Source organism: Syngnathus typhle, linkage group LG2 (genome assembly GCF_033458585.1).
Source record: "Syngnathus typhle isolate RoL2023-S1 ecotype Sweden linkage group LG2, RoL_Styp_1.0, whole genome shotgun sequence".
In the NCBI taxonomy this organism is placed as follows: domain Eukaryota; kingdom Metazoa; phylum Chordata; class Actinopteri; order Syngnathiformes; family Syngnathidae; genus Syngnathus; species Syngnathus typhle.
The window spans coordinates 17,681,112-17,753,200 of record NC_083739.1 but is presented as its reverse complement, the minus strand read 5'-3'; the positions used below and the strand labels follow the sequence as shown (position 1 = coordinate 17,753,200).

Genomic DNA, 72,089 nt, shown 5'->3' with positions numbered 1-72,089 from the left:
GCATCACAAGTCCTTTAATTGGCTGCCAACCGGTCTATGGTGTACACCGACCATGGTGAGCACAAGTAAAATGGAGATGGCATGAAAGGTTCCCGATGATCAAGACAATCTGGATGAAGGCTTTATTGGAGTCACATCTAATTTTGTTTATAAGTTATTTGGTAGTCACAGTGATTTAGTAATAGAAAGCACTGACAGAAACGTTCACTGCAAGCCCAATTCTGGTCTCTACTTTGACTGCAAGTATTTCAAATTGAAGCGCGTTTCCCAAGTGTGGCTCATTAAAGGTTCGCTGTGAGACACACTGACCACAGGGAGTGTGCGTATTGTTTAACTCAACTTAATTAAAGTTACCAATTAAAACACTTATCATATTAGTCAGGTTTGCTCTGGAGAATGCAAGCATTTAACCGGTTACAAAATGAGGAAAAGAAGAGATCCTTATCTATTACTACTTATTAGTCTGCTGTGCGGGGTACATGCAGATTGTGTGTACGTGTGTGAAAGCCCTGAGGGGCTAATACAGAAAGGGAAATTGTGTGTGTATGCATCTATGTGTGTGTGCGCGCGTGTGTATATCTTACCTCACAATGGATTCTGTCTTGGATGCAGCTTGGTGGAACTGCTCCTTGCTCTGTTCATATATTTCCAAATTCTACACACCGAAAAGCACAGAAAACATTTGACAAGGTCAGGTAAACTATTTTGTTATTGAAAGTTATTGTAAGTTTTATTATAAGTCCAAACGTACGTAAATATAAGCTGCGTGCAAGAGACAAATGATTTTCCCTCCCACCATTCTTTTTGTTAAATAATGGAGAATTGGACAGTGTTCCGAAGGAAAAACTAAATAAACAGTGCCAATCCATAACCACTGCAACCTCTCTTCTGCTGTGCTTTCTAGCATAACCCTGCACAAACGCAGCATTCTCTCCAAATATTTAACCAATAAACTATACCAGCTGAGAATAAAGGATGGCAGAAAAAAACGAGAGGAAACTCCTGAAATTATTGTATGATAAAGGAAAAGCAAAAAAATGCTAACATTTCATACAACCTTTAATATTTAGAAATGGATGGCAAACTGTGCGATACCTGAATAATCAAGTAGTAAGACAATGTTAATATAAGAAAAGCTTCAATAGGCTGACATCATTTTTGATTCAGTGCAGCCAAACTCTTGTAATGAAAACATTTTCCAAAGTCAAACAGACTAAACCACAGCAGAGTAAAGCAAGCACACTGAGCCCCGCATACAAGCAGAGAAATTCACACATTTGTACAGTACGCAGGCAGCGCACCTGATTATACAATGCATGGAAAAATGCAGACGGGGCTCATTCTCTACATCTTTCTGTCCTTCACAGGCGCACCCGCGGAGAGGTATATCAGCAAACATCCAAGGCCCAAGAGCAAACACAGCTTGCACAGCCCGTATGCCAGCTTGCCAGTCTTCTAGGCCCTCTGTATACCAAACCTGTTGCTAATGAGACTTTCATAAATAGTCGCACGTCTGACACTGGGATAGCGTGCCAAAGACTTGAAATGTGCAAGACAACTTTAGAATCAACCAAATAAATCGACTAGACCCTCATAAGCGTTTTCTCAGATTTTTGGGGTGAGTTTTGCCACCAAAAAGAGGAATAATTTGAAGATCAGAATTTTGTGGTGTAGCAAGAGCAACATTAACAGTGCCATACATGTTATACATTTGGGTGAAACCCAACACCGCTCGTGGCCAAAACAACGCCATACCTACAGTACGGTTCCAAATACCAGTCAATGTTAGCACAAAACATTCAAGCTTCTATTAGAAAAGGGCATGTTTGCAAAGAAGAGTGGACAAAAATACATTAATGGGGTCCTTCCCCAAAAAAACAGTGCTGTAATAAAAATCAAACCTGCAAGAAAGTATTAGTTGGAGGGTATATTTATGCAATGGTGTTATTGTACAGTTTTAATTGGTCCCCTTAAAAGAGTTCAGCTTGGTTTTCAGTTGAGTTGTTCAGTTTACAGGTAGCATTAATGATGGGCAACAAAAATTTACTTTATCTTAATAAATAAAACTTAATAAATCTATTGGTCGCATGTTTTATGTACATCACAAATATGTGGCATTTGAAGAGGGGTGTGTAGACTTTTACTGTTTATGTTTTAAGAGGACCTTTCCGTGTAGGACATGGAAGAACTGCTTGCCAACAAAAGGCCATGCAAAGGTTCTTATTGGTTGGCACCCAGTGAGACTGAGACTTCAATGAGAATACACCTTTTTTCAGTCCGGCAAATGTCAAACAGTTGAAAGGGAATGAAAACAAATAAAATGGCTCCCTGCAGTGGACCACGGTTACTAAAAATCACTGATCTTTTCTGTTTGAAGAATCAGTTGTGTATGTTTGCTTAAGTGATTTTGCGAAATATACCAGTTTCTACTTTTGTCTGTTTTTAGTTTGTGTAAAAGTGACGCCTCTGAAAGTGTATTGATGTGTTCATGTTTATGTAGCGTACCCTCTTTTCCAGGAGAGCTACTTGCTGCTTGTAGAATGCGTCCAGTGCCTTCAGTCGTAACTCTTTCTTTTGGAGCTCTTGAGCCTGCATGAGGACACGCATGCAGCACACACACACACAAATATGAAGGTGGATTAAACACAAAATGCTATATGGTGGATTAGTCAGGTCTACAGGAGCAGTAATAAGGCAGTTTGACCCAAAACCAAAAGTCTCAACATGAAAAACTTTCTTCAACAGAAAACTCTTTGATTAAATATGAAACGCAGTATGACATTGTGAAAACTGAAAAAACATGATGAAATACTGTTATTTCAATTTATTGACAAAAAAATTAAAAAATGCTTCTGTAATGATCCTTGGATTGTGCATTGTAACCAATTGCTGTAATTATTGGCGCTGCAGCTATTATGCTACCTAACAATAACAAAACAGAGAAACACCGCTGAGTCTCACACTTTGTAGTCCAATTGTCAGAGGCCAAAAAGACCAAAATATTCATTAATAGCATAAAACTAAATTGAATGCTCACTCTAAAAGCACTGTTGGTAGGGGTGCTGCTTGTAATGTACTCAGATTGCAAAGATTTACAAAGTTCGCCAAACACCCACTGCTAAATTGCGTGTTCACTCAGATTGTGCACGCGGTTGGCAAAAAGGAATTTTCTGATTAATTGACAAAATAATGGATAATTTAATTTGTTATTAAAATAACCATTAGAAGAAGCCACCGTAGGCAAGTAACCACTGCATCAAAATGAATTCAAATAAACATATTTCGGATTGAAAATGGGACATTTAGAAGGTTCAAGACACCACACCACACCTTCCATATTTTGCACAAAAACAATAACCTCAAGTTCAATCCCTGGAAAGAAAAATAATGAAATAATATTTGATCAAAACTTTCTAAACTATATCACAACATCCACAAGAATGTCCTGATTACTTAAGGTAAGGAGACTTTGGGCACAGTGTAAACATCAGAGCAATAACAGAGACACACATGTACACACTAGGAAGAAGATTCATCATAATTATCACGGCCGCTGAACACCAAATCAAATCAAAGGTGGAGTATAAACAAACTGAGGCAAAAAAACCCGAAAAAAAACCGATTCAGATGCGATGAGTACCCATGAAAAATAGGGCCTAAATGAGTTCACCTGTCTGTTTGATATTAAAGATTGGGTTTATGCTTGGAAAGTTTGAGTTACAAGCGAGCGTCTTTAAATGAAAGTAAGCACACTCTTCCTATCTGTATGCCTACTGTGTTGTTCCAGATTTAATTTGCAGCCAGAGAGGAAAATGAGAGTGAATCATACAACTCCCCTGTTGTCCCTGCAGGGGTCTGCAAGTCTACGCTAGATAAGAGGCAGCCAGGCAAGACTCGGCACACACCGCAGCCCACACGAGCCAAACTACAGACACACGTGCGCGGGCACACACACAAATAGTGACCCATTTTGTCTTAAGGAGACGAAAAGAATCTAGATAAACATCATCGGGGGATGACTTGATTGTGATCTTGAATACCACTAAAACTACGCTGGCATAGCAAAATGCAGGTTAACCTATACGCTGAGTGCTAACATGGTAATGTGTATGGTGTGATGTCTCGGCCCTCTAAAAAAAAAAAAGTAGGCTGCTAAGGTCATGTATTAATATTCAGTGTTGTTCAACAGTGTCAGTCTCTACTTAGTTCCATAATCTTAACAGTATATTGATGCAAAAGCCGTGTAAGGATATAGCACAGAGTCTGGAAAATCTGAAGATCATTGGTCTAATGGACCATCCACAGCACACGGCCAAATAATACAGAACTTGCATTGCAATATTAGTCAAAGGATATATGACTATCGACTCACTGCTTCTCAGTGGGCAGCGTGCGTGTGCGTGTGCGTGTGCGCGTGCGTGTTAATACCATCTGATAAAACCAGCAGTCTGTTCGCCTCTTTCCCAGTTTGCCTATTCTCATTATTTACTCCACTGGGTTTATTTAACACATAGCTTCCAGCTAGACAATAAATTAGCACTCAATAATAATTGGACTGGTAATTACGACCAGACAGCTACACAGAGAAGGAAGAACAAAATGAGCCATTTGATTTCTTTTTTTTTTTTACAGCTTCTCTTGTTTCCATTAACAGTTCGGCCCATTATAGAAGAACTGCTCCCCAGTAGATAACACATTTTCAATATGAGTGCAAGTTGTCTCAATAAAGAATTCGCTAAAAGCGTATCTTCTTTTTTATCAAATTTGGTACACAGAACATTTGCAACATTTAAATACCGTAAATTCCGGACTATAAGCTGCGACTTTTTTTCCAAAACTTTGAACCCTGCGGCTTATAGTCAGGTGTGGCTTATATAACGATTTTTTTCGTGATTTTTGTGATGACTTGATCACTTTTATACACTGCGGTATCTTGAAGAAAAAAACAACAACAAAAATACTATTTTGAAACACTACTATGGCTGCTGCTTATTCTGGCTGTGTTGCTTGTGACTATTATGAGCTTTAGTAGGAATGCACGCTAGGTGACCTGCGTCAAAGGGCTCTAAACCCTTCGTCACAGGCAGTGTTTAGAAAGACATGTTAAAGTATGTTATCAAAACTTTAAAAAGGCTTTCTGTGAACGGTCTTTCCTTGTAAAAAGACGCGTGTGCACGTGTGGCTTATAGTCCGGTGCGGCTTATATAAGAAAAAAACTAAAATATCCCCCAATTTTAGCTGGTGCGGCTTATAGTCCGGTGCGGCTTATAGTCCGGAATTTACGGTAATTAGAAATTATTGCTGAGACAACGATAAAGGCGCCATAACCTCAGTGAGCTTGTTTAACATTCAGGCTGTCAGGGGGAAAATATTTTTCTAAATTTTCAGGGGGTGCTATGAGGTGATTTTGTGGGGTCGATTTTGGGACAATCGACATTTCCACATCCATTACAGACATTGCTTAAAGCAGGTTATCTGCACACTCACCAAAATGAAACATTATCTCTGTTTTCCAAAGATAGTACAGTATAGCAACAACACATTTCATCTCTTTTGAGATATATAAATAATGTTTTTTAAGCATTAGTGCGATTTTTAGGAATAATTAAGGCCTTTTTTGTTGTAAGATTTCTGCATTTACTATAAGCATCTGTGTCACTGTTAAGCATTCATTTGGGAGGATTAAATGCGTGACTAAAAGGATCAGAAGCACATCCTGTCAAAAGACATCATCAGAAAAGTCACAGGCTAATGTAGTTAGATCGTATGGCGTACGGAGCATGGCATAGCGCTCGCAAAACACACGCACACGCGTGTAATGCCAGCCTACTATCTTAACATGCAGAAGCGTATCAGTTCCTGCAGATTACAATTACCGATACAGGTGTTGCCTTATCAGCACCTCAGCCTTTTCCTCTCCTGTCTGTGCCTTTGTTCACTTTTCCCCTCGACTATAGCCTCAGTTATCTCCCCGGTACTCAGTTTTTTCCCCCCTGGTGCTCTCTTCAATCTCTTCAAAATTTCCTCTCATCTTGATATTTATTTTGTTGTTTTTTTTCCTCATGACACCTGATCTTTGCTGCTACCCAATGCCCTCCCCTGCTTGTATGCACTGTGGCTAAATGGAATAAAACTCATACTAAAGACGCAAATTAGAATGTAATATTCTAAGCATGCACCAGCATATTCATTCAACAATAACACTTGCCTAAAGGCTGGCAAATCGATTGAAATTCAAGAGATCGCACGCATTTAACTTCTTCTTACTCATTCCCATTGCTTAACATCATCGAGATGAAATATGTCAAACTAAATAAGCAGTCGGAGAAGTACATGATAAAAGATGGGGCAATTCACCGGCTAATACGTAACATGGTAATGAAGCTTGTCCCCATCTGCATCCGCTCGCTTTTCTCTAAACGTGTACACAGCTGTTTCTTTCACACCCATTACCAAAGCCTGAAAGCGCTCCCCGACTCAGATGGATACGCCGCCGCTGCCGGATCTCTAGCTGACGACACGTCATTAAGTATAAACAAGGTAGGTAGGTGAGTCCAATCAAAGAAAACATCTGGATCAATTTACCAGTGCGGCTTCAATATCAGATTGATGGACAAGAGTGAAAGTGGAACTACCTTATTCCTTTAAATAGAAGCCTCCGCTCTAAGAGAAGTTGTGTCGCGATTCATCACCAGGTGCAGCCGCTTCTATAAAATAGATGCCTTTTTTTGTTTCCCCTTTTTCGACACGAGATGTCATGTTAGAAATTTCTATCTCAACACACATTTGCTGCACAGAAGCTCTGATATACTGTGGAGGGGTAGGAGGAAGCCTGAAGCATTCAGCAGGCCAAGGCAAACACAAAAACATTTCAACACTGAACAAAAATAATTCCTGATTAGAAGAAACAAAACAACAATTTGAAGATGGGAGAGGCTCTACGGTTGATGAGTGATGGAAGGCCCCAGTAAAACAGAAAATTGTTGATCATGTCATTATATCATACAGGAAGACATTTCTATATTAGCCAATTAAATAATCTATCATTATTATATATGTATTATAAAACATTTCTTATTTGGATTTTTTTTTTAAATAACTCAGACCCACACAACCACACACGACCAACCACAGATCAGCTTGCAAATGTCAGATGTCCAAACTCAAAAAATAGGTGCTCTGTTATATTATTGTAAAGAAAAAAAATGGGGTTGGCGGCCTCTTTAAACAGACAAAATTAAGAAGGAATATTGTTTTTGAATCAGGCATCGTTTTAAGAATTATCTTGCACATACTAATGAAAATGGTCCAGCCAAATATGCTGGTACCCCTAACTTTAAAGTTTAGAGTGAACCGCTGCAATCAAACAGTTTCTGTAATTTTCCACTTTTAGCATGTCTCTTCCGGTATTTTTGGCCACTGATGAGGAGTAAAATTATCCAAGCACTTGGGGTTAAAAGGTGCCTTCACTGGACTGTATAATTCAGCTTTTGTATTATTATATCTGGACAAATGTGTGTAACAATGTCATGGGTTGTTCTGTTGTGCTGTTCTGCAACTGTTTTTATGTCATGTATAATTTCTAAAATAAAAAAAAAAACAATGAAGGTGTGCCTTATAATATTCAGTGCGCCTTATAGTGCAGAAAATACTGTAATTTGATATTTTTATTCTTATCAATTCTTTTTTTTTTTTTTAATAAAGATGCATTTGTCTCTTTATCTTGCAAGATAAGATCCATGACTTACATCGGTAACCAACCTTTCTGAAACTGGGCAGTGGAAATCAGTCACAAATACATAGTCCTAAAATATCTTTGCAACGAGCACAGGTTCAAATTTGTGCCAAATTTACCAACGCAGCACCAAAACATAATTGGGCCTGATGCTTGTTTCATAGAAGGTACTGTATAATTTTCTTTGTACACAAATCACAGGCAGAATTGTTGGAACCCATCTGTGAATGAATGAAAAACCCAGAATCATCACAAGAACATTGTCCCAAAAACATTGCAGCTCATCAGTATGCATTTCAGCAAATTTCAGCCACGGTAGCTCCAAGTTATTTCAGTGATGATTGTTTGTCTTGATTACCACATTAGAATCCAATGTTCCATACCATTGTGTTACTCTGTAGCCACTTTCTAAAGCAAAAAGGATAACAAGGGTCATAGTTGTTATAGAGATTAGGTAAATTGGATTATCACGGGGATAAGCAAAGAGTTGTCCATAGAGAGAATTTCACACTGTATTTAACGTGATTTAATTTAATATTCAGCATGTGGGATAACCAAAGAGAGGCAGCCATCTATACAACCATGCATGAATCCACTTGGCTCATCCTGCTCAGGGTCAATTGCGTGTGTTGTGTGTGCGTCCGAGGCAAGTGGATGGTTCATCCTTGACATTGTGTCAGATATTCAAAGGGCTGAATTTGGTTAACATATTAAGACAAATTTAAGAACAAATTAGACATTCCTTCAACATGATTTCTTCCATTTAAGCATACAAAAAGCTATTAAAACATGTAGAGGTGCTGATGATCATTCATAGACCATATTCCAAAATATTCACATTTCAATATTGTCTACTTTGCTTCCCATTTAATGCTTATTACGCAATTGAACTGTATTTCCGTCAATTCCATACCCCCCCCCAATTGTTCTTCTAGACAGCGGGGGCAATAGTTGAGATGCAATACAGTGAACCTGTTGACTTAAAATGTTGCCTAGCCAAACCACTTCCAACTAAGAATTGTAGTCAAGTTGCCAGACAAGTTAATGTGTTGGACTCGAATTCTAATGGGGTTTCCCCGCACAGTTTCGACACCTCTTCATGACAAATTATAGCCTAATGACAAATATCACCTGAATGTTATTGTTTCACTACATTAAACATTACATGAGCCAAAAGTGAGTCATTCATGCATTGTTGCATGCTATAAAAAAAACATCTGAGGTTTCTCCTTTCGTCTTTTTCTATCAGAACAAAATACTTTTTTCCCCGTTTTGAGCAAGTATAAAAACTAAAACTAATTAATGGAGGATAGTATGGGCTATATACATGGCCATTGCATTATGGTGAGGGAGGATAATGTGGACAATGTACAATCTTGCTGAGGTCCACACTCTTCTGACTGTATTTTGCAATGAGATCAAGAAAGATTCACATCAGTGTTGTGTCGAGCGCATTAATGCGATTTGATTATTACTTAAGTATTAAAACCAAAATGTAGTGTTTCTATGCTTGGAAATGACTTTTTACATAATTGTACCATAACAAATTGGTATTTAAATGAACAAAACAATTTTTTGAAACACATGCCCCTGTCATTATAAACCATTAATACTGCAAGTTGAAATTGACCATTATGCTATGATGACCATACCATGATGCATTAAAAAAAAGTAATTAAAAAGGTAAAAGCAATGCACCTTCAACTGCTTGAGCATTCACAGCGCGTGAACGTTGAGCCATTACCTTCACTCACACGATAACAGGAATCTAATTTGAGTTCCGCATGAATGAACGCAAAGCTGCCACACACTTGACTTGCATGTGCATATAAGTATTCATAGCACAGGAGAGTGTAATTACAAGGCGCCTTTGGCATCAGCACGTCCAGTCTTGTTGGACCAGTAGTTGTGCTCACTATGTCCCTCTAGTGACTTTCTATTAACAGCGGGAGAGTGCTGGAGTGAAGATAAGGCAGCCACTACAGCACGTCTTATCAAAACGAGGGAGGGAAGCAGGTGTGAGAGGAGGAGAGTCATACAAAATGGGCCACGGCCAGCGTGTAAAACAAGCTCTCCTCTCTGCTTCCAACCAACCCACCGCCACACCACTGCTATCTCCAATACCAGGAAACTCTCGGGCTGCAATTTACCACTTGCTGTGCTGATAATACAGTCTCTCCAGGGCAGGAGGCGTGAGGTGATCGGTTGGGATGGAAAGGGTGAAAGAGCAGGAGCGATACAGTAAAAGGGAAGGTAGAACAATAGCAGAATGAAAGAAAACAGCAAAGCAAGTTCCAGATGGAAGGAGTCAAGATAGTGGAAATGTTGAGAAGAAAAAAAAAAAAAAAAAAAAGAGAGGAGGCAGAAAGACGACTTAAATGGAATTACATATGACATCCAGACCCTCACTTTGAGCCACTACATGGGATTTCAAAGAAATCCATACCAGGAACAATTCAGCTCTATTTGTCAGTAAGATAAATGAGCAGATTTTTTTTTTTTTTTAATTATACAAATGTGCACAAAATCCCATCAATGATTGAATACAAACTAAACATCAAACTTATTGCAAGTTATTACAGGTTTCCTTTTTAATTTCCCCTACGTGAATATCATCGTTCGTCTCTGTGTGCCCTGCGATTGGCTAGCAACCGATTCAGGATGTCCCCCGCCTACTGCCCGATGACTGCTGGGATAGGCTCCAGCAGTCCCGCGACCCCCATGGGGACAAGCGGTATAGAAAATGGATGGATGGATGGATGGATGGATGGATGGATGGATGGATGGATGGATGGATGGATGGATGGATGGATGGATGGATGGATGGATGGATGGATGGATGGATGGATGGATGGATGGATGGATGGATGGATGGATGGATATAATTTCATGGTGTAATGCATTCCCAACAAGATGGTGCGTAAAAAAGCCATAGCTTTCAGACACAAACATGCTTTTAGCTAAGAGAGATATTAGGGTAAATAATAGGGGTGTAACGATACATCGATACACATCGATTAATCGATATAATGCTCTACGATTTATTGGCATCGATGCTAAAGGTAAACATCGATTTATATCGCCGTGTTTGACCTCGGACATTAGACGCGACTTTATTTTGAAATCCAGTTCATTGTTGCTTGCTTCCTCTTTCCGGGAGCAGGGAGCAGTGCGCGGCGTTGCTGCACATGAAAGGGGAGTCGACAACTAGTACGCGGCTCCTGGGCTGGTGCTATGGCTCGTGTCCAAAAAGACGAGGAAATTGGCTCCCCTTTAGGCTTCAAGTCATTCTTTGGAAGCACTTTGGATTCCAAAGAAAAGATGGCTCAACGGACAAGACACGTGCAGTTTGTAAATCCTGCCATGCGGTGATCAAATATTCAGGGTGCACAAATCTCGCCGCACATTTAAAGAAAAAACACGACATCAAAGTTCAGTGTTAAAGTAAGCAATTTGTATACTACAATACTCTTGTAATTTCCTAAATAAAGAGTTTGCAGTACCTTGTTGATTTTGCGTATGAATTGTTATAAATCAGGATATTGTTCTATATTTTTTATTAAAAAAAAATAATAATCGATCGTAGAGCACTATATCGCGATATATCGTGAATGAATCGCAGCAGGCTTTAAGATATCGGCAAATATCGTATCGTAGTTCTTTATATCGATATTATATCGTATCGTGACAAAACCCGCGATTTACACCCCTAGTAAATAAATTAATGTTTATTATATTCAAGAAGCTGACAACTACTGAAATATTAGGGTCAATAAAAAAGAAAGTATTTCATCTTAATATTTGTAAACCAAGCCAAATTCAGGATTGAGGGTGTTGTTTAAATTAGACAATACTCAAAGGAAGTTGGCAATCATTGAAAAGAACCAAAAACTGCTCTAATCTCCTGTGACTCACTTTGCAAGCATTAGAACAGGTTGTGGTGAAATTAAATTATTTAATTAGCTCAATGCGAAAAGTTTACATAATATAGAGTCACGGAAAAATACTTTTCATAAGGTCAAATTTTACCTAGGTTGTGACCTCCTTGTGTAATTCAGTATCAGAATTCTTGAGATGATGAATTTTCATAAAGCGCCAGTTATAATCATCAAAATTATAAAAAGAAAACCCTAAAATACAATGGACAAGTTTAAAAAAAACTTAGTTTGCCTGTGACTGTTGCAGGTTTTGGTTACACTTGTAATGACAAAAAATCTAAATTTGAATCGTGTGCATGTGTGCGTGTGCATGCGTGTATGCGTGTGCACGCATGAGTGTGTGTGTGTGTGTGTGTGTGTGTGTGTGTGTGTGTGTGTGTGTGTGTGTGTGTGTGTGTGTGTGTGTGTGTGTGTGTGCGGGCGCGCGTGCGTGCGTGCGTGCATGTATGTACCAACTGTTTGGCCTTCTCAGCCTCCTGGCGATTGTGTTGTCTCTCCTGACTCATTGACTTAATTGTCTCCGCCTCTCTTATCTGGGCCAAGTCCTCCCTCACTTTACTCTGCTGGCGATCAGTTCTGGAAAACACACACACAATCATACTTTTATTGCCCACGGGCAGTCTATAAAGTCTGACTTCCAATGCCTTCAATGCACAATGCCTCAATACTGGCTACCTCAAGAGGGCAGCATAGACCATCACTCAGATTTCATTGGGGAAGTTGACCTAAAATTTCAAAGTTAAAAAAACAAATAAATTAAAAATAAAAATAAACATTGCAGTAATTACAGAGGATTCCAACATTAAAGGGAGAATCCGTATTTTAAAGTGAATTCTCAGAATTCAGATTTTAAAGGCAGAATCCATACTTTAAAGTCAGAATTCTGACCTTAATCTCGGAAAACTGACCAGTGGGAATAATACTCATATCAGCGAGTAAAAGTAAAAATATGTATATAAATAAAGATAAAAAAATACTACTATTTTGTGACTCCAAACGGAGCCTCGCTGGTGTATTTGAGGAAAATTAAAATAGCATCCTTTTTTCCACAGCAATGTCACAAATTTTCATTGCAGAACAGACGACTCCCTATCCTATCCCAGCTGTCTTCGGGCAGTAGGCGGAGTACACCCTGAATAGGCCCTAAAACAACAGTAAGCAAATAATAGATTTCAAGGATTGTTACCAACCTGAGCGATTCTTCCTTGACTTTTGAAGTTGTTTTGCCGGTGCTTCTGGAGTGGGTGCTTGACTGGGTCTGGGGTTGTGGCTTTTGCTGGGGTCGGGTGTTGGAGCTGGCACTGAAAGAGGAACCTGAAGTAATGAGAGAGTTGATAGCAAATAGAAGGTTAATGGTTGACAAACATTCAGTGTCATCTATGTAATATTACATATTTCGGCAGAAGTGCTTCTTTGTTGTCTTTAAAAGAAGAAGACGATGAAGATGATGACAACAAAGAAAATGATGAAACAGCAACCTAGTCATGGCAACTAACTTTCACTTTGCACAAGGATTTAAAAACCACATTAAAAGCCATGGTAGGGGTTCGATGGCTCATTTTCATATGCCAAATTGCTGAACCGTTAAAATGATAAGAACTGTGTTTACATATGGACCAACTGTAAACTGACGGGGGCAACTATACCTGTGTCTCTCTGTGCAGGCTGTGGAGGAATGTTGGCCACACCCCTCATCCTCTGGAGAACATCTTCTGAAAGCTAGAAGAAGATGTCGAAAACATGTTTACCAAAATAAAAACAGAATGCTTTTGTAATCACTTTTTTTTGTTTCATTTTTTTAAGAAACTTAGAAATGGTTATTTTTGGCACTTTATTACCAGATAAGGTTAAAAATTTCAAAAATGGATTCCAGGTAGAAAGATTTATTATTAAATATAAACTGTTCATCTTTTGCGAATGCTGGAAAGAAAATGATCTGGGAGCAAAAGTTCTTTAGCGGATCACAGGAGCTTTACTGTTGAGCGTGTCTGTGTCAAGCTCCACCAAAAAAACGTCAAACCCAGTGACTCACTATTTCTAAGACTAACAACATTAGAATGTGCAACCTGGTGTAAAATGACGGTTTGGTTAGTTTTAGATTTTTTTTCCCCTTAACATTTGACAACAACTGGATGATGCCTTCTCAAGAAAATAATTTTATTGAAAGAAAAAAAAAAAAAAAAAGGAAACGCATGCTGTTACAAGGGAAACAAAAAAAATGCCCTCTCCAAACAGTAAAGGAGGGAATGAAAATATTGCTCAAGAAAATATTATTGAAGAAAGGAAATTTCATGGGAACTTGTTTGCTGCCATCAACAGGGGGTGTTCGGAAATGCACTCTGACGCCCTGACATCACTCTGAGAGATGACATTGACGCCCTTCAGGGTAGTTTATAAAATTCCGACACTTCACAGCACTTGAAGGCACCGCTGTCAGAAGCCCAACAGCAGACCTCCGATGTATATATGGACATTATTTCAGCCCCATGGTTTAACAACAAACATCTGAATGTTAGATTTGATTTAGAACACTTAAATATAAATGTAATTTACGTAGCAAACACTTTGGTTTTGGCGATCGGAGGAGCGCTTGCTACTCACCGGCTTCCCCCCCTTGCAAGATATGAGAAATACTGGGCGGAAAACTACGCCGAATTTATCAGAATGGATAAGCAACCAAGATATTGTCGCCTTACAAGACATTATCTATTGTTTTGTATTATGATCTATTGGCTCTTAATTAGAAGGACAAATTTCAAAATGCTGCAGAATGAAGTTTGGCCTCTCGGGTCCGTAGAGACTATCAACCTGTACGTCCTTGTTCGCTTCCTTCTGCATCCTACACGCATCATTCTTGCTTAGTTGAAGAGTCTTACACACGGTCCATTTGATCGAGCTCTAAATAGTTCCGATTCCGTTCATTAGCTTGACGCGTGGTGACATTGATCAAGTTAGCATAGCTTATCAACAAACGCTAGCTGACTTAGCATTACCTTGACTCCGCGAAGAATCCTGACTCTGTCCTCATCGTCCACACCGAAAGACACTTTTCTCGTAGTACTTTCGCCAGAGCCCATTCCGCCTGGAGTGATTTGATGGCTTATCGGTTCTATATCTATTTCATACAGTTAAGGCGTGTGCCTTCTAACTTTAAATGATAATCGTGTACTGCACAATAACAAATAGGATCGGGTTGCCATACTGTAGTTATCATCCCCCATCCAACCTAATGAATGCAATAAAGATTGAAGAGGGGTTTAAATGTTTCCATTTAAATAATTAGTGCTAATAACTGTGTATAAAAAAATTATGCTTTTAGTGGGGTATATAGTTGAATTAATATGCCATTATTGTATTATATTTAGTTATAATACTGAACACAGAAATATCATTTTCATTTATTTGTATCTATAAATCACAATGCAAGAAAAACACATGGCTGATTTCCTGAGGGTTAGCAATCAACAATATACATATTTTTTTAAATGAAACAAAAAATGTGAAAGCCAAGAATATTATTCAAAACAACTAAACAATCAATAATGATACTGAACAATGTCTCTGTTGTAAACAAACAAACTATGATTTGACTGCTCTTTTTACATGATTCTTTAATGTTATCGTGCTAAATTAATCAGGCTGATTCTGATTCTGGTTGTATTTCCTTAATTACAGTGACACATAACAGTAGTTGCACTAGATGGAGTATAAATATTTTTAGAATATAAGTTTTGAGTTAATGTAATGAATCTAAAATGCAGACACCAAGGATTTTTCACCTTGGTGCCATTTTAATAAACTGACACTCAGATTCACCATGGCGTATGAGACACAACAGATATGCTTACAAGCCACACTGGAGTGTGATCCAAGAGTCTGGCGTGTTGGAGTGAATGCTGAAAACTGGGTAAACAGTCTCTTTAAATGCAACGTTGAACGTGTAGAGATGCTCTCTTTGGCCTTTAATGCTATGGAACGTCAAAGTGCCTTTCTCATAGTCCAGTCCCACTTCAATCTTCAGCGGCTGACTTGCCATTTCACGCAGGACTACAGTGGATGAGGACTTGCACGCCGTCAGTTTGCCGTTTTTCCACTGGAGCCGCCAGGACAATGAGTTGTGACCCAGTCGGCTGTGGTCGCCGCGTCGAGGGATGCTCTTGTAACACAACCCTAGTGACCACATGCTGTCTGGGCCCACCTCCACCACCCAAATATGCTCGCCACTGGAAAAGCCCTCGTTGCACATGACCTGCGGGGCACTGGTGAAGCGCTCCTTCTTCTCAGTGTATGACTGCTTGGTTTCGCTGTACTTGGCCGTGCGCAGATCGTTGCTCAGTTGCAGGCTAGGGTGGGCTGTGCTCGAGTTGAAGGTGAGCTCCAAAGGATTGAAAAGGAGGCAAAGGTACTCAGCAAGGCGGCTCATTTCGGCTCGGAAGGCCTCGGTCCTGAGGCCTGTCTGCAGTTGCTTGGTGGTAAGTGGAGCGTTTGCGGGGATGTTGCAGGAAATTTGGATTGTGGCAGCCAACCTTAGCTTCTCGTCTATCATTATAAACCTAAAAAATAGGTAGAAATGTCAAATACCAAATGTCCTTTGTTTCATCAGTATTTAAGTTGTGCAAACAGCCCAAGCTTGTCATGCAAACGTCTCGCAAGACTTGAACTCCGAGAGTTCCATTTGTAAAGGAATAGGGTTTTTTGTAATACAGCTTTTGTGCTTAAGTGTTTGAAAGTAAGTTAGATCGGTAAAAAATAATGTATAAAAATAGATTGACACAACTGTCAATGTTGTTAAAGCTTCTATGAGATAGTCCCTTTAAAAATGAAAATGAATTGTGTGTTGAATTACAATTTCGATCAATAATCCGATTCCACAATTTATCCATTCACTATGGCTTATGCTATACGAGGTCATAAAGTCATCCCAGGTGTCTCCATGTGAAAGGCAAACTACACCCTCGACTGGTTGGTTGCCAGTCAGTGAAGGGCTGAGACAAGCATTCATTCACACCGTCACTTAGTGGAAACTGAGCCTATATTACGTCAGGTGATGGTAGCTGTAAATATGTAAAATCATCAAATAAAAACATAATTATACTGGTTTATGAAGCTGCATGAATCCGTCATGTTGAGGGCCTCGGTTGCACTTTGCTGGGCATCCACTAGCAGCTTCTGTTGCTCCTCCAGCGAGCCCACGCCCACCTGCCAGCTGCTTCGACTCTGGCTTTGCTTCTCATCCAGGAGCGTCTGTAGTCTCTCGCGGTACCTGAGCACATCCCCCCCAAATAAAGAAAAGTTGAGTACTAACCAGAGAACATAATGCCAGAATGTTCTTCGGTTCTAAACTTACAGAATCGCTATTCCTATAGTGATATGTTTTTTTTTTTCGAAAAAGAGAAATCATACAGGATGTCATATTTTTGTGAAATGTCACAATCATACCAGAGCTTTTAATTTGGCCTAAAAATATACATCATCAAACAACCAGTATTAATAAGTTATTTCTTTCCATGTGACTTGACTGGAGGCATCTTTACAGTGCTGACATGGCGGAAAATAGACATGTTATCAGTGAAATGAAATGCAGACAAACAAGAGAGGATTACAATGACTGTCAGGTATGCATTTTTATCGGTAACAGCGCCGAGTCTTGCTCTTCAAGTTTGAAGTCATAAGCAAATAGCTACTTGTGTGAGGAGTTCATCTGGATCCAGACACATTTTCAAAAGGTCTACTACTCGACTTCCAAAAACATCCAGATGCTTGCATTTCGTGAAATCAATTGATGAAATTATTTTTTCAGTGTAGTGTAATAATAATTGAAAAGTACTCAATGGGAAAATATATAACATGACATGATAGTTGTAATAACAAGTATGTCTAGCAATGCCCTCCAATCGTGGCCTGTACTGTCTTAAAATCAACCCGTGTGATCAATTTTCTGAAACTTTGAAAAACAGGTTGTCTACATCCGTGCACTTGACCCGGACCATGATTCAACAAGTAGACAGATAACATTCATTTGACATGCAGGTCACAGGCCTATTAAATTACGGATACTTGTCATCAGTTTTGTAACACGAGAGTCAAAATGATCCACAGTTTTTCCTTTCTTCTATGGCACGGTTCCCTAAACTCCAAATTTTTAATTGTATCGCAAAATATTGTAACACCAGTGTACTGTACCCACTCACAATCTTGCTTTTTATGCAATGATTCCCACCGCAATTGTATGCTGCTATAAGAGGTGTGTCATGGAAGATTATCCAATTTCATTCAATTCAGAAAATTGTCATACATTCCTGACAAATACCGTCATGTGCAATTTATGCCATCGTTTGAAAGTTGCCTTCACCTACCAGAACAATAACTTGGTGTTCAGTTAAACAGGCCCAGTTTACACTAGGGCCAATACATTTTGAGTTAATTATTTCAGTATATTTTGTGGCATTTTTGTGTGGTGTGACATTTTGCGAAGACAAATTGTCCATACCAGCAACCCAGCATGAAAATAAACCTGCAGCTTTAGCTTTCAATCCAAGTGTGTATGGCTTCTTTTTTTCTGAACTTGGCTAGAACAAAACCTGTTTTATTTTCTTGTTTACTTACCCTTCGATCAGCCTAGCCATGACTTCCACCGTTGTGATGGCCTTGTTAACCAGTTTGTCTCCAACGGCTTGAGAATGATCCTGTTGCTCCTTGACGCGTTCCACCAGGAAGTTAGTCATCTGTAGCCTGTTGGAAACAACCTGCAAATGCACATTTATTGCAGGTGTCAATCAAAAATAACAATATACAGAGGTATGGCAGACTGACTTGTGCGTGCTAGTCCCGTTACAAGAAATGGGGACAACAATCGGCTTCCACAAAGAGCACAACGGAACCAAATCGCACCACAAGTCCCTCATACATTATTTTTGTTATATATATACTGATAGTGTGACTGTCCAAACAAAGTATAAGCACTAGTGTTTTCTACATGTAGAAATCCACTCAGAAAATATAGTGTTCTTTTTGCAATCAGGGAATATTAATTCATTTAACTGACTGTTAGTCTAACACAGTGTACATTAAGTATACGTAGATGAGGTCATCAGTCACAATCATTCACTCACCTATGAGCAATTAACTCTTCAGTGAGATCATGTTTTTGGAGGAGAGCCAACATGGTAATTAGTATAGTGCCATGTTCTCATATATGTTTGTGTTCGGATTACCTTTGAATTGTAATAAAGCCTCTTGAAGACTTTATCTATTATTAAAAAATATATTTTTACGTGTAAATTTTCCCTTTCACATGCAGCTCAATGATAATGACCCAAGCAAGTGAAAATTTGGATTAAGTGGGTGAATAGGTGAAAGTAAGGATCGTGTGAAAGTAAGGATTAAGTGGTTGAATAGGTAATTAAAATGCAAACATTGGTTCTGACTGATTATTAAAAGCAGTCTGTATTTTTGACTAACATTATTTATTACTAGTAATTCTTATTAAATGTGACAAATTCAAGAGACTTACTTTGCTGCGGACCTCAAGGGCATGCCTCATTTCGCTCTCAGCAATATTGAAGGTGAGAAGTTCATGGCCCTGGTGTAGCCCCTCCATGAAACACTTGGAACACAGCAAGGTCACGTCGGTGGAGCAAAAGTACACAAGGGGAAAATGGTGGATGCTACACTCCTTTTCCGCACAGGATGCCTCGTCTGCAGGAGGCGCGGACGGTTGGCCTGTCCCCTGCAATTTCTCCTCTTGATTGCCGCAATTTGATCCTAGGTAGCCAGTGATGATATTACTTAGTTTGAAGTTCTTCTGCATGGATTCGCGACCCGGAAACTCCAGGCGACACTCGGGGCATTTCAGCTTCGTATCGGTGTTGCTGAGGGTCTGCAACATGCACACTTGACAGTAGTTGTGTCCGCAGGGGAGAGTCACAGGGTCTAAGTAAAGCTGAAGGCAAATGGGACAAGTGAGCTCCTCTCGCATGGAAGAACTCATGGTGGAAGGTGATGATGAATAATTGCTGCTCTATCCTTGATTGTCTTTTAGAGCTTTTCAAAACTCATTGGTAATCTTCCCGATCCCACCAGCAGCACCAGCAGCAGCAGCAGCAGCAGCAACAGACTATGTTCTATGCTGCACGCAAGTCCAACAAGAAAATGTCGGTTGCCTTAAGTTCTCCTTTGATAGGCAGTATGTGCACATGCGCACCAAGAAAAACAACATTCCTTTCCAGAGCTACCGCACAATGAGGGTTGTTTGTGGTAAAAATATGCAACACAGATCAACACTTATTGTGTTCTCTCAATCTGGATGCGCTGTAAATAGCCGCTAGTCTCCAGTTAGAGACTACATCACGTACACAAAATTATGTTTTTGCTGACTACTCTGTGGAATGAGCTTTTTTCTCTTCGTTGGTTGTTTATTTATTTCTGTATTATTAGACGAATACTTTTACACGAGCAAACGTTTACGCATTGCTTGGAATTGGGCTAACAGTAAATGTGGGAACCTGCTTTAGTGCACACAATTGAATCACATGGACCGGATGACTCATGTTGCCGGTAAACAGAGCTCAGAGAAGCCCTTCTTGTTTTCACTGAGCAGTTGTATAAAAGCCCGTCAGCAGTTACTGTCAGCTCACGTGTCAGTGGAAAAATCTCCTAATAAACATAGAGAAGAATTAGCTCGATATGATAATGCTTTTTAAATAACTACGGGATCAAGGGCATGACCTTGAACAGGGTTCCAACTTGCAAGGCAATCATGAATGTCCAATGTGATTCCACAGATTTGTTTTAGTAAAAAATGAACTCTGATTGACTGCTCTCATTGATTAAGATGACTAAAAAAAATACCCATGGAGTAATTAATATCTGCATATTAAGCAAGCGGACAAAAACAATGTATCCTCCTTATTCCTGAGGTATGTCCTGAAGGAACTACTATGGGAGGAACTTCCGGTAGCAGACTTCCGGTCAAATGCACCCATTGGTTGCAATAAATTTCGCTTCAGAAGCAACGTTTAGGAACTGTATTTTAGCCATAGTTGCATTAAAAAATGTCTTGCAAGCCTCGGTAGCTTGTTGCGCTGCTGGCGGTTGTACTAACAAGCAGAAGAAGTTGAACCAACTGACGGGCTTTCCCAGCTTCTACCAGAGAATGGGGAACACAGACAAATTAGTCTGAAATTTGCTTGAAAGAACCACCTCGTCGTTGTGCATAGAACAAGCACGTCGCAACATTCGCATTGAACTCAGTACTAATGTGCTTGCATTACATCATCGGCGAAGACTCACCGGGTGAGTCCCACAATAACATTGGATATCGTTGAAAGTTTAGTATTTGTCAACCACTGAAATTACTGAAAGGATTCATTGAGCACCATGAAGCTTGTTTACAAGAAGCGTCCCTCCCAGCCATGTGGCTACAAGCAGATACATCTGCCACCAACTTTATTACTGAGCAGATATTGATGCAGTTCCAAACTTTTCAGATTTCTCACGTATGTACCGATAGACTTGGAATGTAGTAAGACAGGATCGCAACTTTTTGCGAGTCACTTTCTTTATCATCCACCTACCGCTCTAGATTAGCAGGAAGCAAGATTGAAATGCTTTCCTTCATAAACTACAACAACTGACGTCCCCATATTGTTCAATTCTGTCATTGTCAATAGAAAGTGGAATTTCACCAACAATTCCCACAGAACTAAAAGTCCGGTTTCACCATACTGGAACTGCCTCCTACCTTTCATGGTATGTAAAAACATGGTGAATATAGAGCAGGGATTGGCAAAGTGACAATGTTAATATTTGTGTACTGTTGCCAACCAAAGTGCACCTTATCTTCTTTTAAAATATTTCACAAGATTGGAGGATTACTCTTTACACAATCTCCCTAAACCATCCAGCAACCTGGGTCATGTCCTTTGCACTCTCCTCTTTCGCCCATGCCACAGCTTTTTTGCCACAGGGGTTGAGGTCTGGGAAATGAGAGGAGCTTGATTCTGGGTCTGGGTCTTGTGGGATCTTACAAAATTGTATAGAAAGAGTACCAAAAAAAACTGTTTATTCTTCAGAGAATACTTATTATTAGTTTGTGAATAGTGTCCCTTTAATAGGTAGGGTTATAATCCTTTTCATGGACTTACAGACTAGTTCCAGACGAGGGCTTCATCCATCCATCCATCCTTCCATCCATTTTCTATACCGCTGGTCCCCATGGGGGTCGCGGACGTGGTGGAGCCTATATCAGCAGTCATCGGGCAGTAGGCGGGGGACACCCTGAATCGGCCTACCAAGCATGTTTTTGGGATGTGTGAGGTAACCGGACTGCCCGGAGAAAACCCACACGAGCACGGGGAGAACATGCAAACGCCACACAGGGAGGGTCGGAGGTGGAATCGAACCCCCGCCCTCCTAACTGTGAGGGGGACGTGCTAACCAGTGCACCAGAAGGCTTCAATCAGACAAAATTGTTTTAATTTTTACAAGGAACAAAGTCCAGTGACATGAGGACAGCCGAACCATATGTTCCTAGTTTTAGACCAGTTGGAGAAAACTTAATTCAGCCTATGACTTTTTGTCAGACACAATTTGTTTATCTCCAACTGTCCTTTGAAATATTAGGTCAGATATTGCCAAGTAATAAACGACAACAAACAACAACAGACTAAAGTGCAGTACATAAATCTAAAAGCAGATCATCCTGAACTGGCTCTTCTGTGCTCCCATGTGGCCAAACAGTAAACCGGCACACAAACTTCCAACACTCCTCTGAAGCCAGGAATAAAACATTCATTAAAAGTGTATGCCACCTTCTAAAATTCAACATCAGTGGAAATATTATATAGCATACTGTGATTTATTTATAGGTGCCTACAGCTAGGCCATCTTCCCATGCAACACAATGACTAAGCACTGTGACTGATGCTCACCTAAAAAAAAAAATGTTTGAATCCCACTTTCTATTTTCTATTTTTTTTCTTCTCATTCTGTAAAATACTTTTAAAGGAGCTGTAAAACAGTTTGTATACTGATTTCCATCCATTCATCAATTCTATGGACTGCTTTTCCTCACAAGGGTTGCGGGTATGCTGGAGCCTGTCCCAGCTGACATCCTGAACAGGTCACCAGCCAATCACAGGGCACATAGACGAACATGCATTTGCATTCACAACTACACCTACTGGCAATTTGAAGTGGTCAATCGGCCTACCATGCATGTTTTCAGAATGTGGGAGGAAACCCCAGTATTTGGAGGAAATCCGTGCAGGCACGGGGAGAATATGCAAGCTCCACACATGAAGGAGCCGGAATATAAGGGCGCTCTGGGCCTGTGGAATAATTGGAACTGCAACTGACAATGTGTGACGTCAGCGCCACATCTACTTCCGGAGTCAGCTGAGTTGTTTATAATTGACACAGTGGATGAAGATTTCGATGGATTTAATGATTTGGAGCGACACAGATGGTTCGATAAACTTATTTATGTCATAGTTATTTGAATAACTCTTAATACGTTACGTCAGGCATATTAACGTTAGCATACTGTACCGGTCAGCCTGTTGCCTATTAATGTCTGTTCTTGGTGTTGGATTTTGTCAAATAAATTTACCCCAAAAATGCGACTTATACTCGGGTGCGACTTATATATGTTTTTCTTTCCCCTTTGTTGTGCATTTTATGGCTGGGGCAAATTATACTCCGGTGCAATTTATACTCCGGTGCGAATTATACTCCTTAAAATACGGTATATGTAAATATGAAATGAAAAGTGTAAATTTCTTTGAAAGTCAGCAAAGTTACAAAATCACCAGGGGTTTTGAAGCAATTCACAGTATTTGTTGATGTACTGTCAATACCTAAAAATAACAGCAGAAATGCTGTGACTCTATTGTCTCATAAATGTTTTCAGTCTACCCATCCAAAAACTGGTCTGACTGCTCAAATACATTTGGTTGCGAGTATGTCACAACCGAACATGATGATAATGACAGTTAGTTTGTAGTTACAACATAGCTAATAAACATTTTAAAATCTTTACAGAGCGGGATAATTATCCATGTGTGTTAGGAAAGTACTCCGGAAGAGTTGTGGCTGCCTTACCAAAAAAACCCTTCAAAAGCTCTCTAGTGGTGTCCTTTGGCTAGTTCCTCAATCGTTCTGTAAATACACATTTGAGAAAAAATATATAGTCTTTTGTACTTGGAGGCAAATTGCTTATATTATATATTCGATTTTTAAGATGATTCCTGTATTCACAGAAAGCTATTTGTGCGTCAACTGCGGGCTGGCAAAAGTGGTTTCTTCTCTTGTGGTGGACTTGCGCCATCTTTGGGTTGACTCACACCGAGGAGGGATTTTTGATAGGAGTTTTTCCACTTAGTCATGAGCAGCCCGCACATCCAAAACCAAATATTTGGTTTTATTATGGAGCAACATATTTTCTGGTGATGATGAGCAAAAAATAAAATCACAGACTTTTCCAGCGTGGAGGTGTGTTAGGTGGGTTGGGCACCCAGTCACTCAGAGATTTGGAAAGCAAAGTTGGCGTTGGATGAATTTCCAAGGTTGGTTCTGGATGAAAGCAACATAATGTCCCGCAGGTCTTTCTTTTCGTTCCACTCGACTCTTTCTTTTCTTAAGTGTCTGATTGGACCTCGGTGGTGCGGTGCCGAGCCAACGCCAGCTCCTTCCTCCCTCTAGGCCTATGATTAGAGCCAACTAGAATAAAACACACCATTGTGTTTGCCTTGTTGCTTCGACCAACTCAAGACTTTTTCAACACTGTTACATCATACTCCTGGAACGTTAAATGTTAAAAAGATCATAGTGTGTGTATACTTAATAGAAAAATAGGATGAACGATGCGGTGTTGAGGCAGGGGAGGGGGAAAGCAGCAGAGAGTGAGTTTGTGGAGACGGCGAAAGGGGGGGGGGGATTGGTGGGACAAGGACGTGTTTAGGAGGAAATCTGGAACCAATATACTTGGAAAGCTTCCATGTTGAGGAGAAAACGTCATTGAGGCTTGATTTGGTTGGCTGTAACAGACACGTTGTTCCTTTGATCACAGTGCCCCATAGTTTAGGGTTCCTGTTGTACCGAGCCTTAAAAAAAATAAACTTGCACACCAATCAGTGATTCCGATGGGCGGATCGCCGAAAGCGTCTAGGTCCCCTCCCTTTTTTAAAAGTCAGATTCAAGTTTCTGTTGGATCACATGCAGCTCGAGGAGCAGCGGGACACGACGACCAATGTGGTGATTACTGGCTGCCTTGCGGGGAATGTGGATGAAGAAGCGTGGTGATAAAAAGATAGTTGAATGTTGCGTTCTCGCCCTTTGTGACAAAGAAAAAGATTCAGCAGTTCCTAAAAATCAATCTGAGAAGAAGAGACTTAACAAGAGGACTTGAAAGTTGCCGTCAAGGAAAGAAGTGTTACTTGAGTATGAGAGACGAGGAGCAGACTGGCGCAGATCATCTGGTGGGAGCCGTGGTTTCCAGTGAGGAGAACATCGGGAAAGCTCCATCAAATGCATGTCCTGTCCTCGTGGCAACGCCTGCATTCCGCAGGCGGAAACGCCACACAGCCTCACCTGAGGCGGGCGTCGCCACTGCCGTGGCATCAACCGACAACAAGCCGGGAGACGACATCCGCATCGATACTCTGACTGAACTGAAAAAACTCAAAAGGAGTCCGCAACATCTGCCCGCTTCTTCTGGGACATCCCTTTCCCCGGTTCCTGATCCAAGTCCTGGTGGGTTGTCGCCCCTGGAGGACCCACATGGCCAACGTGTGATCGCCAACATCCGAGAGCGCCAGCGAACGCAATCCTTGAATGACGCCTTCGCCTCCTTACGTAAAATAATCCCAACGCTCCCTTCAGACAAACTGAGTAAGATCCAGACCCTTAAATTGGCGTCGCGCTACATTGACTTCCTGTACCAGGTTCTACAGAGCGACGAGATCGATTCAAAGCTGAGTGGCTGTAACTACCTGGCCCATGAGAGACTAAGCTATGCCTTCTCTGTCTGGAGGATGGAGGGGGCCTGGACCACTATGTCTGCCAGTCACTAGCCTCATCTTCGACAAAACAATGTTCTCACTCGATTTCAAATGGATCGCCCGTTTGACCCACAAGTGACAGGTTACATCATTGCTTTGGCTCGATGATGAGGCAAAGACTATGACTCTTAATGAGAACATTTGCTTGAAACATCCACTTTTCTAGTTTGTTGAGTTTAAGATATTGATTCATCCCGGGGGCTTTTGTTTTTGTTGTTGCCTTCAAACAAGGATGCTAAATTCTAATCTTTCTGACAATCCTCCAAAATGATGTCTCTCATGACTAAGCCTGGGCACTGGAACTGAAGTTTCATCCCTCGTTCTACGTTCATCCTGAGCACTGCAACATCACCACCATCACCGTAGGTATGCGTCCTTAAGTTATCTTAAAAAAAAAAGTCCAGCCTTTCATTTTTGATATTCACTGTTGGTCGTGTCCAAGGTCCCAGCTGACGCAGTTGAATCCTAGACAGATCATTTGTCAGTTCGATAGGTAAAACCGACCAACTCACGTCAGTGTGAAGGGTTGAATTCTCATCCTTTTTGCTCATTATCAATAAGAGTGGAAAAAGCACCCATTGCCGCCCGCCAGTCTTCAGTCTCTACTCAAACCGACCTCCTTTGTTCTCGTGCCAAAGAAACCCTTGCAACCGCTCGCAAATTCTTTCCCCCTCGTTTGGCCCTAAATGTGCTTGCGTTGCACAAAAAGAGTGCGATAGATTCGCGGCGAGCTGACGACGAGGACTAATGAAAACAAACGGTTTTAGAAAAAGCAATGAATCATATGTGGTGCCATCAAAGGAGTAGGCCCATGTGGGGGCTCTCCCACTGGGCTAATATAAACCACTGGGAGTGATGGAGGAGGTGAGAGCTGATTTATGTAGCACACATGCATAGGTGTAACCCCGCCACATCCCCCTTTCTTCAACACACACAATCCTATACGCACCAATGTCTATTTTCCTGATCAGATTTTAAGACCTGCTGGTTTTTCTGTGGTGGACCAGCCAGGAATCTTCCTAATATTGGCTCATATAAACAGTCTTATAATGTTTATGATAAGCAAAACGTTAGGTTTAGAACATGTATTGACCACTTAATATTTTCCTATTTTCATAATGTATTTTTCAATGGATGTACAGTATAGAAATGTAAAAGATGCATTCTCCTAGCCCACTAACACAGAACTCCAAACAAACAACAAAATAACATATTGTAATATTTTGTTCCAGCTCAAAGTGCTCTCTTGCATAAAAACTATTCAAGGACAACAGAATATATATATTTTTTAATTCTCACAACTAAATTCAAAAAATGTATTGAGGTACTATGTTTGTCTTGCATTTATTCCAAATCTACACAAAACTATTAGGCCTACATATATATAAGGCAGCGTAAGATTATGATCAGACCGCAGAAAAAGGTGACCCAAAATCGGAATCTTTGGACCATATGTGACCCCTATCTGATTTTTTTTTTTTTAATGATAGTTATCTCAGTTAAAAAAAATGTCCTCCCAAATCCCACCTGTGCTGCCGCCAGTTGCCCATCCCTGGACTAGACTTGAGACTCCTGCAGAGAACAGCTATCCCAGTTCGAACCCAAACAGTTTACCTAAAACACAACCAGATAATAAATTAGATAGCAAATAAATTAATTGCTTGAGAAAAATGTTATTGCATACACATGTAAACGGATAAAATCCTCTTGCACAAGGTAATAAAATACAGAAACAGTTCAGGACTGACAAGTACATAAATAGGACTTCAAACATTTTGCCGATGTCCATGCATTTTCTCTATACACCTCTAGGGAAGCCCAGAAGTAGTACAAATCTTATTTTTTTATTCCCATACAGATTAAATAAACAGTGTATATAGTAAGAGATTTTCACAATATAGGGCTACTTTATAGTTTGACATCCTAACTACAAGTAGAATCAAAATCATTGCATATTTTTTTTGGTCTCTCTGAAATTCCATCAATTGTAACTGTACTACCCTGTGAATATCAACATTTTAATGGTATTTAAAGCAGTAACCCGTTCGCCTTTCTGTCTTTTCAGCTGCTTGGAAAAGGAATTGTCTGTTGCGCAACACCATTTCTGCGATTCCTGCTATGTGGACCTTGGCTTGCCAATTTCAGGCATGAGAGGACCGGCTGTCTTATAGAGAACATGGATCTATGAAAAATTGGAGAATGTGCAGTTAAAACTAGATTTTGGACAGCGATGACAAAACAGGATCTGTATTAAAGAGGCATTTTGCTTTAATATTTGCACATCGGCACGTACGGTACGTTATTCAAAATCGAAGTGTTCTGCCAATAAAGTTCATTTCATGGCTTATTTTGTTACAGCCGTGGTGGTGATGTTGCAACTAGCATTAATCCAGGCACCCCGCCCTTTTTGTCTCCAGCCTCTTGTTAAATGCTGTCTCACAGTACCCCCCCCCCCCCCGCCCCCCTTTCTGTTAATGAGGTCTGCGCGCTTTCCTTTGCCTGGTCAGTCAGGAACAATTAATACTGCCAAAATAATGCTCTTTAATACGCAATAAAAGGCACCAGAGGTATTTATAGCTTGTTTGGGCCTTTTTGAGTTGCTTTTAAAAGACAAAGACGGTTCGGTTTCCACAAATTCCAAGGTACATGCGCAAACTGAATAATTCACATTGGTATCTTTTAATGGTTTATCAAATGGGCACTTGCTGAGATAGAAAATCAAACTAACTTATGATTCGTATTACAAATGAATGAGGCATGAAGCAGCTAGGAGAACAAGCAAGTTGCCTCACAGTACTAAGGTTTGGGTTCAAATCTTGGCTTCAACTTTCCTATGTGTGGTTCGCATCCTGTCTCCATTCTTTTGTGGGTTTTCTTTGGCTTCCCCTCCCAAATCTACAAATGACAAGAACTGCCTGAAACCCTTCAGACTCAAACTAACATCAATAACTTATTTCCCAAATAATAATAAAAAAAAAACATAAAAGAGCAAACCACTTTAGCTTTGCATTATTAATCAGTTGATCATTGTATGCATTGTATGCAAAACAAGTTCTTCGTTTTCAATAAGTATTTCTTTTTAATCAGGAGGAAAAGACAAAAGTACAAAATAGAAAATCTTTCTATACATACATATGGTAAGAAATTGGACGAAAACACAACACATACAGTATAGGTCATTAGGAAAGGATAGCATAAAATCCAATTCAACAGTATGACTGCAAGTCCAGTTAGTTAAACAGTTACCAATACGCATAAACCTACTAAATGCAACAAGGCACGTAGTTGATGTGTATTTTGGTCTTGGAAGATTCTATTTACAGTGTATTTCTTATACTAAGAAGAGTACACGTGACATCAGCAAAAGAGGCAGTTAAGAAGAAGGGAGGCTATTTTGGCCTCTGCATAAGACAACATCCACTGATAACAGATCACACAACGGTACTGCAATTACAGTACGTACACACACACACACACACACGCAGACACATTTACTTCATGAACACCACAAGCTATGGAAGAGCCACTAAAACAACACAGTCGTTGGTTCATAACAGGGCTAGTGAACGTAAGGCCCGTGAGAGCATTTTATCCCACCGTGGAATTGTCAAAACAAATTAAACCTCAGATGAAGTGAAACTAATAAAAGCTCGTAATAAAATACCGTATAATAATCAATATGTTTGGTCATTGCATTAAGTTCTTTTCATGAACTTTGAAGACTAAAAGGAACCCTAGTAGGAAAAAGTACTGCCTTGGGCTGAATTTACATTGCAGAATTCAAGTGACACATTTTCAAAAAAATGCATGGAATTGGAGATCTGAAATTTGGAATTAGGCCTCTTCCAAATGTGGATAAAAATCTGATACAAGTTTATAGAAAAAAAATAAAATAAAAATAAAAATAAAAATAAAAATTAAGGTTGGGCTCTATATTACAACCCTAATTGCCTAACTGAGTTTCTGGCAAAATGAGGCTAATTGCAATTATGTCCTGAGGTGATGCAAGCAGCCTACTGTTTTGTTTTGTTTTCTTTACAATCAAAAGTCCAATCTAAATGTGGACATCAGTTTCCTAGGTATGCGTCCTTCACTGAATCCACAGAATTATAAGCGCAGTATACAATTTGGATAGGCAAATTCATTCATTTAGTTAGTTTTCAAGAACTCTTGGATTATGAAAATAACAAATTGCAACATAGATGAGACTCAATTCAATTATAATACTGCAACCAGCAGAGACGCTGGTAGCTATGGAGCGCGCACGTCTGCCCAAAACACCACTGGTATGGAAATGAACAGACAGAAGTTCTTGTCAAAAAACAACAACAACTAATAGTTAATAAATATTTAAATCTCACCATGGGAAATAAGGTCAAAAAATGCCCAGCCCTTGCATACATTATGGTCCCCATTATTGTTCCTATTAAAGCCCTGATTTCCAAAAGCTGGGTATTTTCATGCAGGCACTTCTACTTGGATGACATTTCCCATACTGGCACGATGGAATGAGAAACGCTACTCAATCCCTCATGCTACATCAGTAAAAGCAAATGCTGCTTTACTTTGCGGAATATGAAGTTCAACAGTATCTGGGTTCATCGGTGTTATTAGGAGGTCATAAGACATTGCAGGGTAAAGATCAATGCAAGTAGCTTTCAATTACCCCCCCCCAAAAAAACATTTCTTAAGACCATCGGAGCATCGTTTTCTACCCAGGCTTTGGAATTTTTCACACTTCACATTAACGAATGAACAGTGCAATTAAGCAACAAGGACTTTTGCCCTTTTTTTTTTTTTCAACAAAATTGGAGCTGTGTCACATAGTGGTTAAACGGCAGTCAGGATGTTATTAAATCTCAAAATGTTGCATACTTTTTCCATAGTCATTCTATTTGTCCTTGGGGGGGGGGGGGTTTAAAGTGGCATGAAGCGGGAGTGGGAGGAATCCAAAGTCCTCCGATGGACGCAGTCCTTGGTCCGAATGTTAAGGCAAAGTAGAGGCGAGAAAGCCAGCATCTGCAACATAGTGCTTGAAGGAAAAACTTGAATGGTGCGTGTATGAGTGTTCAGAGCTGTACAAAAGGCACAATTCATTATCAGTCAAGTTCATAAAACATCTCGTATTGCTCTTTGGTGAGGTTTCACAAGGTTGGCGCCGAGTGGTTCTCAGCGTTGAGGTGCTTATGTCGCGTTTGTGTGTCTGTGTGGCCACAAGGCAAGATGAATGGATTGTTTGTTGCCCCTGCCGCCCATTGCCATGCTGGTGAGCGGTGCTGGAGATCCAGTGCTACAAGTGGCGCCAGTCTAGTTCCTGAAGGGGAGTTGAGTGAGGCCAGCGCTCACATGGAGTCACTGTCATGTTCCATTGGCTCATCCGGAAGGCTACGAGAAAGAAAGAAAACTGCAGGTCAGCCTGTTTTTCTCCTCCCATAAAATCTGATTGGCGAGCTCTGCCAAGGAGATGCCACTACTTTGGGGGCAAGTGAAAAAAGAGCAACGCAAGGACCCAGTATGATGGGGAGGACGCAAAGGTGCCGATCCTGGATATTTCCCCACTTCCTGGTACTTTTTTGACAGTAAATGCATAAAATTTAGTGTGGTTCCAAATGAGGACTATTCATCCATGGAAAGTCCCTTTTCACTTGCTGTAAACTGTACATGAATTTATGACGCACACACAGGAATATATGATTCATACAAAAAAAAAAAAAAGATGATACTGGAGCCTGTTAAGGGACATTTTCCTGGAATCTCTGGAGTCGGTTGAGAGCAAATGACGACCGACGCATATCATCATCCCTGCACCTTGTTTTTCAAGATTTAGCTTTTTGGAACTCAAACATTGATTTTGGTGTATCAGGTGAAATATTTCACAGGTGCATCTGCAAAAGAGAGCTGCTATCTCAGAAGGAATCAGCAAATCTAAAGCCATTTTGACCATTGTGAGTCGATGAGGACAACTGGCAGTGTGACAAGCGCTTCTAAAGTCCTCCATGGCAAATTCACAAAAAAGCAATTATGACTGCTCTTCTCTTGACTAATGCTCCATTTGAGTAAATTTTTCTAGGGCAAGTGACGCACTACTGTTCAACCGCTGCAATTCGACATGTCATCTTGGAGCAGTCTTCAGAGTTTCAGCCTGTGCCACCTTATTGGTGAATATTTTTAACTGAAACTTCTCATGCAGTCGCAAAAGGGCATCCACGAGTAGCTGACCATATGAAAGATTCATTGAGAAATAATGAAGTCATCATCCACTTTTTCCAAATGCTTGGTATTGAACTTAGGTTGAAGTGGGTGGTCACTCCAACCAGTCTTAAGATTGACTGTCATTTCTGGGAGCTCTGGGAGTCACATTGCGACCAAATGATTTACATTTAAAGCCAAGTTATTCATATTGTTGACTTAGTTTAGGAAGAATTGAACATTGGTTTGGTGAATGGGTGTCTATGGTGGAAATACATTCAAGTGTTGAGTTGAATTTGTGCTGAGAGCCTGTGACTAAGCTTGCAGCTCCATTTTTTTAAATTACAAACTGTGTGAGACCTGATACTGGGCGGATGTTGTGTCATTCTTTGCCGCCTTCTAGTGGTGATGTATCTCAGGTTGGTTTATACGCTGTACTTAAGTGTACTTAACTGGATTTTTTTTTTTTAAGTAGACGCTACTTGATTACACAATGCACAGTTTGACTCATTGATTAATTTGCGTACTACTATCACTGGTGTTAATCGGAGCACACTTTAAAAAGCAATGTCTTGTAACTTGGGAAAACTCTTAGAATGATGCACTTGTGCTTTGGTAAGGAGCAACGTCATTGTTGCACACTATTATCGTCACATCAGAAAGTTAAAAAAAATCATCTTGTGTATGTTTATTTTTTTTCGTACCTTGTTATACCGAAGAAGTTAATTGCGTGGGTTAAATATTTGCTCATACTAGATGTTACTGCCTGATGACTGTGAAATATTGAGGAGTTATGAGTCGAGTACCTCTCACTGGAAAGAACTCCCACAGAGAGCGAGGCCAGAGCATTGACGGCATCCGTTTCCTCGCAGTCTCGTCTCTGAGCAGCGAGGTAGGACAGAGCCACGGAGCCACTGTATGCTTTCACACTCTGCCAGTACTGACCTGAAACACACAACATACACAGATAAATGACTAAATTATGCAGTGGATGGTGACTGGACAGACATTAGTACAGAGGTTATTTATAAATAGTATTTTATTTGTGCTTATTATTGTTATATAAAATTACTTTATTTTTTATATTATTGTTTGCGGCTATAACCAGGAAATTTCTGTACTGTGTGATACATTCATAATTAAAAGTGAAGAATTAAATCGCTTCGATGCTCATTTACGTTGTGCCTTTCTAGTGTGCACGCTACGCCACCAGGGGGCAGTGTACAACAGACGTTCTTGAGAAACAAAGAAGTGTTTCACAACTAAGTGACTTGGTCGACTGCCGTAATATTCAGCCGATTTACGCAGAGGATAAATAATAAATGCCTGTGATTATTGTTGAATTGTCTGTCAACATGTTTGTGGCCAAGAGTAACAACACTGTGTCTAACAGTGTCTATTGCATTTTGTGCCAGCATTAAGCGAGCATGTTTTGGAAATTGTGTTTTGGTTAAAGACACAATGCGTAAATTCATTTTATGTTTAAACTTCAACTTGAAATGGTATAAAGACAATTTCTAGTAAGCCCTTGGCCCTGCTTAAGAAGATTTGTTCACTGTCTGCTGTTTAACATTTACTGGTGTCCGTTGAACCCCCCCCGAAAAATGAAACGCGTGAGTCAGGTCACTAAGAAGTGAAGGTTGCGAATACAAGGATTGCTCACTTTGAATTTGTATGACCGTCTGCAAGGAGCGGATAGCGTTATCATTTGGTTTCTGCAGCAGAACCTCTTCTGATAGTGGGTCCTACGGGACAAAGAGGACACAAAAGACGGGGAAATACATCAGAAACTTGTTTAGTCTGACATTTAGGAATCCAAATTAGGCAAAAACCTCACGGACAATTCAGAGTCAAGTGGTTGAATGTGGCGATTTCTTTTTTTTAAAGAACACCATTACCCAGCATGCCTCACCTGTGCACCGAGAAGCGCACTGACACAGGCTTCTGATGCATCGCAGATGGCTGTGAGGTCATGACCTCCCTCCAGGGACAAAACCAGACGGCCCCCTGCTAGAGACATCAGCTGGCGAGTCAGGAAGCTGAAACCTATGAGATGCAGCACACACAAATATTGATGATTTCCAGTAACTAAACCAAAGTGACGTTTGCCTTGCTGTCTTTACGTCAACTTTACTACACTTCCCAATATTTGTTTAAGACAAGTATATATTTTGACCTCCCGCTGCACGATGCCAAAAGCAGTCACTGTAATTATGGCCACATCCGAGATGCAGTCAGAGATGCTTGAATACACAACTCCTGCTATTTAGACTAAACTTGGCAGGAGGTATAATAATCTATTAATACCTCTCAAGAGGCCAGAATGTAAAGTTGCTTGGCAAAGAGTGTTGTGGTGAGAGGCCTTGCTTACATTTGGCAGAGACTTTGTACCCTCCGAGAGGTGCGGGGTTGCCCTCGGCAGCGTCGAACCCAGCAGAGACCAGAACGACATCCGGGGCAAATTCCTGGGCGATGGGCATCATCACAGTCCTGCGGTTGCAAAAAGCCACATAAATTTCGCTCTGCCTCAGTTGAGGGGCAAGTAGCCATTGTGCCGTTTAGCAAGAATTAACACATGACTTTTACGAAAAATATTACATTGTCTGAACTGGAGTCTATTCCAACAAGATGCGCATGTGCAAAATGCTTGGTTGTCTATTAATACAAGCGCTGAGCACATGAGGGAACCGAGTAGCTTACTGCTTACAGTCGGAAATGGTTTTCCTGACTTGCTCTCCAAGCAGGAACTACATTTTATGCAATAGTGACTGAGAGAAAATAGAAGCTTTTTCAAATAACTTGAACTTCAGCTCACCATTGCATTCAAAAGAAGGAAATGAGAGAAGAATAAATTATGAATAAGCAATTCAGAAATTACCAAATATGAAGTCACTAAAATACACAAAATGACATTTTCCTTTCTCAAATGAACCCTATCTTTGGTGAGCAGGAATATTTATCATCCCAAATGTCTTGGGAGAAGAGCAAATGAATACTACTTGAATTATAAATAATGAAGATAATAATAATTGAAACGGTAAAAAAAAATGTTTTCACTTTTACAGTGCAAGATTAATGTTTGAGAACAGCAGCATTTTCACAATATTCCCAACCAGTGTGTGCTGTATGCTCTGAGAGCATGAGTGGGCTACCTTTCTTTTGAATTTACAAAAGTTTAGTAACCATATCTGTTGAAATCCCTTCTCAACCGACAACCCTTGTATCTTGCTTGTATAGCTTCCATCTTGTTCTGCCCGATACTGTGACGTTCCATGTCCCAAGTCAGAGTGACCAGTGTGAAGTTCTATTCTATAGAATGGTGCAAATGCAAGTACCTGAGAGCAACTCTCAGGTTGGATTGTTGCTCTGTGCTTGTGAAAAAGGTTTCCATTGTACCGAACATTTTGGTAAGACTGGAGGAGGGCTGTTGGCGAGACTCGACTTCAGCTCAGCGCAGTCGGCAAAGTTCAAAGGCAGAGTGAGCGAGTCTGTTTCCTATTAGAGCCCTGTCACTCTCCTCACGTCATTGACAACATGGAGGAAAAGAGGAAAACAGTCCATCTGGGATCCATTTACCTTCATTATTCTGCCCGGGGACTTTGGAGACCCCTCCCCCCCTCCCAATCATCATCTTTGCACACACACACACACACACACACGCACAAACACACATAAACACATGCTGCTGTCATGACTGCATGCAGATGAACATGAGCTCATAGACACAGAGATAAACTGTGCATTCCCATACTGTGATAAAAAAGATCAAACACACGCACACACACAAACCCCTATGTGCTAACAAAAAGCACAAGGCCGTAGAAGGTCATTCAGCTGACTTGACTGTTTCGTTTTGGTTTTCTGAACAAGTATTCTTGTTTCTTTTGTACATACAGTACACATTGTCTTGTGAAGCAGAAGTGTTTTTCCTACCTGAATGCAGCAAGGTACTCTGCATCCCCCATGGGAGGGTCCAGACCTCCTGTCCATGCCACATTCACGTTGAAGCCCTTCCCGGCACCTAAGCCAACCTGTCGTGATAAAGATTTAGTCAGAATAGAAATGTAATGGACCATCGGCCAAGATATGCCACCCACCTCAGCAGGTGATCCACTGCCAGGAAAGAAATTGCCATGATCATAGCGATGCAGCGACATGTAGAGGACGCTTGGGTCACTATAAAAAATTTCCTGGGTCCCGTTACCATGGTGAACATCCTGGGAACCAAAAATATTTTTAAAGACCATTTATAAACTCTGAAGTGGAACATAAAGCAAAGGTGGTGATCTTACCCAATCAACAATAAGGATTTTGCTCACACTGAGCTTTTGTTGGAGTTGTTTGGCGGCAATAGCTACGGAATTGAAGTAGCAGAAACCCCTGTGAAAACAGATTTGCCGGGTTGAGTTGAAGATAATGGCGTGGAAAGATTGCAGTGGTTTGACGTGACTCTGAAATCTGTCTTCATAATGTTAACAATCGAGGACTCAAACACATAGAAACTTACATTGGGTTGGAGGGGTCCGCATGGTGCCCTGGTGGTCTGACCACAGCAAAGCCATTCTGTTTAGAAAAGAGGGGATGAATCAGATTATCTTATAAAAACAGCACGCTGAGGTACCTTGTGTATGAAATGTGCTATAAAAATAAAACTGTCTTGCCTAATAATACGAATAACAACAATAACAAAGGTTAAAACAAATGCTCACCTTCAGCTCACCCTTGGCCACTCTGACAGCCAGCTCGACAACACTGCCGGCGGCCATGCGTGCCGCCGTGGATGTGTGCGACTCATTCCAGATGGTGTCGTTGTCAACCTGGAGCGCAAATGAAAACAAGAAAACAAATCAATGGTCACGCACGACTATCCATCAGACCTCGACTTAGACCCTTCTCAAGGTTAAATTCAAGCACCTCAATTAACAAGCTCCTGCAGTACTTTTCAGTCGTGCCAAACTATACTTTCCATTTTTAGGTATGATAAACACATACTCTAGATGATTGCTTCAGTTGAGCACATTAAAAAAAGAGGATGATAAATATTGTTGTTCCTTAATAGCAAAGAGAGAGGAAATTAACGAGTAAAGAGTCAAACATACGTACTGTGATATTTTCCAAACATGTTTGGTGTATAATATTTTTATGAATGTTAACAAGTTAACAAAAATAAAATTAACCGATAATGACATGAAAACCTTAAAGCAATAAATCATGCTCCCTTTGAAAATAGACAAAATTAGCACATAAGGTCTGACAACAATACCTATCCGTTTTTGAAAGCTGTTCAAAAATTGAGTTTTTTTTTTTTCTAATTTAATTTTCTTATCATTGTTCACTAAATAGAATGATTGTCCACCTAACTCAATATTAGAACCTATCTGTACTTGTGACATGTTGCTTTCATGGTTTTCATGGTCAGGTTGTCAAGGAAACATTTGCTGCAGTCCTAAAAAGTGATCTTTTGACTTTGCAGGGCATTCCATGCAAAATAATGTAAAATATTTCCCCACAGAGAATGTACAACGTGAGAGCAACTATGTTTTAAACTTACCCCAACACCTCCACACGGTAACATGACAAACATCCTTTGAGAGAGGATTCCTGAGAAAAAACAAATTGACAGTCAAATATTACCATCCAATTTTCAATATTTTGGGGAAAACCATACAAGTAGGAAATTGCAGATGCTGACTTGAAATAACTCCAAAAAATAGGTTTATTTAAAAACATGAGAAAAATTTAATTTGTGAGTGTGAATCGTCATTTATTTATCTGTGTCCTGCGATTGGCCAGCAAACAGTTTAGGGTCAAAACGCCGTGAGGAGCAGAAAATGAATGGATGTAGCATACCTGCCAGTTTGCGGTTGTCCAGTTTGAGCCTGTTGAGCGGGTTGGTGCCGTAGAGCAAAACATGGCGCTCCGTATGGACGGACTGCAGCTCTTCCAAAGTTGCCTTACGACCACGAATGCTCTGCGACAACACAAGGAGGGCGATTATTAGACTTAATACTAACTCAGCCCTGCACTATGAAGGACGTTGCCAGCTTCAATGTATAACTCAATCTCTGGGGAAAAAACAACTCTGGTCAAAACGGTTTCATGTTAATCACTAAAAAAAAAAAAAAAAAGGTATCACTTTCTGGACAACAACAAGCGCTAATGAGTCAGTGTGTGTGCATGCGTGTGTCTTGAGTCATACCTCACACTGCCCCCTCAGGCCCCTCTCCTGTAGTCGAGACCAGATGCTCTGTATTCTCCCAGCATGCTCTGGGTGGCTGCTGTTGTCTCCGCAGGCACACTGGTGCTTCAACATTTGAGAATCATACACCAGACCTGCACAGGCAAAAGTGTCTCAGTGATCACTCCGCCTCTTTGGTTGGTTAGGTTCTGATCAGGCTTTGGTTGTGACATTTCAGAGCTAGCAAAATCACCCACAGAATGTGCCACTCACCAGTGGTGAAGCGGGATTTGCTGCTTGACTCCTGCCCAGTTAGGCTCAGAGGTTTTTCGGGCAGAGTGAGAGATGTAGAGGCCGGGGACGACTGTGTACGTGATAGAGGCCGATGCATACCCAACGCGCCACAGACCGCACCACCTCCGCCGCTACAAAGCATCGGTACGGCCAGCGTCTCCATCTGTCGATGTAACTGCTGCAGCTGCTTCTGTTGTTCCCACAGTAGTGACTATGAAACACAAGAGCAGTCAAGACATGACAAGACGTAAGAGGAAGAATATCCCACATAAGTTTTAGACAAAGTAATTTGCCTTTATCCAATTTTCCTGGCCTGTTTTTGTATTTTTGTTTGTGTGCTCCTTTTCACAAGGGTATCCATGACGACAAGTCCGAGAAATGGTGGTGACGATGATCTAACAAAAACGGAATTGCCAAGATGCAACAAAAGGTGATTTATTACAGTTAAGAGTTTTATGGCTTTTTTTAATGTCACACAGTTACCTGTAGAACTTTTGTTTGCATAAATTAATTGTGCTAAAATTGCCTTGAATAATAATAATAATAATAATAATAATAATAATAATAAATGATATTTATATTGCACTTTACATTGCATAGAATTTCAAAGTGTTACAGAAATGCTTTTTTAAAAAGAGTACCAGTAACTTTGTTTTGTTCAAGCATTTTAAAACCGAAGTTCGACCCCTGACAAAGGGGAATCATTTTATTCCAGGCTTTTTGTTCATCACATATGATCCTCCGAGACCTAATATGACTGTGATCCACTTCCAAGTGTCTGTCCACTACAATAGAGTTATTACTGAGATCAATATTCCCTTTTGTCTTTACTTTTAAAGCAAAAGTCTGGATGCCAGTGATGCAATCACTGACTACTACCATACTGTGGCTAAAATATGCAGCAAGTACAGGAAAAAGCAAAAAAACAACCAGCTAAGGTTCATGTGACATGACTTAAAAAAATAAGCATGTAAGGTCAAATGCAGAATGATTAGGATTATGTTTGGGTCCAAATTAAACCTCATTCAACCACTGTTGAGTCTAAGCCACTTAGAGGCAGATAATACTGCCATCATGAGGACAGTCAACTGAATAACAGCTTTGGAGGACATACTGTAAATTTTGTATGTCCTGTTTCCCTAGCTTGTAATAACTACGACTTTAGCACACCAACCTGATTGAGTATGAGTGCATGTTGCAGGTTGATCTGCTCTTGACTATTGGATGTTGCTAGATCCGCCTCCCTGAGAGAATCTGGCCTCAGTCTGCTCTGATAGGCTGGCTCCGAAGGCGACGTTGCTCCACCATCTTCTGAGTCCATGTCCTCGGAAGGGATCTGATGCAGTCTGGGTTTCTCACTGGACTTGGACATAAGCTGTACGCATACACAAAAATCCGCACACACCCCCACACGTAAAACACATGTAGTACAACAGACTGGCAAAGTTAGCGGTCTTTCGTGATTAAAGGAATTGTCAAATAATTATTAAAGTTGCATAACATTTATTAATGTTATTAATATGGAGGATATCAGTGAACAGGTTCAAAGTCCTTGGTAAATATCATAAACTCTAGTTCCAATTCACTGTGCCCATGTAAGACTTTAACAGCTAAAAAAAGGTCTCACACAGAACCTGAATTCATTTTGGATCTGAGATAGACACTTTGCAACACATTAAATCATTTACACACACATCTTAAGCGCTTTACCTCAGCGTACAAATGGGTTTTGCTCAACAAAGAATTAATTGAGTTTGAATTCTCCAGTGTTACACGGACAAATTGTTGGTACCATGGTTCGGCCCATTTTCACCAATCAGAGCAGTTTGGTTCAGTATTGTAAATTATGTACTAACTTAACCATTATTTGGCACCTTTTCTCAGGATTCTAACACCAGTGGCACAAGTGCCTAGTTGCCATTGGGTGGCACTAAGAAATTCTCACTTTAAAGTCAGAATCCTGAGAAACTTTAAAGTGAGAATTCCCACTTTCTGACTTTATGCTCAGGATTCCGACTTTAAAGTGGAAATTCTGCCTTTATGCTCAGAATTATGACTTTAAAGTGGAAATTCTCACTTTAAAGTCAGAATTCCCATTTTCAAGTCAGAATTCTGAGAATAAAGTCAGAATTCTGACTTTAAAGTCAGAAAGTCAGAATTGTCACTTTAAAGTCAGAATTCAAGAGTCGGAAGTGACAATTCCGACTTTTTTTCTCAGAATTCTGACTTTAAATCATCCCTTTTAGGAATGGACCAAAAAAAGAGGCTGTCAATTAGTTGCCAGACAATCGTCACTTTTGGGAATGGAAGACAAAAAGAGGCACATTTTCGCGTAAACTAGCTTTTATGTGATTTCTCTATTTGAAATTGACCTTGACTACACTGACATTTCCCCAAAAGTGTAAAGAGCCCGCTTACCTTTCCGAGGTGAGTCTGTTGTTTTAATCGCTCCAGTAGTTGTGTGTTGTGGTGCTGTTGGAGGAGGTGTGAGTGAAGCATCCTGGGGCTTTGCGGGAGGGGTTCTGAACGGGTTCTGCTAAGGGGCTTGTGGGCCTGGGCACCTCCTGGGGAAAGTTGGTCCAATTGGGAGGAAAACTGTAGTGGCACTGAGTCGAGTGTTGGAACTAGTTTGAGGCAAACGGATAGATGGCAAGATTACATGAGAGGAAACATATTGTATATTTAGCAAACACATAGAACATTAGCAAACTATAAATTACAGAGAGATTTGACCAAAATAAACTGAATGTGGTTCCAGGGAGCTGGAGCTTAACCGAGTTGATTTCTGGCAAATGTAACCCGCAAATGTTTGTATTTCTTAAATGGATTACTACTATAGGAAAACATCAATAGATAACTAAAAAGTATGACTCATTTGGAGTTTTTAAATCAGTTAGTTTATTAAGTTTAGGCTGATCCTTTCTGATATCACGTTTATACATTGACAAATATTAAAGAGGTGGACATTTCTGTGTGAAGCATAAAGACAGCAATTCAAAGACACTACGACTGGTCATCGTCCTAGTGGGATGTTCTGTATTAACAACATCTTGTATGTATGCGTGTCTTACCAGTGAGTAGTGGAGCATGAACCAGTCCGGACGGCTCCAGGATGATAACAGGAAGTCGTGAGCTGAGCTGCCCCGCTTGATCCTCTCTGCTCAGAGGCAACAAGACCTGCGGGGCTCCGGCTGCGACCAAGGGCCCTCGACCAAGCTTCAGAGTGGACAGCTCTCCTTCAACCTGCACAAATGACATATGCGTATGAGTTGTAAGGTAATTTATGACAGATCAATTTGGAACTGGCTTTATTTTGTCAGAGACCTTTTCCACAAAAGCTATTGTGACTGATTAAAAGTAGTACATATGTAAGCTTAATGAAGGTTCTGTTTCATTTCGAGAAGCAGGTTCCATGCACGTGTGCAATTATTTTTTGCCGTATTTGTGAGTATTTTTAAGTCATGGTTACATGTTCAGTAGTCGGAATGGTTCTGAGGCACATTTCACATTATTTTACTGTTTTTAAACAGCATTATATTAAAATTGTGTGATAAATTAAAGAATGTCTAATGGTCATTAAAGAATTGTTCAAGCAGCACGTCTAATGATGGCCCTGGGCTTTTATTAAATAAATAAAATATTGTGATATCTGACACCTGTCTTCAAAATGTAGGTCAATTTGACTACAATACATTATAACAAAACCTAATGAAAACAAAGATTGCCATAGCTTACACTTGTTGAATACAATGGCAGATTCTATGGTGAATAAACAAATACATTAAATACTAGGGATGTTCGATACTATATTTTTTCTAACTGGTACCAGTGTGAGGACTCAGTTCTTGAGTAGTCACCGACACCAAGCATCGATAACACTAGTGCTGTTGATAAATACAATTTCCCCAAAAAGCAATGACGGATCATATTTTCAAAAGACCTTTTTATCCCAATATAAAGATTTTGCATGCATTTTGAAATGATTAGTGGCGATTTAAAATAGCCACAATAGGGAAGCCAATCCTGGTATCGGCCAACATTCTGAGTAACAATACTGTGAAATAAGGCTGTTGTCGGCAACGATACCTGGTGTCTGTACTCGCCCATATCTGTTTTGTTTGTTGTTGCGTCTCATGAATGCCATTTGTTTGAGTGCTGTGCTTACCCTGGCATTGGCTGGTAGTCCAAGCGTGATAGTCGGCAGAGTGGAAGGACTCTGGATGGTGAAGTTTGCCAGAGTGCCATCTCTGAGTAGCAGCTTCTGTGCCTAGTAAATCCCAAACATATATATTTTTCACAAAATAATTCACACGCAGGGTAAAGGCAAATGTTTGACCCAGAATGTTAAAACAATTGTTACAGAAAGAATAATCAAACTGTAATGTAACCCAACATTTTCACACCTTTGTCAAATCCACTTGCAGCTTTAGAGCAATGTAAGAACATTCATGTAATTAATTAGACACACTGAATTTCATGAATGACACAAACAGAGCAGATGTCACACTAGTTGCTATGTTTTTTACTTTTCTGTGATTAAATCAATTATGTATAAACAGCTGACACTCAGCACTCCAGCAGGCTTGTGTGCTGCTGGATTAAACATGTCATTACTCATTGTCTCATGCACAAGAGACAACTCTGCTTGTTTGAAACGGGTTGAATTTTCCATCTCATCCCTCTGAACAAAATACAATTCCCCAAAGATGTAAAAAAAAAAAAAAATGGAATCAATCCAAAAATAACATCAGTCAACATTTTAATACATTGTCTTATATTGATGCATTCAATGTGAATTATTGCACCTATTCTATAAAAATGATTTGTCTACACCTGTAAATGTCTATTAGAACTGTATTTGGCATCAAATCGAGAGAAAAGCTCTGATAACCTGCCGCTTAATTAAGTGTGTGTGACTATAATCTATGTGCACAGTTTCTCACCTCATGTGAAAGTCCGCCTGCAGATGGCACTAGCCCATTTTCACTGGGAAGACTGTCATTGGGGGAACTGCAACCAGAGACCGGAGTGCTGCTGCTGCTGGGCGATGAGTCTGTTGGGTCACAAGAGGCAAACAAAAAAAGTGAGTTATATTCGGACGATGACGGTTTATTTTGTTGCTAAATCAAGGATTTACCAAGTGTGTCAGGTACTCGGTGTCTGATAGTGGGTGGGGCGCTTTCTTTGCGGGTGAGCGGGCTCTGGCGGGTGTTGAGATGTTTCTTCAGCTTATGCTTCACTTTTAAATTGGGCTCAGATGCTGATAAAGAAGAAATTGAGGAGTTTCACTGATATGGTCGTGTAACAAAGATGCTAGCTACACAGAACAATCGGAACGATCTTCAGATTCCAATGATATTTCGATAACATCTTCAGTTATTGTGCATTTTACCTGCCCTGCGTAAACGTGTCCCTTCTGAAACCTCGGACGAAGGCAGCGTGGGAGATGTGACCGGAGGTTGGGAGGAAACACTCTGATCCGGTCCAAGTTTTCTGTGAACACACAGCACAAGTCCATATTAAGCAAATTGGCCTTTGAGTGACTTATCTTAATTGAAGATGACAAACTGACTATTATTTTGAACCATTGGATTGAGGATAAATTATGATTTTGATATACTACTGTCAGGAAAATTATTTAAAAATGACTATTGTGATTATTATATAATTATTTGACAAAGCTCTACCAGTGACAAAGACTGCTGACTTGGATAAATTGACCACAGAACTTGGCCGACACAAAAATGACTAAAACCTACAATATAGATTATCGAAACAGTCCAAACAGTATTACAGAGATACTGTACTACCTTGTGTGTATGTATCTTTTATCACCTGTATGTCACCGGCGTAGAAGTCAAAGTATTGGAGCTAGTTCTTTCCAGTGCCGCTTGCTTCTGCTTTTTCAAGATGACCTCCTGCAGTTTCTGTTTAACCAGTGAACTGGCCACTGCACCTGTCCATTCCACCAATCATAAATACACCAGAAAAAAAAACGTCAGACGTGTTCATGAACAAAGCAGATGCTTAGTTGGCACAAGAAATCCTCATTGAAGATGCTTCACATTTTACCTTAAAAATGGTTAAATATGTGCAAACAACTCCTAATTCTACGTCAACATTTTGTGAATATGTGTGATGCATGCTTAGATGACTTGTCTTGTACGTTTGTGCGCGTATTAGTGCATGTGTGTACAAAGAGGTGACAGAAGGTGTTCAAGTAAATATTGACCCAGAGACTTGTACCGATATTCAAAGCTATATTTAACTTAGGTGTTTCACCTCCACCAGTCAGGTTATATTTGACTCAAAGCAAACAAAAGATAACAGGTAAATATGTAGTCTTTGCGCGTAATAACTGCTTGAAGCCCAAACATGACCAAACTTACTATGAGCAATATCCTTGAAATTAAAATGATGTACTCTGATTTTAAAGTGTGTGTGTGTGTGTGTGTGTGTGTGAGTGAGTGTGTGCATGAGGTTATGTCCGCTTTTGAATAACAGACTCACTTTGTTGACTCTTGTCCTTGTTTTTGAGCTGCTGCAATTCTTGTTGCTTCTCATGGTGTTCCTGTTCACGACGCCGCTCCATATTAAACTAAACATTCAAGATTTTCATTAAACTTCTAAACAGCCATTGGAATGTATACTTTTAAAAAACTCAGTTACTGATTTAAATTAAAATACCATATTTCCTCACATGTGGCTAGGGGGCATTTATTTAACTACAGATTGGGGGAGGTGTTTATTAGCAAGGAGGCCTGTATTTGTATGAAGTAAGTAAAAGCAAAGATTTTTCTGTAGTCAGCCATAACGACATGAACGTCAAGTTGAAGTTGATGATTTCGTTGAAAGTGAAATGTTTCCATCACAGTACCGCATTATGTTGTCACAAAAGAGACAAGATGCAAAATTGGCTCATTGCCTCATCAGTTCAACCTTTACTACAAACAGATTTTGAACATACATAGATTTGAATTCTTTTATCATCCTCCCCAACAATGTGCAGATACCTCATTTCCAGAATGCGGAAAGCCTCCATAGTTTTCATTAACATCGCAAAATGTTGGCAGGTTTGGTAGGAGTAATTTGGTTAGCAAAGGAATTCAAATCATTAGAGAAGGGACCACTATTTGAGGAAATTTGGTGTCAATTCAGAAAAACATTCCCAACATGCATTGAGTAAAATATTGATCCTCTGTACCCGTATGTGCTGTTGAAGCTGGTGCTGGGAGAAGGAGGTTCGGGTCTGCGGGGAAAATGGGCTGAGAAGCAACGGCGGGTGCAATGGTGTGAGGAGGGCCGTGTCAGAGCCGGGGCGCATCCCCCGCTCTCCAATTCTGAGGTCCATGGGAACCAAAACGACGCACAATACACAGGAATCTGTAACATAAGAAAGGATGAATTGTTGCCTATTAATCCTGTCATATTTTTATAATCAATTCATTCCATCTTAAAGTGGACAAAATTACCGATAATATAAACCACATGCAACATAACTTTTGTTCCACCGCTCCACAAATGAACCAAATTACAATAACAAAACAGAAAGTGGTGAAAACAACATCATTACACATAGTGTATGTATCTTTTCATATTTTCCGAGCTCAGCCCGTACATGTTTAATTTAACTCGCATTCGAAGATGATGCCAGCACACAAATATGTTAACAAAACCACTGTCACTGTATCATACCCTGTAGTAGCAACTAAAAGTTATTTATACAAAGAGATATTTCAATCTCCATCTGCATAAACCATAGAACTACCAGTGCCATTCAAAGTTTCGTGAAAAACACAACTGTAATTGTACAAAACTGCTGCCAACACAAAGTCAGCATGACACGCAAGACCCAAGTTTAGAACATCAGAGAATCGACTCTGCAACTGTTGAGGTTGCATTGTAATTTTAAGCGTCTGCTGAATTTAGAGTCCTAAGTCTCATTGGTGTCATTCTTGTACACTTTTTTTACTCTGTGGCTGTCTGGCTCTGACGTCGATTCACATATTTCCATGTTCTTTGCATGGTGTTGGGCATATTTGCATTGCGGGGCTGAGTCAATGGGAACTATTGCCTCATCTGGCACTGAAAACAAAATCCAGGAAGGGAACAGTTTGGGAAAATGCTGGGGGTGTTCGCAAAGCCGCACACATAAACACACACATGCCTTGAAGCCATTTGGTCTGACATCATTGATGTGCTGCTGTGGCAGTAGTGAGATGTCAACCTGCAGAGTGTGAAGTAAATGCCACTCATTGAGAAGGTTGTTATGGTGGAGTGGAACAGAAACTAAAGAGCTCTTTAGGTTCATGTGACATAGCGGGTGCTATTCTTCATATTTGCGGTTGCAAATACAGGCCACGGTTAGAATGAAATAAACCTTTGGTAAACACACACACCGTTTATGGTAATGCGGAATAAGGCCTTTATCGTCAGGAAGGAGGAAACTTTACGAGGAAGCGCACAAAGATCATTACAGTTGGGAATACCAGTATCTCTCCCTGACTCCTAGTGGTTATAAATACACACAGGTTGAACATTTACTAACAGTTAGTCTTATGTGTCTACAGGGGAAAACAATAAGCATGCCCTCACACGCAAGTAGACACACACAAGAGATAAATCCTGCAAGTCACATCTACTTTTTGGGGAATGCGAAAGCTGTCTTGACAATGACTATTGAGGTTTTTAACATTACTTTAGACTTTATAGTGCAGGTTTGTATATCGGCCAAATTCTGTTGTCGTCAAAACAACCCGCTGGTCAACAGAATATTTTAATCAGAGATTGTGAAATACCAAAAATACTAAACCTATTTGTGGCAATGATTTAAAAATGTCTTTCTTTTTTTTCCAGCATATCAGTTTTTGGACCACTTCCTCTGAAACAGGATCATTTCTGCAAGACTACAAACATAAAGGTGTCCATTCTTCATCCTTGGAGTATTTGACAAAGCACATCACAGAAATGAGACTTATTAGAACACTTGGGAACTGTCTGGAAGCCAAATGTCTGGTTTAAAATAATGGTATTAAGCACATGCTGGTGTTACTTCACCTTCATTGACTACTGTATGCACCAAAACCACACTCAGTCCATGTACTGAATCTTCAAGAGGAGAAATAGTCTCTTTAACCACTTGGCAGCCAGGCTTCCCAGTGAGTGGCTACACAATGTCCTTGAGCTTGTAAAATAACTGATAATAACACACTTCCCATGTAGGAAACAGAACTTTAAGTCTAGAAACAACAGTGTAATTGTTCAGTCAGTGACCCTCTGCAACCATATTTATTTTCTCCGCTGTCATTTTTTTCTACCAGGCATTTAAAGCTAAAATGTTAGTAAATTAAATTATATTAAAATGTTAGCTTAAGGACGATATTTGATTGTGGTCCATTACACTTTTACATTATGCTAAGAAAAGGAAAATATTCGGATTCTGCCGCAGTTGTGCTGATTGCATTTAAATAGCAGAGTAATCATGTCAATGGAACTTGATGTGACCTATTTGCCTTTAGAAAGGAGTGGGTGAAGTTAAACAAATGAAACCAAATCAAAGAAATAAGCACAAATAATTCCATGGAAGGGAGTAGGGTGGTTGTGATTCTTAAAACTGTCTTATTTGAAAAAGTTCCAGACCTGTGGCACTCAATTTTCCATCGGTCTGTACTGCAATTACTATACCACACTTGGGTACAAACTTGTTAGTTAGTCACCTTAATGTGACAAGTTAGAATTTAGGATCGGTAAGTGGCCACAGGGTATACAGACCAATGTGGGTTTTGTCACCCTAGAAAATGTTTCGACTCATTTGGGATATAATATAATAAGCAAATATCTTTGGAGCATTTAGCAAATAGTTGAAAAATGCCCAGTGCTCAAGTACATCTCATGCAACCTTTTTATCATCTCACCAAGCATGTTCTACAGATTTTGAAAACCATTCTTTTGAATCTGCCCTAAGCGGGACACATCAAGATGATTTGCAAGCATGTGTTGGGCATTCATGACGTATTGCAGCATTGTTAAATAACAATCGACCCGTCTACTTGTGTTTAGTGAAGATCATAAAGAAAAGATAATGCGACAGAGCAACAAGTTCAGTGTACGTGCATGCTCATGATACTATGATGACACAGCATTCTGGCTCAGTTTCATCCCAACCTCTATTTAGTTCTACATTGGCCCTGTGTGATGTTTGAACCGGTTCAGCAGGTAAGACCGAGATAAAGCATTCGCTCTCGCTCTGTCACGATACAATGAAAACAACAAAATGCAAAGAAAACAATACAATAACTAAGTGATGGTACAGATTACAAAACAGAACTATGTCAAAAAGGATAGAAATCTGACGTGTATTGTGTGATAACTCATCTTACATCATATTTTGCAGTACAGAATATGCAAATATTGAAATCATGACACCTTGCTAAAATATTGCAAAATTATTGAGGAATAGTTGTCAATGTATCCATTTTCAATTATGTAATCAGAACAGGACATGCTGACACATCAGGGAAGACTCGGCACTGATCCATGTCAATCACTCTGAGACCCATGTGTGTGTTCATGTGCTATAAAGGAAGAAGTAGAATGCTAGCTCACAGGATATTCATTTGTGCGTGTGCACCTAGTTCTAGCAATGCTGATCTTATCTAGTCGGCAGGTTCAAGTGGGATAATTGTGCAAAAAAAAAAAGACATACAATGAATGTATGCTTGTTTTTATCATTCTCATTAAAATAAGTCATTTATTCTCTTGTGATGAGCATAATAAAGTGAAGGGTATGTATCCATTTTCATTTGTAAAATTTAAATGATATTCAGTGTAAAGTAGTATTAAAAAAATACTTTATCATTAAATGCCATGAGACCAACAGGAAATGGATATACGGTACAAGCATTTCAAGTAATATTCATGTGCTTTCAAGATCAATTTTCAAATTTGTTCACCACCTTTCTGCGGCGGCAAATGACATTAATAAACACTTTTAATTTGATGTAAATAAAAAGATTGACAGGCTTCACAAATGTGAGAATATGCACCATAAACCTTTACACACCAGACATGAAAAAACGAATTGGTCATGCAGTCTCTTTGTGCCAATTGAACACAAACTCAGTTAAAAGTGAGGCTATTGTTTCTTGAAGTCAAAACAGATGTAAAAAAAATAATACAAAAAATAATCTCTTTTGTAGTCATGAATCATTACAAAAAAAAATCAATGAATAATAACTGTTGGGAGTCTGCTATAAGTGGTTTCGGACAATTCTAAGATAAAAAAAAAAAGTCTCTAAACGATTACTCAATTACTTGTCAAATTGATTATATTCAGTTTTGACAACTTTTAAAATTCATGCATTTTGAAGAATTTCATGGACCCCTAAGAAGAGCATAAAGAAGTCACAATGTGTTTGGCTGGTAAACTGCCAGCAGCACTGGTGTCACACTAACAGCTGGCTCTAAAATTATCCGCCACTCCCCTTTAGTCATCTTTTACAGACTGCCACATCCTCTTTTTTTTTTTTTTTTAACTCCTTCTCATCCTACGTCTTGCTCCAAAACCGTTTAATCATCACAATAACAATGACAGTATTGTGATTTTCTCATTCAAATGCCATTTAGAATTTAAGTTTAGAGAGAGATTTGGGCATCAGAACAAGAAAACGATGAATGTCCACAGAAGCAGGATATTCGTTTGATAATAATCTCATATGTCATACTTTGGTCAGTAAGCACAGATCAGACTATGCTCGCCCCCTAATCTTTACAATCCATTCCATTAACAACACGCATGGTAACCGCGGTAACCGGGACGGTGGTGAAGCCGAGCAGGAAGTCAAGTCTATAAAAACACAACAATGAGAGCACCAGCGTGGCTTCCTGTTTGAGAGCCGAGTTTAGATGCACATTTCCTCCCTTTTTTCACCCCCAGCTGTTGTTGTCACACCGCTGCCATAGTGCCAGTGAGCTTTTGAATATGCAACCTTCTGATATGGGTCCTTGGCCTCACTGCGGGCAGTTTAAAACAGTCATACAGACACAAACAAAGAAGAGTTTCACCACTAAGTGACTCGGTTAGCTGCAGTAGTCTTATATGCTGATTTCAGAGTCCCTGACAGCATCGACATTCCCGTCCATCCTAACGCCCAAATGTTCCGTTTGGATGCTTTTCAACTTTAGGGCTCAGGTTCTGAAATGTTCCTTTGGTCCAGAATTAAATTTGAAATAACATTTGAAAATGAATTTCCTTTGAAAAAAAACTCTTCACAGATGACCTGCACAAATCTATTGAAGGTTCCTTTTGTTATCTCTTTCTTTTGAATAAGATAGAAAATATGATGTATGGTTTGCAATCATTTTGGGTCACAGTGATGGCTGTGAAAAAATACCTAACAGTCATTTGCTGTGTATTTTCATAAAATACTTTTAGTTGCATGAACAGTTATCATCACAGCAGAGCAATGTGTGTGTGTGTGGGGGGGGCGACCATTTTCAAGAATTCCGACTGTGGGAAAACGGAGGGTTTAAATGACCTTATATAATTTTAATATTTAGGTTGGCAACATTCCAATTAGCCCTTGTAAGAATGAAAGAGAAGATGTGGGTCATTGCAGCTGACTGCAGCTGGTTTTACAATGCAACATGTGCACATTTTAGAATTTGCAGGCAGATGCTTTGCGGAGACCACCTGTTCATGAAAAATCAGAAACGTCTGCATTGAACCTTAGAACGAGTTCATCCTTCACTCGGCTGACCAAAACTAGCTTCTCTCAAGCTTCATTACCTGTCTAGCAAGGTAAAAGACAAATAAGACCTAATTAGTGAAAAAGTACAAGGAGTCCACACACGCGGTTGCTTAACGAGTCTTGCGCAATACAGGATCTCTATGAATAGTCTAGTAGTGGAAGTGAATGTCACATGCTCTTTAAGCTGGAGCGCTCAGTTCTTAGAACTAAATAACTTTGCAAAGAGGTGCTAAAAATCTGATTTGAGTAAGTAGTTGCATAAGTTTGACCGTGGAAGTGAATATTTGTATTTCTATTGTTTCCTGTCAGAGAAATTGTCATAGAATTCAAACTAATCTGAAGTCGACCAGTTTGCTCAATGTGATTATATAGTGAGGTCATATGCTGGCTTGTAATAAGGAGAACAGCCACCACAGCTTTGTCTGTTAGTTGTCTACACAGTATTGGTGGACCAGCCTGGACAGTGGACACCCCTCAAGTTGTGCTAGAATTGAATCACCCTTGGAAATATTTTTCCTAACTTAATATAAAGTAACAAAGACGTGTATTCCACACCAGTAGAAACATTACATAACTCTGGAGCATTAAGTTCCTGCTGCTAATACAAGAAACTGCCTCCGTCAGAGCCTCCAGGTGTTGACCGGGGATTGACAAATGACACTTTACGCTATCTTCTGTTCAGACATCACACGCGGTCAAGTGGTACACTCACAGCCATGATGACACTGTCAGCTCTGCTTGCTGTCTGTAACACAACACTGTACACTGTCCACCTGATAGGCAACTTAAACCAGCAGAGACAGACAGACAGACATTTGACACATTTTTACTGCTGCTGTTTATTTGCCCGGGGAATTATGTAAAGCCAAACAACAATTACACGAAACCAATTAGAGTATGTTAACGCATACCATGCTGCTTCAAAACTAGCCCCAAATTGATTTTTTGTGTGGAGGACTAAAAAAATAGAGCCTTCTTATTTTTGAGTCACTGAATGTTTCATTGAAAATATGGGACAGGTCAGTTTATCCTTCATTTCTAAGTTAATAGTAACATTTAATTTTTTCAATACAGTTCTCAGTGGAATGCGGGGAAACCAAAATACCTAGGTTAATATTAAAGCCCCCACTCTTCGATGTAACTTCCTGTTCATTTCTGTCTAACGTAAAATCATTATCAGATTTACAACAGGGCATTAAGTGAAACTTCCGTTGGCCCAGGTAAACCCTACATTAAAAATCATGACTAAGTCTCCTTAATCTATGTCCACAGCTCTTTCTTGAGCTTCATTGCTCTCTCCCCTCCACATCAAACAAATTCTACACATTACACAACGCAGATAAAGCCACTCGACTCAGCAGCCAACACTAAGGATAACCCCGCTTTATCTTTTGACACACTCACAGACAGCACAGATGGGCAACCTTTATCACAACCAACCTAAAATACCGTTTTTTTCCATGTATAATGCGCCCCCATGTATAATACGCACTCTAAAAAATGGCATGTTGATGCTGGAAAAAAGCCTGTACCCATGTATAATATGCACCCAAATTTTGACTCCTACTTAAGCCCGTAAAAGTACAATTATTTCAGAAAAAAGATCATCTTTGGGAACAACCGGATGTTATTCTGCCGGTCAGTATCACTGCGCATGCGCTAGCAAACTCGAATGTTGTGTTTCATAATTGTGGTTCAATTGCTTATTGATAAAAGGCTGATCACTGGAATGTTGAAGCCAAAACTATTCCTTTCAAATTAGGGATGCACCGAAATAAAAATTCTTGGCCGAAACCGAAAACCAAAAATGAGGAAACCAAGGCCGAAAACCGAAAACCGAAACACCGAAAGAAATGATTGTCAGTTATTAGAACCACAGCATTTATGGATTTATTTATATTATATTATATTATATTATATTATATTATATTATATTATATTATCCATCCATCCATCCATCCATTTTCCGTACCGCTTAGTCCCCACTGGGGTCGCGGGCGTGCTGGAGCCTATCCCAGCTGTCATCGGGCAGTAGGCGGGGGACACCCTGAACCGGTTGCCAGCCAATCGCAGGGCACACAGAGACAAACAACCATTCGCACTCGCACTCACACCTAGGGACAATTTGGAGTGTTCAATCGGCCTACCAAGCATGTTTTTGGGATGTGGGAGGAAACCGGAGTGCCCGGAGAAAACCCACGCGGGTCCGGGGAGAACATGCAAACTCCACACAGGGAGGGCCGGAGGTGGAATCGAACCCGCACCCACCTAACTGTGAGGCGGACGTGCTACCCAAGTGCGCCACCGAGCCGCCTATATTATATTATATTATATTATATTATTATTATATTATTATTATATTATCTTATATTATATTATTTATATTTTATTTATATAGCATTTATTTTCAGCATTGCATGTTTTGCAAATCGCTATCCGAGGGTCTTTCTCTGAGATAGTGAAATCAGTCCACACCGCAGACATGCTGGCTCTTATCCCGTTTTCCCGCGTGCTGGTAGGCTGTTTGCTCACGTCATCACAAGTTTCGGCCGTGTTGTTTCGGTGATTTAGGTCTTTCGGCCAAAAACCGAAAATGCACTTTTAGGTCATTTTCGGCCGAAGATTTTCGGTGGCCGAATTTTCGGTGCATCCCTATTTCAAATCATCATATGCTCAACCAACCCCTCCTGAAAGCGTTTCACATAAGCACGGTGTTATGAATTAACTTATCATATTAGCTACTCAGCTACCCAGCAGGCCTGGCCCAGTTTGATTTGACTCCATCAGCACTAAATACTGGAGATATAAAAAAATATATCATAAGGAGAGTGTTTCTTTAATTTAAATGATTTTATTTAATACCCGACAAAAAAATAGATGATAGATTACTTTCACTGTACAACTTTTTTCTAGTGAAGTGATGATGAACAACACATGGAATACTCACGGTACTCACTCACATTTATTCCAGGTCCAAAGGGTCTGGACAATTCATTCATTAGCCTTTGAACTTTACCAATGTTGTCATATTTATGTATACTGAACATTCTGTCCAGTTTTCAGTGTCTTAGTCAATGTTGGCAGTAGCTACGGTCTCTTAGCAACTTTGAGATGAAAACGATGGGACAGCTTTTGTTCCTTGTTGTTAAGTGTCCCTCCATATTACTTGTACTTTGTGTTGACATTTAGGGCCTTCCTCTGCCTATTTTAGACCTTGGTGTAATCGTAGACGATTTTCTATTGTTCTGCATTCTGTGATATATTGATTTGCTGCTAAGCGAATACTGTATGAAAACATGCATGGTAGACAACAACAGGAGCGTCACGGATGGTAAATTTCAATGATTGATATTGGGATCCAACATTAACAAAAAAAATAAACCGACGCATTGAAGTGGTGCAGTGCTGTGCCAAAACATTTGTAAAGCATTATCATCAAAGCGTCGTATAAAACAAAACAAAATCATTAAAAGGATAATGGGAAAAGGCTTTGAACTTGTTAGGGACACTGCAAATGTCTGTAGAAATAAACACAAGAACCTGAGGAAATGTTTCTAACTAATTACTCAATGGATTTGCTCTGATTTGATTAAGTGATACGGTTGTGCATTGAATAATGTCTACAGGCCCTTTAGGCATAATCGTGCGATTCTGCTATATCTTTCAACACGTGTCTCTTGCTGTTCTTAATAGCAGCAAGCTTGTCTTTTATCCGACTCTCTGTGAAAGTTGCTCCCGAAGTTGGGGAGGCTCTAAATGCTGTACTCAAACACAAGACTGGCACACTCAAGAATCGGTGGCCCCTTGGAGAGTATAATAGACATTACCCCGGGCATATCAAGTGATTTCATGCACCTTGAGGTAGCACAATCGAGCCGTTTGTTCGGCGGGTCAAAAATAGCTGTCTACTGTTACAGCCATTACCAGACCTAGCCCTGCAAGATTTTTGCACACACAAAGCCCAAGGGAGGTAGTGGCACCAAATGACCAGCTAAGGTTAACGAGCCCCCTGTGGACAATGCAAAAGTTGAACGATTCTGCCTCAGGTTTGATGACTTCAAAAGGCAAAAAGCAACACGCAATTTTAAAACAAGTAAAGGACAGCTCAAAACTGTCGAAAGGTTTATAAGCCGCTGCGGTAGTCTTTACCAGATGAGCCTGACTTTGGTCAGCAGACTCGGACTGTGTGAAAACCACGACTGGGGAAAAAAGAAACATGAGCGCCACCAAAACTATATCAATTGTGCCTGTTTCTATCGCTGTCTCAAGTTTCTCCTGAACCAAACATCTACAAGTGGAGAGATATATAGTATGTGGATAGAGAGAACATACTATGCATTCGCCCACAAAATATGAACTGATTTAAGTCATACTTTCCTTTGTTACCGGGTCGCAGCAAGAATTTTAAATCTCTTTGTGGACATTCCAGTGACAGGATTGACTGGTTCTTCAATAAATCTCATTGTATAATACGTATATGTGCACAGTGGGACTCAGCATTTTGTTTCTGATTGTAGATAGTACTGAAAATTATTTCTGAGTCTGACTAAAGCTACTTCTGTCAAGCGCAAGCATGAGGTGTGTGTTTATAAACAGAATTCAGCATAAAACTACTGGGCTGAGGGTGTGGCATGGCAAAGGCAGAATTCTGAAAAATCGGAATACTTGCAGTACTAAACGGAAAATGCAATCCACAAAGTTGCAAATTATGGGCACGAGCGTATAGAAAATGGGATGGATAGTTTTAGAGTCATTATGTAAAAGCTAGATAACTGATGAACATAATAATTAGGTTGTTCTGGAACTCCAAAAATGTTTGGTGCAGCACTGATTGAGGAATGTGTTGGTTTTTTTTGCATCACTATGTCGTCAATTGAACACATAAAAATCTTAATGCCCTAGTCCATGAATGTGTATGTGCGTATAGATAGATAGATAGATAGATAGATAGATAGATAGATAGATAGATAGATAGATAGATAGATAGATAGATAGATAGATAGATAGATAGATAGATAGATAGATAGATAGATAGATAGATAGATAGATAGATAGATAGATAGATAGATAGATAGATAGATAGATAGATAGATAGATAGATAGATAGATAGATAGATAGATAGATAGATAGATAGATAGATAGATAGATAGATAGATAGATAGATAGATAGATAGATAGATAGATAGATAGATAGATAGATAGATAGATAGATAGATAGATAGATAGATAGATAGATAGATAGATAGATAGATAGATAGATAGATAGATAGATAGATAGATAGATAGATAGATAGATAGATAGATAGATAGATAGATAGATAGATAGATAGATAGATAGATAGATAGATAGATAGATAGATAGATAGATAGATAGATAGATAGATAGATAGATAGATAGATAGATAGATAGATAGATAGATAGATAGATAGATAGATAGATAGATAGATAGATAGATAGATAGATAGATAGATAGATAGATAGATAGATAGATAGATAGATAGATAGATAGATAGATAGATAGATAGATAGATAGATAGATAGATAGATAGATAGATAGATAGATAGATAGATAGATAGATAGATAGATAGATAGATAGATAGATAGATAGATAGATAGATAGATAGATAGATAGATAGATAGATAGATAGATAGATAGATAGATAGATATTAACCCTGTTAATCTAGGGCATGCAAAAAACTGCACGTACGTAGGGTTTCGCATTTTTTTGCATGTGACTCGACTGTTGTAACCTTATGACTTAACTATTCAAACAATGGACTGTGTAAGGAAAATTAATTCAAGTGGGAGACAATGGTGAAAGAGCCAGTGTCAATTGCACTGTGTGGCTTGCACACATGTAACCAGATGCTGTAAGGCATGGCCATGACTTCACTGACTTTTTCCACGGGAGCACACATGCACAAGCACACACAGGCAGTGCCGTGTAGGGTTAGCAATTGTCGCAGGCTGGCACAGAACGAGCCATGGCGCCTTTATTGGGGCAGAGGTCCATTGTGATCTTACACAGTGCGATCACACAGGCATGTATGTGCCTCTCGGAGCAGAACACACAAAGGAACAAAACAGCTGGCTAACTGGTTTGAGATGGGGCGGAGCAAAACATTTTGATCTGAGATATGCATGGTTACAAACAGATGTTACAAACCTCCAAATTTGAACACCTCAAATTTGGAGTTCAAGTAGAATTTTCTACAAATTCTGTTTGTTTCAAAGTCAAACAAAACTTGGGGTTCAAACAATCATCAGACACCACAGCAAATCACAAGACATGAGCTTATTGATCCATTTTTTGGGGCGTTTGAGGTGATGCCACTGGAGAACCAGTAATGGCAAATGAGGCAAAGCAAAAAAATAACACAACTGGTCAGAGAACTGCAAATATATGAATTAAATATAACCTATAATTGTGTGTTTAATTTAACTAGAGGTGTGGTATGTTACTTTATTTTAGTTTTAGCCCTGTAATTGAGTCATTACTAGTCCAGGTTGTTGTCTGCCTTCAACCCCTGAACAGGATGAAAAGTATAGAAAGTGGATGGATAGTTTTATCACACTATAGTTAACTTCTCTGTATGCTTGTGTGACGACAAATGCAAAACATTTGTTAAAACGTTGCATATTGAGTTAGTCATGAAAACAACAACTGGAAGTTATCAAGCATCACAGAAAACATGTTCATCTGGAGGTTCCACTGTATTTTGGGTTTATAATCTGCATCATGTAAAAAAATATTTAAAAAAATATATAATAACAACAAAGGGAAATTTGGAACCCAGTAAAGCATGACACATTATTGTGCTCACAATAGATCAAAGATAGGATCACAAGACTGCACATACAAAAATGAAAAAGACAACATCATGGAATGTGTCTTTCCAAGTAGGCCAACACCTGTTCTGTGCTTTTACTGCCGTTCCGTCACAATCTAACGATTTAGATCATTGTGCATGCTGGAAAAAGTGCTGTCACCACAGGCGTGTGGAGACTATAAGCAATGTGTGAGCTGTTAAAAAAAAAAAACTTATGAGGACAAGATGTCATCCTCAGGGGAGTTACTGGTGTCATCTTTGAACATGAATATTTCAACGATGACAGTTCTAGCTCATTTTTCACGAGTTCAGGTGAAACACTGCAGGCATTGGTGGTGTGAACTTACCTGGCACCGGATGAAATATACTGGATTGCTCCTTTTTTATATCTTTTGGGTGTTTGTATTAGGTGCTGATTCCATCTGTAGAGAATAACACGGGATACAAGGTGAAAGGTAGATCAACTCAGAGAAGGAATATTAAAATGTCCGTGATGTCATTCACTCATTTGGCCTGTTTTAAAAAAAAAAATCATGAGAAGTTGCTGCAAAGCTGACAGGCAGCCAACAAAGGTATTTGAAAGTTTATGAGGTGTTGTTATGCTCTCCATTATACAACTTGGTAGACAATAAAAGTCTAATATTTAACTTGCCATACATGAGTGAATGAATTTCACAAAGTCTGTGCAGGCTTGGCCAACAGAAGGAAAGTTGCTTCACGTGCACACAAAACTAAGCGCTGATGGGAAGGCGAGAGGTGCTTCTAAACGCTTTATACAAAATAAAAAGAAATGCATCCGTCAGAGCGACTTATGCGTTGCAGTGTTTTTAGAAACATTGCTTTGAAGTGACAAGTGACTGAGTAATGTTAACTCTCTAAAAGCTGGAATATTATTTTTGTTTTGTCTTTAAAGCTATAAAAACTACACATAAGCATGTTATTGAATGTCTCATGACTCACTGAAACTGCAGCGGGTGAAAACACCTGTTCAACACCTCGCTTTTAAAACAGCGTTGCAACTCCAAAAAGTACCACATCGGGAAAAATAGGCGAGCAAACTTCCAGCTGTTGGTGCATCAGTCCCCTACCTTGGAAGACAATGTTCGACCCACGTGGATTCAAAATTCGTTGAGATAAATCCAGCGAACGTCCAACTCACGTCTCGACATCCGAATTTGAAGCGGAGGTGGCGGTGCGGTGGTCAGCAGCAGGCTTTACAGCAGCGCTGAGGAGGAGGAAGAAAAGAGAGTTGTCGCAGAGAAGTTGCTGAAAGAAAGTCCGCCCCCCCCCCCCCCCCCCATAGTCCGCCCTCTTCTAGTCCTCCTCCTCCTCCGCCGTCGCTCCTCTGCTGACAGAAATAGCAAGCGAGCAAGGCGGGCCCCACCAAAAATAGCCTCCTTGAACCTGGATTATTATTTTCTTCATTCAATCTACGCTGCAGCCAATCAGCGTCTACCACCATGTGCCATGAATTGAGATATTGTGCAATTGTGTATCATAAACGTCATCATTATCATGAACATAAAGGTGAGCGCATAGTTTACCAACGGAACCAACTCTGTGGCTCCATCTACTGTCAGTCAAATTCACGCCCAACAGCTGGATAAAAAAGGGCAGGACCTCAAGGCTCTTTTGTCTGCAAGACTGGTGGAGGCCCCCTGTAAAATGCTTGGACTCCCCCACAGATGACGGGTATTTTACATTCTTATTTCATGAAATTGTTTTCAACATTCCTACCTGTCCCCTGTATTAATTCTCGATGAATTCAACTCGTCGTGTAATCCCCCACACAGCTTGAATCAATGTTGACATTTCTCGTAGTTGCTCGGTTTGGAAAAGGCACTAAATTAAACTCCCCCTTCCAGTCATCGCTATTTCACAAGCTGTGACTGCAGTGTTTCACCATGATTTATGCTGGAACAAACTTTATATGTCACCGAATAAAGCTGATTTTTGCAATGATTTGTAATGCTGAGATAATCTGATGCAGGCTTCTTTGTCACAGTTAACAAAAACTTTATGTTGATACAAACTTTCAACACTATACATCAAGAGATGTTTTGTTTCTGCAACTCATTTTGGATCATTTACTGCTATCATTGATTAGTTCCAGTGAAAGCAAATCTAGAGCGGTACAGTCAAACCTCGGTTTTCGACCACAATCCGTTCCAGAAGGCGGTTCGAGAAGAGAATCGGTCGAATTCCGAATACATTTTTCCCATTACAAATAATGGGAGAAAAAAATAATCTGTTGTCAGACTAAAAAAGACACCTTTTTTAAGCATTTTTTATAATTTGCGCATTTTTGTCCGATCGCGCAACTGCAGCGCACCGCCGAACGCGCAACTGCAGCGCACCGCCGAACGCGCAACTGCAGCGCACCGCCGAACGCGCAACCGTAGCGCGCCGCCGACCGCGCAACTGCACCGCGCTGGTCGCATTATTGTGACAGAGCCGCCGCTGAAATTTAGAAAATATTAGTCCTGATGAACTTTAAAAAAAATTAAGTGGACCTGAGTGCGCAGGGAGCTTAATTTTGTCCGATCGCGCAACTGCAACGCACCGCTGAACACGCAACCGTAGCGCGCCACCGACCGCGCGCAACTGCACCACGCTGGTCGCATTATTGTGACAGAGCCGTCGCTGAAATTTAGAAAATATTTTTAAAAGTCTTGATGTACTTTCCAAAATGTAAGTGGACCGCAGCGCGCAGTGCGCTCACTATCGCATTGCTTATGGAGCGTCTTTGTGTTTTAGGATGGCTTTACTGCTTCCAATTGCTTTCTTTGGAGCCATGATTAGGGGTTAATACAATCCTCAAAGTAACAAAAATTCAATAACGAACGGAGTCAGTCGGCATCCGGGCCGCGCGGTCGGGTTTTTTCGGGTCCTTTCGGCGAGGTTCGACCTTCAAAATTTGTTCGACAACCGAAGCAAATTTTTTTGAATTTTTTGTTCGAATTCCAATTTGTTTGAGAACTGGGACGTTCGAAAACCGAAGTTTGACTGTAAATCCAAGAAATGTCATTGTCTTCATTCTATAGTCTTCCTTTTGCATTACGCGTCTTTTCATCGCTTCTCGTTTTTTCCCCCTTAATCATATCAGAAATATTTTTTTCAGTCATTCAGCGCAATTTGTGAGTTTCCCCCATATTTTTTAATGTGTGCCCCACTTTAAACAGATTCATTGTTTCCACAAAACAAAACCATTTACGTGCCTGTCATCTTATTTTCCAACCTAAGCGTACGCGGGCTCACTGAACGATGCATCAGAGCAATATTGAAACCAAATGACGCGTATATATCGATGTCACTAGGGGGTCCGTCATCCGCTTTCTCGGCTTCAGGTGTCTGTGCAGAGGGGGAACCTTTCTCAGAAGACCCATGCGTGGGTGTACGCCGCTACATGCTCGGCGTGCAAGTGTCTAAGCGCAGACCATTCAATGACACAATCTACCATGAAGTCTGAATCACATCCGGTTTCAAGCTGAAAATAACAAAACCACATGGTGACAGAAAAGTATAGTGCAGCAAGCAAACCGCCCACAGAGAGAGCGAGAGATACTCTATACACACACACACACACACACACACACACACACACACACACACACACTGCAACTAAGTTCTCATTTTCCACGAACATCAATTTTATGAATTTCCTTTACAGATGTAATGCACCTGATTTTTGGCAAATTTAATAATAAAATATGTAATAAGATCCTCCATAAGACCTGTGAGTTAAACATTATTGTACAGACTGTAAATCGTCTGCTTGGGAAAATTTGTCTAAATTCAAAGAATAAGAGCACGTCTCAAAGTTTGTCTTTTGCTACCCCTGCACATACGTTGACTTCAAATTGTGTGAACCAGATCGTGAGTGACATCATTCTATTGGCCAATTTGGGGCAGGATGTGGTCGAATGTTTTGTAAATGTCGCCTCCCATCTACTCCAACAAGCCTTTTGATGGAATAAGTGAGCCTAAACAACTGCTCGCAAATTAAAATAATATACACTTGTTAAATGACATTAGGAGACAACCACAATCTCATCACTGTTACTTGGTTTTAATGAACAAAATGCAGAAAACTTTGGATAATGATCTCAATATCCAGTTTCATGTCGCATGGGAAGTAAATGGATGACCCTCATTTCCACTTTTCAGAAACAAAATTGCTGGTACAAACCGCCTCTGTCCGTGAAATAAAATTATAATGCCCGATGCGTAGGAAGGATAAGGGCAAGATTGTACAGAGGAGACAGAGACAGTCCAAGCATTGAGGTGTAGTGATGAGTGTAGGGGTAGAGGGTGGAAGAAAGAAATGAAGAGCAGGGGGGAAAAAAACGGAGGGATCTTGAGAGCACTATAATAATGTTTGGCCTTGGCCTGCCAGCGGGGTCCTTCCCCTTAAGAAGCCAACAGGAATGTAAAGAATGCTGCTGAGAAGAAAAGTAGTTGACCGAATGCAGGGGGGGGAGATAGAATGGGCATGTTGATATAAAAGAAACAAAGTGGAGGAAGGTGGAAACAGGTTGAGAAGAAGGAAGTGCATGGAGAATTTTTTTTTTTCAAATGGAGGAGATAAGAAATCTGAACACCTGTGTTTCTCTTTTGCAGTATGATGAATGACATTCAGGGTGTGGTCAGAACAACTCAAAGCACTTTTGACCATGCTTGTTCTTTGGTGCACTGAGAAAGTCACTCTGCAATAGCCACCGAAAAACTCCTTGCTCAGCACTAAACACGCACGAAATTCTAATACTCGTCGTTTGAGGATCATGAGATATGGTGCTTGAGTATAAATTGCTAAAGAAGACCCCGACCAGTCAGCTGGATGACAAAAAAAGATGAACACAAAGAGGTTCTCCATATATGTGTTCGTCATAAATTATGAAACAGATATATATGTGGAACAGCCTAAATCAAATCGCCCTATGACCAAACAATTTGGAATGATATCATTATAAAATACCCCCAAGGGCATTGTCAGATAAACTATTTTGGAATTTCTTCTTCCTTCCTTTGTGGCGTCTTAGCGACACTATTTTCAAAAGATGGACCAACCTCAATGGACCAAGTGTGAATTTGGAAAAATAATCTGAAGAGGAAAAGCATCCTGGAGCAGATTGTGTTCTAGGCCAGCTCCACTGTAGGTCAAGTGATTCAAATCTGCACGAACCTCTGCACACACAGACATCTATTCATTCCAACTGGCAACAATTTACATTAACTTTAGTGCGTGGGAGGGGCCACCCAAACACAAGCCGCACTGGAACAGAACATGCAAATCCCGCAGAAGAGAAAGCAGGGGACACATATGAGGTACAGGGGGTGATATTGAGCAATTTACAAGCTCTTTTGGAAGAAACACTTTGATCTGAGACTAAGTGAGGTCAACCCCGGCGACAGCACTCACCAAGTCATTATGACCCACAACAACCTCAGGATGTTTGGAGTTGCGGCAAGTTGTTCACAAACCATAGCGACCGCAAGACTATCCCAAGGATATCAAGCGCCCGCACAAGTACACTCACACAAAACAAGTTGAAAGTCTCACAATGTGTGTGCGTGTGTGCGTGCGTGTGTGTGTGTGTGTGTGTGTAGGAAAAACCCATGCTCGCCAAATATAGCTCTCCGCTTTCGTTAGCCATCATTCACCGCCAGTTCATCGCTCTCTCCACATTGCTGTAAACAATCATCTGGGGGAAAAAAACAGCAGAGAATGTTCCCATTCGGCAACTATCACCTACTAAAAAATCAAAGACAAGGATGAAAGAATCGAGTCTAGAAATAAGGGCTGCTCTCATAATGAATGTTGGCAGATTCCCAGTAAAAGGTAATTTAATCGAATAGTTTCAAATTCATGGTCTGTAGATCTTGTGACAATGTATTCGGTATCTGTTATTTAGTTGCTTAAACAAGTTTGCTGTATCTAAAAGTTGGGCTTAGGGTTTATGAAATTTATTTTAAGAAGCCCCCAAACGTTTACGAGAAATAAATTGCGGGACAATAGAAATAAGAATTTGTTCCGTAAACTCTTAAATCTTTGCGGGAAAGACCATTTTTAGTATATTACCAAAACTTAAAATATATTGTTTTGCAACTTAAAATTTTATCAAAGTTTGTTGAATTTTGCCTTCACTCAACTTTTTTTAAACAGCGTTAGCAGACAGTATGTATGTATGTATGTATGTATGTATGTATGTATGTATGTATGTATGTATGTATGTATGTATGTATGTATGTATGTATGTATGTATGTATGTATGTATGTATGTATGTATGTATGTATGTATGTATGTATGTATGTATGTATGTATGTATGTATGTATGTATGTATGTATGTATGTATGTATGTATGTATGTATGTATGTATGTATGTATGTATGTATGTATGTAAGTATGGTCCAAATTGTTCAGATTCTTTTTCCATGTAACGTCTCTTGCCACTTGTTGCTAGGCAGAATTCAGAGGGCCCAATCCTACCTGTTTCATACTCCAAAGGAAATAATTTGTAAAAAGAAAATGTCAGCCAAGCTCACTAGACTCTTTGAATGAATAATCAGGAGCTTAAGGTTCATTTTTAAATACACATAAGACAGTTGACTCTCTAATGTAGTGTAGTATTTTAAAGAAACAAATATAGTATGTTGTATTGATTCTCTGAGACTAATCCAAGTAGGATCATGTCTTGCACTTTAAGTAAAGCAATGGACACTGTTTTTTGTACTGTTCGTATGGCATGCGGTCTATGATTGTATTTTTCCACCGCGAGCGGGACGCTACAGAGCGAGTGCACGCCGTCTGCCTGCCCGAGATAAGATACGCTTACTTTGTTGTCCCAGCGAGGAAATTTATCTTGGCCGCTAAAGTGATTTGCCGCAACAAGCCGCAGCGCGGGAAGCGCTAGAAGTATGTCACGGCCACCTTAGCCCGCTGCATAAAGGGACACCAAGTGCACATTACGTCCGTCGGTTTCTGTCACTGATGATTGATGACAGTAGAGTTTCTCAGCTTGTGTTTTCACTGGTGTTGGCAGTGAAAGGCTACACCTCGCCTCTCTGCCGTGCCCTCTGCGCGACATTAAGAGGCAGAACGAGAGTGCGTAAGAGGGAGACAGATGGGCTTTCCTCGCAGGATATCCTGTTCTAAGTAGAGCTGCTGGGCCCACTCTGACCTGCTCACCCCTCTTGACCCGTGACCTGCTCAGAGTTTACGCTCACATCTTCAATGATTCCTAATCGCTTCAAATCTCATTTTCTTGTGATTCAGCAATAGCCCTTTGTGATTTTTTCTCTTCTATCAGTCAGGTTTATTTCACTGGGCAGTGTGTTTTTCCGCTTTGCCTTTGTCCAAGTCTTCCTTCTCTTTGTATCCTCCATACTATTTTTGTCATTTCCAGCCCACCATAAACAAAACTATCTTTAAAGCATAGTTTTACTTTTAGTTATTTACATATATGAAGGATAAGCAGTGCAGAGAATGGAAGGATGGATGAAGTATTTGTAGAGTGAAAAAGGTCACTTAGCATTGTGTATTAACAGAACATAAACTACAATACGTGAAAGACTGACCTTATTTCTGTGCGGCAATAGATTAATATTGAACGGGACTTCAGAGCAAAAAAACAATCAAACAATCAAACAAACAATCAAACAAACAAACAAACAAAAAACAAACAAACCAAGAAGTGATTGTTTTCGCTTTGTTCTAGTAGAAAGTGTCATAAAAAGAAAAGACGGTCAAAAGAGTGGATACGGTACAAGACGGACTTTCTGTTGTGCCGTGATTGCAACCACGATCCTGGATTCCCCACCGCGCTTGTCACTTCGCTGTCGGATTGGCTGCATGTCACTGTCTAACAGCTGTGTGACTATTCGTCCTCGGAGGTGAGAAGTCGGGCCAAAAGAAATTCAACATGTTTGAGGTTGGACGTACGCCCGAGTGGCCAAGCATAGTCTGAGCACCACACACGGCAGAATTATCTGCTAAGATTATCTTTGAAGCCATTATGAGAATCGGGTTTACCCACAATTGTCGGAACAGGAGAATCGGGACTAAAATCATTCAGATAATCTTGACTGTGAACCGGACTTTAGTTTCACAGTACAATGACATTTCATTTCGTTAGATTTTGTTAAAGCACTCATTTTTCTTCCTCATACTTTTTTTAATTTAACTGTAATTATTTCCAAAGTTTTTGTTAATAACCCTGCTTCTTTGCTAAAAGCTACTTCCCCAATATCCCAAACTGTTAAGAGAACAAGAAGTACACAAAAGAAAAGTCCTAGACACCCTTTGTCTCTTCCACATCGTCTTCTTGTCAGCTTCTGTCCCTCTCTACCACCCGACCCTCCCCCTTGGGTGTTACTGGAATTCATTAAGTGATGAATGGTTGTTTGTGTTTTTTTTAAGCTCAACAGCGCCCACCCCGACCTGCGTGGCCATAGCAGAAGATAACCAAACATTTGCCATGATTAGGGGAATAATTAGCCAATCATCCTTTGACCTGCTGGCTAACCCAGAGGTCAAAGTGACACAGGGTTTGCTGGTTCCCAGGTGGCTTACCATCCGGCAGATTAGCAAAGTAATATAGCGGCATTCTTGTATGCAGACAGGTGACACAAACAACCCCAGTGTGTGCGTGCGTGCGTGCGTGCGTGCATGCATGCGTGTGGAATGGGCTGGCGGTGGGTTGCATTTAAGTGTGCACACATATGGGGAAGTGATAATGATCCCAGTGGACCCAGCACAGGGTTTGCTCAGATAGGCTGCAGTCGAAATCTACACTTCCTGCTTCCTGTGGTGAGAGGAAGTGCTGCCATCGCTGTCTCTTATCACTGGTTACAGAGCCAACGCGTCAGGAGGAAGACCAGGGGGGAGGGAGGGATACGAGAGGGAGGGCGGTTAACCAGCCTTGATAAATGAAAATTAGCCAAATAGTGAGATCACATGACTCCACACCAATAATTGATAAGATTCCAATTGATAATTCAAGAACGAGGATGGTCACTGATGACAGGACAATATGAAAATTAAAATAGCACTTATTAGCCACCAATTGAATCGCGCTGCTGTAATCCATCCGGCCATCCGATTTCTAAAGCGCTTATCCTCACAAGGGTCGTAGTTGATTGATTTGATGAACAATTGTCAATTGATTAATTTATTATCACAGCTTTACATTTGCTAATTAAGTAGTGGTGCTGTTAAAAGGTAGATTAAAGTCCACACTGAAAGCCCAAGTACCAAATGGTCGGAGTATGACACGGGAAAAGGTAGTACAGTTCGATCGATGGAAATGTGTCAACATCAAGTTGATCAGTGAGATGCCTCGTAAGTTCCGTGAAGTGGAAAAGGGGCCTAAAGACAGAGTCCTTTTTTTTTCAGTGACTGTATGTTACATGCTGGCTAACAGACAACAGGTGCAAAGCAAGATTGAGCAAGGTTTACAGGTTGCAATCCAAATGTGTCCAGATGCACCTGATGAAGGGACAATGGTGGGAGAGAGGGAGGGAGGGAGGGGCAGAGGGGGACAGATTTTTGGGCTCAGGGTGAGGAAGCTTTGAGCTAGGATTGTCCCAGATGGACACAATCCGCTCCCTCCCTTTATAAACAGCCTCTGGCTTCTCGTCATTTCCCACTTCTAGCAAAAAGAACAGAAAACATTTTTGCAAGGCTTCAAACAAATACTAGCATAAATGCATTGTTTTCTGTTTTTCTCAGGACCCATTTGACCCCTTCACCCCCCCCCCCCCACCACACACACACACACACACACATTGCTCGTCTAATTTCTGCCATTTCCAAAGTAAACACACCACTAAATATTGAGCTGACTCAGTTCCACTATGGGTGGCTCTGTTTCCAATTTTCTCACCACCTCAGCCACCCTAATACCTCTTAGAAGAAAGGGGTGGGGGGTGAGGGGGGGGGGGGCAACGTGTACAACAAACAAAAAAGTGACAAAGCAGGCATGCAGTCTTAAACGTGAGCATGTGGCGACCGGGTATGAAACCAAGCATTCTTCTCCCACTACTTTTGAGGCTCTTAAATCGTTACTGTTTTTCCTTCCTTTCTTTCTCTTTTGGAGAGCGTGGGAGCGCCCTCAGAGCTCTGTGGATAAAACCACAGGGCTCAAAACAACAGGAGGAAGCCAGTAACTTGAGTAACTTTGACCGGGGTAGAGAGAGGGAGAGACTGTGGGGTGGGGTGAGAGGCAACACACAAATGAAGGGGAGAAGACGAGTGAAAGATGCCAGGGGTGTATGTATATAGACGCCTTTGACCAAAAAAAGATGTCAGTTGAGCTCTGCCAAGTGGAAGACACCAAACAAACTGTTGCATTAAAATGGTCTCCACCCAAAACACACTCAAGGTCAATCGCTGTCCAGTTGCCTTACCAGTGTGTGGTGCGGTCATTCAACATGAAGGTCCCATCAGTCCGTATCCCAGTACACTTCAGTCCATGGAGCTCCTCAGAGGTGAGAAGGGACACCCAAACTATACACATACACATGTATTGTACATATATGCACACGTGAACAGCATCAGTCCTCTCTGTCCAAATGTTGAGAAAGTAAGGGGCTGCAACAAAAGGCAGTAAGAGGGAGGGAGAAATTGAGGTAGAGCAAGAGAAAGAGAGAATGCGATTAAGCCCGCAGAGTGGACTTGTGGACTCTCTCATTTTCTCTCTCTCTCTCACACACACAAACACACACACACGCACACACACACACACACACACACACAGATGTTGTGTCATATCACTAACACAGGCTGTGTGCGTCTGACCGGCATGTGCGTTAAGGTAGAAGAGCAGAGACGAGGGGGGAAAAAACACAATTGATGGAAATACTGGAGAGAAGAAAGGTCTCAAACTCGTAGCCTGCGGGCCATTTGTGTGATATTTTTGCAGCTCAACTACTAGACATAAGTTTAACGTTGGTGTAGTCCCCACTTTTTGCCCTCAAGAGTTTTGTTCGAGCGTTTGAATCACAAAGGGTCTACCATTGCTGAGTGCATGGCAGCTTTTATTCAGCATTCTGATAATATTAGACTTTTTACACAGAATTACAATATGAGTTTAGAGTGAAAAATTGAGAAAATAGAAGAAATTCTTGTCATATTCCCTACACACATTCCCGGCACAACCCGTCAGCCTCGACTCCCACGCAAGTCTCACCACCACCACCCACAAATTCTCCCTAGCATTAATCATATCTAGTGATAGGGGGGCAGCTTCCCCAAACGGCTCTCTGAGATCCACCTCACAATGGCCGTATGTATTGTAAGCCTGCTCTGATTGCACACACAAGGAGCTGCATTACACCCCTGCTAACTCAATTTCCTCCCTTGCTAGGTCAACCCTTCTGTGTATGTGTGCGTGCGTGTGTGTGTAAACTGACTGTGCCCGCCTTCACCATTTATCAGTCTGCAACCTACTAACTAGTATTTTTGTCTCAATGAACAAACCGTACGATGGACTCCATTCACTTTCTATTTGCCCATGATAGAGGAGTATAGTATGTTATCATCATTGACTGCTGGTCCTGTCCCTAAAACGTCTGCTACACTGCCCGTTTCACTTTACTACAGTGAAGAACATATGAGCCCTCTGAAGCTAATGTGGATATATTTGGGCTGATTATTAATGCCAATCCAAAGTTTGGGCAGAAAAATTGTGGGTTGACTGAATATTTATGAAAATATCTAACTTATAAACAAACTTTTTCGGACCCCCAAATGGTTACAACTTGGACATGAATTACATTCAACCACTTTATAATGCTTTGTCCTTTGGAATTTGCTTAATTTTACAAGTTTCAAAGTACAAATAGCACAAACTGATGAATTGAGTTTTATGTAGATTTACATCATAAATGTATCCAGTACATAGGCAACATAATTAGTGACATTACTGGCAAAACATAATGAATGAATGATGTCATTTAAGCATTTCTTCGACCCAATTATTTTCTTTGCCATGAAGTCCTGACTTTAAAATGAAAACCACAGATGACTTTCTCACATCAAAACATGTCATCTTTGACAGAGTTGCATTTGAAATACACTGTATGACATATAGAGAATGCATTGGGGGATGAAAACTGCCAAAATCATAACTAGAAAGTTAAAGCACGAATATATAAAATATAACTAAAGATTTACATTTAAAAATACAGGGAAATAAAACCAACAACAAATGTATACTATAAAATGAAAGGTTAATAAATTAAAATAAATTAAAAATATTTTAAAATAAATATCAAAATAACAAACGAATATATAAAGACAATCAAACCTCAATTTATATCATTTGTCGATTTATTTTTTCAAATATAGTATTTTTTAAATGTGTTTTTATTTTCACTTTCTCATATTTTTGATTTTGGCAGTTTTGATGCCCCATAATAAAATGACTTGCTTCCTATGACACAGTGAGCTTTGCACATTTGCATAAATTGATGACAAAATCTAGATTTACATTTCCAATGCTAATTCTGTTTGTTATGAAGCATTTGAGGCCCCTTTCTATGGCAACATCTAAGGCAACAAACGAGTTGGGTCTGAATTTGCATTGTGGTTGCGTCTCCACAGCACAAGCTCATTGAACATTAAATTGAAATTCCCCATGGCTGACACAATTTCTAAATATTAAAAATTGCTTTAATAATTTATTATGACCACCCTTACTGAGAGCTGAATTTTGTTTTCCATTTTACTGTGCCCGGTTCAGATATTGAAATGATCCAAAGGAAATTACGCACGAGTACAAAAAGTCATCAGAATGTGGGGTGGAGATCCAAAATGCAGAGACACATCAGTTTTGTATGATGACAATAAAACCAAACTCTCTTGTTGGTTCCACTCTGTCATGAGAACTTTGAAATCGTTTGCAGGCCCGCTTCTGGCGCGTCCCATGAGAACACAGACGATAGCAATATGTCATACTGGGTGGGTCTCACAGCGCAAGACAGAAGATTCTCATTTGGCTGCAATGTTACCATGAAGCCCCCTTGCTTTCATTTGGAGCAAGATGTCAGATCTGCGCACTTTCCCACTGGTTGTGCGTAATAAAGTTTGTTTATCAGATGTGTTAAGCACATCTGAGTCTCATTGTGGCAAAACATAACAATGAAGACATACACGCACGCAGTCCAGATGCGTCCTTTCAAGTAGTTACCTTCCAGTTATTAAAAGAACTTGTGACCGCAAAGACGCACATTTGAACCATCATGGACTTTTTTTAGTCGTTGACTTTGACTGAACTCCAGCTCACACTTACTGTCTCGCATTGACACATGGAAATATGTCATGCTTGTACACAATGATTAGTGTGTTGGGATGATTTGTTGTGTGTTTCCACGTCTCCTCCTCTGTTTTGGTTACCGGGCTCATCTGCTCAGCCTCACTAATCAAGCCTGCTGGCAGGAAAACACGGAGACCGTCTTAACCATTCGCTCGGAAGAATCCTTAAATCAGACAGTTAGATGGTTGAATTTTCACTAAATCGTGTCGATGACCTTTGTGAAGTGTTCAAGGTCTAATTAATCTGTTTTGATTGGACTTTGGTGGCATTTTGTAATTACTGTAAATCGGGGTACTCACTAGATATGAATTTTTCAAAATGCCGGAAAAGCTTCTAATTCAAAATATTAAGTAGAGCTTTTTCTATGACTTTGTGGAACACAATGCTCTTCTTGATATATTAAACATAATTGTAGCAGCCATCAACTGAACAACACTGCTAAAATTATAATTATTTCTTAAAAATCTGCTATGCTCATCTTTCTCTCTTTCTTTTTCCTCTGTCCAATAAAGGCAGATGTCCGCCCACTCTGCGCCTGTTTCGATTCGAAGTTCCGTTTAGGTCTCGAACTGTGTAAGGTGAGTGGTCCACAGCTTTTTTTGCATACAAACATTGGAAAATGTGAATTATGATATGCTGGTATTAACTCATCCTCACTTTTATATTTGGAAACCGAAATCCAACCTTTGAATGTCACTCACAATTGTCACCATTCTACTTGACATATTTTCTTTTCACAAAATGCTTGTCAGAGAAGGTGTTCTTCCCTGCTGATGGCTGCAAAACTATCACAAGCA

The 72,089-nt window shown here is 40.2% G+C and overlaps 4 protein-coding genes across 5 annotated transcripts in view; 1 reads left to right on the top strand and 3 right to left on the bottom strand.

Annotated features, from left to right (window-relative positions):
* Window positions 1-14,893, bottom strand: part of LOC133150406 (MICOS complex subunit mic25a-like) — a 22,964-nt gene extending 8,071 nt beyond the window's left edge. Inside the window, exons 1-6 of the mRNA XM_061272909.1 lie at window positions 14,667-14,893; window positions 13,320-13,392; window positions 12,864-12,987; window positions 12,126-12,249; window positions 2,506-2,589; window positions 585-655 (exon numbers count right to left, since the gene is read on the bottom strand). Of these exons, the coding sequence (XP_061128893.1) occupies window positions 585-655; window positions 2,506-2,589; window positions 12,126-12,249; window positions 12,864-12,987; window positions 13,320-13,392; window positions 14,667-14,750 (560 nt within the window). The 5' untranslated portion in view covers window positions 14,751-14,893. The remainder of the gene's footprint in view (window positions 1-584; window positions 656-2,505; window positions 2,590-12,125; window positions 12,250-12,863; window positions 12,988-13,319; window positions 13,393-14,666) is intronic.
* A 166-nt stretch (window positions 14,894-15,059) lies between these two features.
* trim107 (tripartite motif containing 107) lies at window positions 15,060-19,862 on the bottom strand. The gene is made up of 4 exons (XM_061272908.1): window positions 19,187-19,862; window positions 18,280-18,419; window positions 16,769-16,936; window positions 15,060-16,226 (listed from the first exon to the last, which is right to left on the bottom strand). The coding sequence occupies exons 1-4, from the start codon at window positions 19,661-19,663 to the stop codon at window positions 15,518-15,520; spliced, it is 1,494 nt and encodes a 497-aa protein (XP_061128892.1). The 5' UTR covers window positions 19,664-19,862; the 3' UTR covers window positions 15,060-15,517.
* Window positions 19,863-24,707: 4,845 nt separating this feature from the next.
* LOC133150407 (twist-related protein 2-like) lies at window positions 24,708-30,398 on the top strand. 2 transcript variants are annotated; one of them, XM_061272912.1, is made up of 2 exons: window positions 24,708-26,095; window positions 27,799-30,398. In XM_061272912.1, the coding sequence occupies exon 1, from the start codon at window positions 25,116-25,118 to the stop codon at window positions 25,743-25,745; it is 630 nt and encodes a 209-aa protein (XP_061128896.1). In that variant the 5' UTR covers window positions 24,708-25,115; the 3' UTR covers window positions 25,746-26,095; window positions 27,799-30,398. The 2 variants fall into 2 exon arrangements, with proteins under 2 accessions (XP_061128896.1, XP_061128894.1); XM_061272910.1 differs by having other exon boundaries at window positions 24,708-26,099.
* Window positions 30,399-30,477: 79 nt separating this feature from the next.
* On the bottom strand, window positions 30,478-68,649 carry hdac7a (histone deacetylase 7a). The gene is made up of 27 exons (XM_061272907.1): window positions 68,384-68,649; window positions 59,066-59,202; window positions 58,325-58,399; window positions 45,599-45,777; window positions 44,905-44,992; window positions 44,230-44,350; window positions 43,787-43,887; window positions 43,532-43,654; window positions 43,338-43,447; window positions 42,560-42,661; window positions 41,466-41,637; window positions 40,813-41,018; window positions 39,569-39,769; window positions 38,374-38,605; window positions 38,122-38,255; window positions 37,773-37,893; window positions 37,474-37,523; window positions 36,632-36,739; window positions 36,430-36,485; window positions 36,215-36,302; window positions 36,020-36,139; window positions 35,856-35,953; window positions 34,294-34,412; window positions 33,835-33,968; window positions 33,586-33,667; window positions 32,729-32,867; window positions 30,478-31,118 (listed from the first exon to the last, which is right to left on the bottom strand). The coding sequence occupies exons 4-27, from the start codon at window positions 45,743-45,745 to the stop codon at window positions 31,076-31,078; spliced, it is 2,895 nt and encodes a 964-aa protein (XP_061128891.1). The 5' UTR covers window positions 45,746-45,777; window positions 58,325-58,399; window positions 59,066-59,202; window positions 68,384-68,649; the 3' UTR covers window positions 30,478-31,075.
* Between the last annotated feature and the right edge of the window lie 3,440 nt (window positions 68,650-72,089).

What these genes read in the sequence shown, in the direction of transcription:
- LOC133150407 (XM_061272912.1), top strand. Translation starts at nt 25,116, where the DNA reads ATGAGAGACGAGGAGCAGACTGGCGCAGATCATCTGGTGGGAGCCGTG.
- hdac7a (XM_061272907.1), bottom strand. Translation starts at nt 45,745, where the DNA reads ATGGACCTCAGAATTGGAGAGCGGGGGATGCGCCCCGGCTCTGACACG. An exon ending in CAGGCGGACTTTCACATGAG is followed by an intron (nt 42,662 to 43,337) that starts GTGAGAAACTGT and finishes GGGATTTACTAG; the next exon opens with GCACAGAAGCTGCTACTCAG. An exon ending in GACGGTCATACAAATTCAAA is followed by an intron (nt 32,868 to 33,585) that starts GTGAGCAATCCT and finishes TGTGTGTTTCAG; the next exon opens with GTCAGTACTGGCAGAGTGTG.
- trim107 (XM_061272908.1), bottom strand. Translation starts at nt 19,663, where the DNA reads ATGAGTTCTTCCATGCGAGAGGAGCTCACTTGTCCCATTTGCCTTCAG. An exon ending in CCCTTGAGGTCCGCAGCAAA is followed by an intron (nt 18,420 to 19,186) that starts GTAAGTCTCTTG and finishes GTGCATTTGCAG; the next exon opens with GTTGTTTCCAACAGGCTACA. An exon ending in ATGGCTAGGCTGATCGAAGG is followed by an intron (nt 16,937 to 18,279) that starts GTAAGTAAACAA and finishes GGATGTGCTCAG; the next exon opens with GTACCGCGAGAGACTACAGA.